At 53.8% G+C, this 72,089-nt stretch overlaps 1 protein-coding gene across 2 annotated transcripts; it reads right to left on the bottom strand.

Moving 5' to 3' along the window:
• Nucleotides 1-21,222: 21,222 nt before the first annotated feature.
• fxyd5 (FXYD domain containing ion transport regulator 5) lies at nucleotides 21,223-63,770 on the bottom strand. Of its 2 annotated transcripts, XM_038814378.1 has the most exons (9): nucleotides 63,564-63,770; nucleotides 46,431-46,500; nucleotides 46,232-46,339; nucleotides 46,085-46,141; nucleotides 40,518-40,583; nucleotides 28,037-28,081; nucleotides 22,509-22,583; nucleotides 21,530-21,575; nucleotides 21,223-21,428 (listed from the first exon to the last, which is right to left on the bottom strand). In XM_038814378.1, the coding sequence occupies exons 2-9, from the start codon at nucleotides 46,498-46,500 to the stop codon at nucleotides 21,392-21,394; spliced, it is 504 nt and encodes a 167-aa protein (XP_038670306.1). In that variant the 5' UTR covers nucleotides 63,564-63,770; the 3' UTR covers nucleotides 21,223-21,391. The 2 variants fall into 2 exon arrangements, with proteins under 2 accessions (XP_038670306.1, XP_038670307.1); XM_038814379.1 differs by lacking the exon at nucleotides 40,518-40,583.
• Between the last annotated feature and the right edge of the window lie 8,319 nt (nucleotides 63,771-72,089).

Here is a 72,089-nt window from a genome sequence, read left to right as displayed (position 1 = left end):
GGTTGGGTGGAGTTCGCGGTCCTGTTGGGTCATGTGCCTATCTTTTCCCACGTTTTGGGTCGGGTGGGTTTGGGAGGACAGCGCGGGCTTTTTTTTCCCACGCTAGAGGAGTAGTGGGCTGGGTCGTCACTGGGAGGGGGGTAGTTGTGTTGCAATGGGGAGGGTCTTTGGGGTGGCGGGAGCATCCGGTGTCAGCAGGAGTCGGCTGGCTTACGGAAGTACAATAGAAGGGGGAAGGTTTTTGGGGGGGGAAAGGGGGGGTGTACCGGGTTGCTGCTGAAGTGGCGAAGGAGATGGAGCAGGTAGAGGGGGTATGATGGGGATTTGCTGCTGTGGGGAACGGGCTGAGCGGGGGGCACGGGCACGTAGCGGATTGCGGAAGGTTGATGGCTAGTCGACGGGGAAGGGCGGTAGGTGGCCCCCTGATCCGGCTGATCACCTGGAATGTGAGGGGACTGGATGGGCCAGTTAAACGGGCCCGCATGTTCGCGCACCTGAGGGGGCTGAAGGCGGACGTGGCCATGCTTCAGGAGACGCACCTGAAGGTGGCGGATCAGGTTAGGTTGAGGAAGGGGTGGGTACGCCAGGTGTTTCATTCGGGGCTGGATACAAAAAATCAGGAGCTGGCGATCCTGGTGGGGAAGCGGGTGTCGTTCGAGGCGTCGAATGTGGTGGCAGACAGTGGCGGGAGGTACGTGATGGTGAGCGGCAAGCTGCAAGGGGAGCGGGTGGTGCTGGTCAATGTATACGCCCCGAATTGGGACGATGCAGGTTTCATGCGGCGCATGTTGGCCCGGATTCCAGATATGGAGGTGGGAGGCCTGATAATGGGGGGGGGATTTCAACACGGTGCTGGATCCGCCACTGGATCGATCCAGTTACAGGACGGGTAGGATGCCTGCAGCGGCTAAGGTGTTGAGGGGGTTTATGGACCAGATGGGAGGGGTGGATCCATGGAGGTTTGCGAGGCCGAGGGCCAGGGAATTTTCATACTTCTCCCATGTGCATAAGGCTTACTCCCGGATTGATTTTTTCATTATGAGTAGGGCGCTGATTGGGAGGGTGAAAGATACTGAATATTCGGCGATAGCCATTTCTGACCACGCCCCGCACTGGGTGGACCTCGAGCTGGGGGAGGAGAGGGACCAGTGCCCGCTTTGGCACTTGGAGGTGGGGCTGCTGGCGGACGAGGAGGTGGGCGGGCGGGTTCGAGGATGTATCGAGAGGTATCTGGAGGCCAACGATAATGGGGAGGTCCGAATGGGGACGGTCTGGGAGACGCTGAAGGCGGTGGTTCGGGGGGAGTTGATCTCCATTCGAGTGTACCGGGAGAGAAGGGAGCGGAGAGAGAGTGAGAGATTGGTGGGGGAGATGGTGAGGGTTGACAGGAGATATGCGGAGGCCCCGGAGGAGGGATTGTTGCGGGAGCTGCGCAGCCTTCAGGCTGAGTTTGACTTGTTGACCACCAGAAAGGCGGAAGCTCAATGGAGAAAGCCTTAGGGTGCGGTGTATGAATATGGGGAGAAGGCGAGCAGGATGCTGGCACACCAGCTCTGTAGCGGGATGTGGCCAGGGAGATTGGTGGAGTTAAGGATCGGGGAGGAAATGTGGTGCGAAGAGGGGTAGACATCAATGGGGTCTTCAGGGACTTCTACGAGAAACTGTATCGGTCCGAACCCCCGGTGGAGGAGGGGGGGATGGGGCGCTTTTTGGACAGGCTGAGATTCCAGAAGGTGGAGGAGGGACAGGTGGAGGGACTGGGAGCGCCAGTTGAGCTGGAGGAGCTGGTTAAAGGGATAGGGAACATGCAGTCGGGGAAGGCGCCGGGGCCGGATGCGTTCCCGGTTGAATTTTATAAGATGTATGCAGACCTGTTGGGCCCCCTGTTAGTTAGGACCTTTAACGAGGCAAGGGAAGTGGGGGCTTTGCCCCCAACGATGTCTCGGGCGCTGATCTCTCTGATTCTTAAGCGGGACAAGGATCCCCAGCAGTGTGGGTCATACAGGCCGATCTCACTCTTGAATGTGGACGCCAAGCTGTTGGCAAAGATCTTAGCCACGAGGATAGAGGACTGTGTGCCGCAGGTTATCCACGAGGATCAAACGGGGTTTGTGAGGGGGAGGCAGCTGAACACTAACATACGGAGGCTCTTGAATGTTATAATGATGCCGGCGGTAGAAGCGGAGGCGGAGATAGTGGTGGCTTTGGACGCGGAGAAGGCCTTTGATAGGGTTGAGTGGGGGTACTTGTGGGAGGTGCTGGAAAGATTCGGGTTTGGGGAGGGGTTTGTCAGTTGGGTGAGGCTGTTATATGAGGCCCCGATGGCGAGCGTGGCCACGAATAGGAGGAGGTTGGAGTATTTTCGGTTACATCGAGGGATGAGGCAGGGGTGTCCCTTGACCCCCTACTTTTTGCGCTGGCAATTGAACCCCTGGCTATGGCACTGAGGGAGTCGGGGAATTGGAGGGGGCTGGTACGGGGTGGGGAGGATCACCGAGTGTCCCTCTATGCTGATGACCTATTGTTGTATGTGGCGGACATGGTGGGGGGAATGCCGGAGGTGATGAGGATTCTCTGGGAATTTGGGGACTTTTTGGGGTACAAGCTCAACTTTGGGAAGAGCGAGCTGTTTGTGGTACACCCGGGGGACCAGGAGGGGGGGATTGGTAGGCTCCCATTGAAAAGGGCGGGGAGGAGCTTTAGGTACTTGGGGGTTCAGGTGGCCAGGAGTTGGGGGGCCTTGCACAAGCTTAACCTTACAAGGCTGGTGGAGCAAATGGAGGAGGAGTTTAAGAGGTGGGACATGCTGCCGCTGTCTCTGGCGGGTAGGGTGCAGTCAGTCAAGATGACGGTGCTTCCGAGATTTCTGTTCCTGTTTCAGTGCCTCCCCATCCTTATCCCGAAGGCCTTTTTCAGACAGGTTAACAGGAGCATTACGGGGTTTGTGTGGGCACATGGGACCCCGAGGGTGAGAAGGGTGTTCTTGGAGCGGGGCAGGGATAGGGGGGGGCTGGCGCTGCCCAACCTCTGTGAGTACTATTGGGCTGCCAATGCAGCGATGGTGCGTAAGTGGGTGATGGAGGGGGAAGGGCAGCATGGAAGAGGGTGGGGATCGCATCCTGTGTGGGCACGAGCCTGGAGGCGCTGGTGACAGCGCCACTGCCGTTCCCTCCAATGAGGTATACCACGAGCCTGGTGGTGGTGGCTACCCTTAAAATTTGGGGGCAATGGAGGCAGCACAGGGGGGAGGTAGGGGCCTCGATGGGATCCCCGATACGGGGGAACAACCAGTTTGTTCCGGGAAGAATTGATGGCGGGTTCCTGAGTTGGCACAGGGCAGGTATCAGGAGGTTGGGTGACCTGTTTATAGACGGAAAATTTGCGAGCCTGGGTGAGCTGGAGGGGAAGTTCGGGCTCTCCCCGGGGAGCGCCTTCAGGTACATACAGGTGAGGGCGTTTGTCAGGCAGCAGGTGGCGGAGTTTCCTCTGCTGCCGCCGCGTGGGATCCAGGACTGAGTGCTCTCGGGGGTGTGGGTTGGTAAGGGGAGATTCTCGGCAGCGTACCAGGTGATGCAGGAGATGGACGAGGCCTCAGTCGAGGAACTGAAGGGTAAATGGGAGGAGGAGCTGGGTGAGGAGATAGAGGAGGGGACGTGGGTGGACGCCCTGGGGAGGGTGAACTCCTCCTCTTCTTGTGCGAGGCTTGGCCTCATACAGTTTAAGGTGCTGCACAGGGCTCACATGACCGGGACAAGGATGAGCCGGTTCTTTGGGAGTGAGGACAGCTTATTAGGCGCTCTGGGAGCCCAGCAAATCATGCCCATATGTTCTGGGCATGTCCGGCATTGGGGGAATTTTGGAAGGGCGTGACACGGATGTTGTCGAGGGTGGTAGGATCCAGGGTCAATCCAGGCTGGGGGCTCGCAGTATTTGGGGTTGCGGAGGAGCCGGGTGTGCAGGAGGCAAAAGAGGCCGGTGTTCTGGCCTTTGCGTCCCTGGTAGCCCGGTGGAGGATTCTGCTTCAGTGGAAGGACGCAAGGCCCCCAAGTGTGGAGGCCTGGGTCAATGACATGGCAGGGTTTCTCAAGCTAGAGAAGGTGAAATTTGCCCTAAGGGGATTAGTGCAGGGGTTTTTCAGGAGGGTGGCAGCCATTCCTACACTTCCTGGCAGAACGATAGAAACAGGCCAGCAGCAGCAACCTGGGGAGGAGGGGAGGGAGGGGGGGGGGGGGGGGGGATGTTTTGTTGTTTTGTACTATAGGGACGGGCATAGTTGTTCTGTGCCAATGTTGGGCATTAATTCATTTCCTCTTCTGTGTATACGCGCGAGAGGGGGGTTTCTGTCCTGTCTATTGAAGGGACGGGCAGATGTTTTGGGGGAATGATGGGTGTTAGTTTATCTCTTCCGCTGTGTATGCGCCGGGGGGGGGGGGGGGGGGGGGGGGGGACTGTTCTTTCTGTTCTTTGTAAAAAAAAAATCTGTCTTTTTGTTGTTGATATTATGCAAAAATTTGAATAAAAATTATTTTTTTTTAAAAGGCAAGAGGCGCTTACACTCCGCCTCTTTCCACTGATGAACATCTACAGAGTGAGTCAGGGTGTATGTGCAGTAACACACCTCCAGCACGTGGCTAAGAGCTAGTCTCTGGTTCAGTCAGACAGAGTAACCACACTTAGATTAGCAGACAGTCAAACTCAGATAGAACTGTGCTACTAGTTCAATAAACCTGATTGAACTAATTTCAAGGTTTGGAGTATCTTTTGGTTAAAGCTGCATCCAGTTACAGCCTGTGTTATCCCAGAGTACATAACACAACATGCTACCAGGTGACTGCTTACTCTCAGTCCGTTCCGTGACGACCAGCAAATGTATCCCGGCACCATGGAGAAGATTCAGGCTCCTCACCAGCTCAGGACCGCCGGCAATCTCAATGCCAACTGGCGGACATTCAAACAAAAGTTTCTGCTGTACATCGAAGCTTCAGAACTCGTCGGTGCGTCTGATGCAAGGAAGATCGCGCTTCTCCTCTCAACAGCGGGTGATCAAGCCATCGAACACTTCAACTCTTTTCACTTCACCAAAGGCCAGGACAAGACAAAGTTTCAGACCGTCCTGGACAAGTTTGACAGTCACTGTGAAGTGGACACCAATGAAATCTTCGAGTGCTACATATTCAAATAGCGTCTACAAGGTAAAGATGAATCTTTCAACACCTTCTTAACTAACCTCCGCCTGCTAGTGCTGTTCTGCAGCTTTGGTGATATTGCTGACTCCATGATCAGAGACCAAATCGTTTTTGGAGTTCACTCTGATCCTCAAGCATATGACCCTGCCAGTCGTGATTGAAACAGGCACAGTGCATGAGCATGACAAAAATCGCTATGCCCAGTACAAACCGGCTGAAAATGAGAAACTTTCCTCCCATGAGGCAGAGGGTGTGCAGGCCATCTCCCGGATGCAGCGCCTCAGCATTGATGAAAGCGGCCATTTCGCCGCTTTTCCCGGGGCCCCACGCATGCGCGATGCGAACGGGATAACAAAGCGGCCGACACCTGCACTGCGCATGTGCGAGGACACGCGGAGCGTCAGAACGCCGATGTCATGACGTGCTCGAACTGCAGCAATGGCCACTTAAAGAAACACTGCCCTGCAAGAGGCAGGCAATGTTTAAACTGCAGGAAGCCTGGACACTATGCAGCCTTGTGCAGGTCTGCACCACCAGGCAGGGGCCAGCGCTCCTAATTCTGACGCCGGCGCGTTCAGAGTGTACAACAACGATGACAGGATTCTGATCCTGGCAGCACAATGGATCCAGAGGAAGACTGCCTGGACTCCGCCTACTGTGTGGGTATCATTACCAAATGTGAATATGCCACATCCAATTCATCACAAATTCAATCCATCCTCGCTGTGTATTCAGCAGACGGATGGCGTGCGGTGATGCTGGTCAACCACTGCTCCATCCAGTTTAAGCTGGACACAGGTGCTTCTGCCAACCTCCTCTCACAGGCAGATTTCAAACCATCGAGAAGCCCCCCAAGGTCCTTCCAGCAGCCTGCAGGCTCCTGGGCTACAACAGAAATGCCATCACGGCACTGGGATCTTGCCATCTACTCGACTCCAACCGGAGTACCAATGCACGGTTACGTTTTGAAATTGTCAAGCCAGACAGGGCATCCCTACTGGGCGGGCATGCCTGCAAGCAGCTAATCCTCGTGCAGTGAGTTTATTCAACCACATCCTCCAACGTGGATATTCAGGCCGGCATTGACGACATCCTCGCTCAGTATCCGGATGTATTCGACGGGATGGGGATGCTGCCATATTGATACAAGATTCTGCTATGAAATGAAATGAAAATTGCTTATTGTCACGAGTAGGCTTCAAATGAAGTTACTGTGAAAAGCCCCTAGTCGCCACATTCCGGCGCCTGTTCGGGGAGGCTGGTACCTGATGCCAAGCCAGTGGTCCACGCACCACGCCGGATCCTGGCTCCACTGAGAGAGCGCCTGAAGGCACAGCTCAAGGATCTTCAGCAACAGGGCATCAGTTCCAAGGTAACCGAACCGACTGACTGGGTCAGCTCGATGGTATGTGTCAGAAAGCCTTCGGGAGACCTGCACATCTGTATTGATCCCAAGGATCTCAGTAAGAATATAATGCGTGAACACTACCCCATCCCGAAGCAGGAGGAACTCACCAGTGAGATGGCACACGTACATTCTTTCACCAAGTTAGATGTGTCACATGGATTCTGGCGAATCCAGCTGGATGAGTCCAGCAGAAGGCTCTGCACCTTCAACACACCGTTTGGCAGGTACTGCTATAACCGTATGCCATTCAGCATCATCTCGGCATCGGAGATATTTCATTGCATCATGGAGCAGATGATGGAGGGCAATAAAGGGGTTCATGTGTTCGTGGACGACATCATCATATGGTCTACGAACCCTGAAGAGCATGTTTCCCGTCTCCAGCAGGAATTCCGCCGTGTCCATGCCAATAGCCTGAAGTTGAACAGGTCCAAATGTTGCTTTGGCATGACGACACTCAAGTTCCGAGGTAACCAGATCTCTCAGCAGGGTGTGTGCCTGGACACAGACAATGTCAAGGCCATCGCAGCCATGAAGGTCCCTGAAGACAAGAAGGCAGTGCTGCGCTTCCTGGGCATGGTCAATTTTCTGGCCAAATTCATCCCAAACATGGCCTCACACACCACGGCCCTACGAAACCTGGTAAAAAAGTCAACTGCCTTTGAGTGGAAAACAGCACATCAGTCAGAGTGGTTGGAGCTGAAAGCCAAGCTCACCACTGCACCCGTCTTGGCATTTTTCGACCCAGACAGGGAGACGAAGATCTCGACAGATGCGAGCCAGGATGGCATCGGTGCGGTCCTGCTGTAACGCGATGACACTTCATCCTGGGCACCGGTAGCCTAAGCATCGAGGGGCATGGCGCCCACCGAAACAAGGTATGTGTAAATAGAGAAGGAATGCCTGGGTCTTCTCACTGGCATTCTCAAGTTTCACGACTTTGCCTACGGCCTGCTGACGTTCACTGTCGAGAAGGACCACAGGCCTCTGGTCCACATTATCCACAAGGACCTGAACGACATGACGCCCCGGCTGCAGCGCATCCTCCTCAAACTCGGAAGGTACGACTTTGACTTAGTGTACATGCCTGGCAAGGAGCTCATCATCGCTGATGCATTATCCTGCTCCATTACATTGCCTAGTGAACTGTGGGAAATCATTGGGCAGATTGAATCACAGGTGCAGCTGTGTTCTAGCACCCTCCCAGCATCTGATGAGAAGGTGGTTCGTAACTGCGAGGGGACAACCAAAGACCCCCTCTTGCAGTATGTCATGCACCACCTTGCCAATATCTGGCAGAAAGGGCAGTGCCCTCAATTTTACAATGTAAAGGACGACCTGACGGTGATTGATGGCATGCTCCTCAAGCTGGACCGGATTGTCATTCCACTCAGTCTCCAGAGCTTGGTGTGCCCAGACTTGGTACAACAGGGCATCGAGAAGTGCAGACACAGAGCCAGGCAGGCTGTCTACTGGCCCGGCATCAGCCAGAACATCACAAACATGGTCTTCAACTGTGCAACCTGTCAATGCATCCAGCCAGCGCAGAGCAAGGAGACGTTCCAGCAGCATGCAATCGAGAGCTCCCCGTGGTCCAAGGTTGGCATCGACCTCTTTCGTGCGAATGGTCGTGACTACATGCTGATTATTGACTATTTCTCCAATTACCCTGAGTTGTGAAGCTCTCGGACCTCACATCTCAGACTGTCATCAAGGCCTGTAAGGAGACATTCTCCAGGCATGGTATCCCACTCACTGTCATGAGTGACAATGGCCCGTGCTTCTGCAGCCATGAGTGGTCTATGTTTGCCAAGTTGTACCAATTCAAACATGTCACTTCCAGCCCACACTATCCGCAGTCCAACGGGAAGGTTGAGAAACGGGTGCACATTGTGAAGCAGCTCATCTGCAAGGCTGCGGATTCTGCTTCTGACATCTACCTTGCGCTGCTTGCGTACAGGGCGACCCCACTGTCCACTGGCATGTCGCCGGCTCAGCTCCTGATCAATAGGGACCTGCGGACAACACTCCCAGCCATTCACTTGCCCAACCTGGATCACCTCCTGGTGCTGCAGAAGGTGCAGCAGCTCCGAAACCAGCAAAAGCAGGGCTCTGATGCTCATGCCACCGATTTCCCCGTGTTATCCCCGGCAGACAATGTCAGGATCAAGATACCGGATGGTGGCTGGTCACTCCAGCTGTCGTTGTTCAACAGGCTGCGCCCCGCTCGTATGTTGTACGTATGGCTGATGGTTCTGTTGTGCGACGAAACAGACGGACACTGCGCAAAGTTGCCTGCCCGCAACCGCTTTCTTCTCCCTTTCCATCCGTTGTTTTGCCACCTTCTGATACCGCAAACTATGAGGCCACCAGTCAGGCTTCCATCCTGCCTGTCAAGGTGCCGTCGTCCCTACCACCACCTCTCCGGCTGTCGACAAGGATCAGACGCAAGCCCCAGAGACTGGACTTATGAACATTTGTTTTGTGTGCTATGTTCCGTTTTCTCACATAAGGCAGCTGTCTTCACATGTAAATACGTTCACATATGCCACCGCTTGTAAATATATTAATATATGCCACCACATGTAAGTACATTCACATATGCCGACAAAACATAAAAAAAGGGAGATGTCATGATATGCAGACATGCAGATAATGATATACAGACAGGCACAGACAGGCAACTAATGAACACAGAGAACAAGACATGACCAATGAGCAGGCAGGACACTCAGGGGTGGTATCTCACCATAAATCATGAGGCACTCACGCTCTGCCTTTTCCACTGATGAACATCTACAGAGTGAGTCAGGGTGTATTTACAGTATCACACCTCCAGCACATGGCTAAGAGCTAGTCTGGTCCAGTCAGACAGAGTAACCACACTTAGATTAGCAGAGAGTCGAACTCATAGAGAACTGTGCTAACTGTGCTACTGGTTCAATAAATCAGATTGACCTAACTTCAAGGTCTGGAGTATCTTTTGGTTAAAGCTGCATCCAGTTGCAGCCTGTGTTATCCCAGAGTACCTAACACAACAAGTGCTGCGCCGTCAGAGGGTCAGTACTGAGGGAGTGCTGCAGAATCAGTACTGAGGGAGTGCTGTACTGTCAGAGAGTCAGTACTGAGGGAGCACTGCACTGTCAGAGGGTCAGTACTGAGGGAGTGCTGCACTGTCAGAGAATCAGTACTGAGGGAGTGCTGTACTGTCAGAGGGTCAGTACTGAGGGAGCGCTGCACTGTCAGAGGGTCAGTACTGAGGGAGTGCTGTACTGTCAGAGAGTCAGTACTGAGGGAGTGCTGCACTGTCAGAGGGTCAGTACTGAGGGAGTGCTGTACTGTCAGAGGGTCAGTACTGAGGGAGCGCTGCACTGTCAGAGGGTCAGTACTGAGGGAGTGCTGTACTGTCAGAGAGTCAGTACTGAGGGAGTGCTGCACTGTCAGAGGGTCAGTACTGAGGGAGTGCTGCACTGTCAGAGAATCAGTACTGAGGGAGTGCTGCACTGTCAGAGGGTCAGTACTGAGGGAGTGCTGTACTGTCAGAGGGTCAGTACTGAGGGAGTGCTGTACTGTCAGAGAGTCAGTACTGAGGGAGTGCTGCACTGTCAGAGGGTCAGTACTGAGGGAGTGCTGCACTGTCAGAGAATCAGTACTGAGGGAGTGCTGCACTGTCAGAGGGTCAGTACTGAGGGAGCACTGCACTGTCAGAGGGTCAGTACTGAGGGAGTGCTGCACTGTCAGAGAATCAGTACTGAGGGAGTGCTGCACTGTCAGAGGGTCAGTACTGAGGGAGTGCTGCACTGTCAGAGGGTCAGTACTGAGGGAGTGCTGCACTGTCAGAGGGTCAGTACTGAGGGAGTGCTGTACTGTAGGAGGGTGAGTAATGAGGGAGGGAGGGGCTGAGAGTTAGAGAGACACAGGGAGTGAGGGACTGAGAGTTAGAGAGACACAGAGGGAGTGAGGAACTGGGTTAGAGAGACACAGGGAGTGAGGGACTGAGCATTAGAGACACACAGAGGGAGTGAGGGACTGAGAGTTAGAGACATAGAGGGAGGGAGGGACTGAGAGTTAGAGAGACACAGGGAGTGAGGGACTGAGAGTTAGAGAGACACAGAGGGAGGGAGGGGCTGAGAGTTAGAGACGCAGAGGGAGTGAGGGACTGAGAGTTAGAGACACAGAGGGAGTGAGGGACTGAGAGTTAGAGACACACAGGGAGTGAGGGACTGAGAGTTAGAGACACACAGAGGGAGTGAGGGACTGAGAGTTAGAGAGACACAGAGGGGGGGAGGGACTGGGTTAGAGAGACACAGGGAGTGAGGGACTGAGAGTTAGAGACACAGAGGGAGTGAGGGACTGAGAGTTAGAGAGACACAGAGGGAGTGAGGGACTGAGAGTTAGAGAGGCACACAGGGAGCGAGGGACCTGTCATAATATATGCACAAGTATATGATGGTGCACAGACAGGCAGTGATTGACAAACAGGATGGCCAATGAACATACAGAACACAGCAGCCAATCACCAGACAGGACACGACCACTATAAAGCCAGAGGGCACTAGTTTTCCTGCCCTCTTGGGATCCAGCCTCTGAGACAGTCAGAGCCCGTGAGCAGCAACTAGAACATACATCGTGTGGTAGTAAAATAGTCTGGTCAGGTTAGCCTCAGGTCTCCAGTCAAGTCAGCATAGTGTCAACCCACAGATAAAGTATGTATGGTAGTTAAGAGTTCAATAAAATCGAGTTGCATTTCTTCAAGTGTTGGAAGCCTGTCTCTCTCACCACTGCAGTAAACGCAGTCCTCGCACACCCAGCTTACCCAACACATCATGGTACCAGTGAGTCATGCTCGAGTTTGACGGACCTACCTTGAGATAGTCTGCCTTTGACCAGCGATCAGCCATCAGTAACATGGACAGCGTCTGCCCTTCCCCCGCCGCTCCGCATCACCGGCAACCTCGGTGCCAACTGTAAGATTTTCAAGCAGAAGTTCCAGCTGTATCTTGAAGCCACTGACCTCGAAGCCGCATCGGGTGCCAGGAAGATTGCTCTCTTCCTCTCTACAGCCTGGGACCACGCTATCCACATTTCTAACTCCCTCACATTTGCTGAAGGCGAGGACAAGACAAAGTTTTAAACAGTCCTGCTGAAGTTCGACAGCCACTGTGACATCGAAAATTGAACAAAATAGGTAGATAATTGATGACGTGTACAAGTCATGATGACAGTGATGATTATACAATACCAAATAATATTTATGAGTCCAAAGTTCATGAAATTATATGGTTGAGTGGCTTTCTTATTTTGTTATTGAAGTGTCGATGTTGATGTTGTCATTTCCTTGTGAACCCTGTGCTTAAGGGACCCAGTGTCCCTGTGCTTAAGGCACCTCGAAGTCATAAGGAGGTGTTCAAGTGGTCAAATCACTTCATTGTCTGATTTGGACTCTTTTATCTTTCGATGCTTGTGGTAGTGATTCTTGATCTCATTGTTCCTGTCTGACCTGGACTGGTGTCTGTGTTTGCGGTATTGATGCTATATGTCAGCTGCCTTGAAAGCTGGTCTGCTTTTTTTTAGTGTAGCAAACGTGAGTTTGTAAGAGGCGTTATCATGCCATGGTATATCTGCACACTTGCCATTGTCCTGAGCTGTGCTGTCACAGTGTCCCGCATTTGCAGAATTGCACCATGTCATACCAGTCGTTGTTCCAGTGTTGTTGGTTTTGTCGTGCTTGTTGTTCACGTTGGTACCTTTAGTACGCTTCTTGGTGTTGTCTGTGTTGTTGTTTTTGTAGGTTTTGTTGTGTTTGTTGTGCTGAATGACCATTCCGAGTGGAGAATTGGAGTCCTTCACAAAGTTACTTGTGTCAGTGTCCTTTGTGGCATCTGCTGTTTCATTGATCATTTCGTCTTTGATTCCTCGGTGCTCTCCATCTGGAGTCATGTCCGGTTCACCTGAATCATCTTTGGTTTCTTGATGCTCCTCGTCTGGAGTCAAAATGTTCAAGATTTCATTTTCTTGTGGAGAGGCTCAAGTGGATGAGGTTTCAATTGACGTGGTCGCACTGGACTCATGAGTAGTTTCACTTGGATTGTCGAGTGCGTCTGTGAATGTGAGCTGAGATCTGTCAGTCTCGCTGTGATGTTGCACATCTTGTATGGGAATTGTGATGCCTTCGTCACTTGCCTCACATACAGTGGGTAGACCGGCACTGTCTTCTTAAGAACATAAGAACATAAGAACTAGGAGCAGGAGTAGGCCATCTGGCCCCTTGAGCCTGCTCCGCCATTCAATGAGATCATGGCTGATCTTTTGTGGACTCAGCTCCACTTTCCGGCCCAAACACCATAACCCTTAATCCCTTTATTCTTCAAAAAACTATCTATCTTTACCTTAAAAACATTTAATGAAGGAGCCTCAACTGCTTCACTGGGCAAGGAATTCCATAGATTCACAACCCTTTGGGTGAAAAAGTTCCTCCTAAACTCAGTCCTAAATCTACTTCCCCTTATTTTGAGGCTATGTCCCCTAGTTCTGCTTTCACCCGCCAGTGGAATCCCCTAGTTCTGCTTTCACCCGCCAGTGGAAACAACCTGCCCGCATCTATCCTATCTATTCCCTTCATAATTTTAAATGTTTCTATAAGATCCCCCCTCATCCTTCTAAATTCTAACGAGTACAGTCCCAGTCTACTCAACCTCTCCTCATAATCCAACCCCTTCAGCTCTGGGATTAACCTAGTGAATCTCCTCTGCACACCCTCCAGTGCCAGTATGTCCTTTCTCAAGTAAGGAGACCAAAACTGAACACAATACTCCAGGTGTGGCCGCACTAACACCTTATACAATTGCAACATAACCTCCCTAGTCTTAAACTCCATCCCTCTAGCAATGAAGGACAAAATTCCATTTGCCTTCTTAATCACCTGTTGCACTTGTAAACCAACCTTCTGTGACTCATGCACTAGCACACCCAAGTCTCTCTGAACAGCGGCATGCTTTAATATTTTATCGTTTAAATAATAATCTCGTTTGCTGTTATTCCTACCAAAATGGATAACCTCACATTTGTCAACATTGTATTCCATCTGCCAGACCCTAGCCCATTCACTTAACCTATCCAAATCCCTCTGCAGACTTCCAGTATCCTCTGCACTTTTCGCTTTACCACTCATCTTAGTGTCATCTGCAAACTTGGACACATTGCCCTTGGTCCCCAACTCCAAATCATCTATGTAAATTGTGAACAATTGTGGGCCCAACACGGATCCCTGAGGGACACCACTAGCTACTGATTGCCAACCAGAGAAACACCCATTAATCCCCACTCTTTGCTTTCTATTAATTAACCAATCCTCTATCCATGCTACTACTTTACCCTTAATGCCATGCATTTTTATCTTATGCAGCAACCTTTTGTATGGCACCTTGTCAAAGGCTTTCTGGAAATCCAGATATACCACATCCATTGGCTCCCCGTTATCTACTGCACTGGTAATGTCCTCAAAAAATTCCACTAAATTAGTTAGGCACGACCTGCCCTTTATGAACCCATGCTGCGTCTGCCCAATGGACAATTTCTATCCAGATGCCTCGCTATTTCTTCCTTGATGATACATTCCAGCATCTTCCCTACTACCGAAGTTAAGCTCACTGGCCTATAATTTCCTGCTCTCTGCCTACCTCCTTTTTTAAACAGTAGTGTCACGTTTGCTCATTTCCAATCCACCGGGACCACCCCAGAGTCAAGTGAATTTTGGTAAATCATCATTAGTGCATCTGCAATTTCCCTAGCCATTTCTTTTAGCACTCTGGGATGCATTCCATCAGGGCCAGGAGACTTATCTATCTTTAGCCCCATTAGCTTGCCCATCACTACCTCCTTAGTGATAACAATCCTCTCAAGGTCCTCACCTGCCATAGCCTCATTTCTATCAGTCGCTGGCATTTTATTTGTGTCTTCCACTGTGAAGACCGACCCAAAAAACCTGTTCAGTTCCTCAGCCAATCCTCATCTCCCATTATTAAAACTCCCTTCTCATCCTCTGAAGGACCAATATTTACCTTAGCCACTCTTTTTTGTTTTATATATTTGTAAAAACTTTTACTGTCTGTTTTTACATTCTGAGCAAGTTTATTCTCATACTCTATCTTACTCTTCTTTATAGCTTTTTTAGTAGCTTTCTGTTGCCCCCTAAAGATTTCCCAGTCCTCTAGTCTCCCACCAATCTTTGCCACTTTATATGCTTTTTCCTTCAATTTGATACTCTCCCTTATTTCCTTAGATATCCACGGTCGATTTTCCCTCTTTCTACCGTCCTTCCTTTTTGTTGGTATAAACCTTTGCTGAGCACTGTGAAAAATCACTTGGAAGGTTCTCCACTGTTCCTCAACTGTTCCACCATAAAGTCTTTGCTCCCAGTCTACCTTAGCTAGTTCTTCTCTCATCCCATTGTAATCTCCTTTGTTTAAACACAAAACACTAGTATTTGATTCTACTTTCTCACCCTCCATCTGTATTTTAAATTCCACCATATTGTGATCGCTCCTTCCGAGAGGATCCCTAACTATGAGATCATGAATCAATCCTGTCTCATTACACAGGACAAGATCTAGGACCGCTTGTTCCCTCTTAGGTTCCATTACATACTGTTCTAGGAAACTATCGCGGATACATTCTATAAACTCCTCCTCAAGGTTGCCTTGACCGACCTGGTTAAACCAATCGACATGTAGATTAAAATCCCCGATGACAACTGCTGTACCATTTCTACATGCATCAGTTATTTCTTTGTTTATTGCCTGCCCCACCATAACATTACTATTTGGTGGCCGATAGACTACTCCTATCAATGACTTTTTCGCCTTACTATTCCTGATTTCCACCCAAATGGATTCAACCTTATCCTCCATAGCACCGATGTCATCCCTTACTATTGCCCGGATGTCATCCTGAAATAACAGAGCAACACCAGCTCCCTTACCATCCACTCTATCCTTCCGAATAGTTTGATACCCTCAGATATTTAACTCCCAGTCGTGACCATCCTTTAACCATGTTTCAGTACTGGCCACTAAATCATAGTCATTCACGATGATTTGTGCCATCAACTCATTTACTTTATTCTGAATACTATGAGCATTCAGGTAAAGTACACTTATGTTGGTTTTTTTACCTCTGTTTTGAATCTTAACATCTCCAGTTTTAGTCCTTTTAGTATTACTGGGCCTATTCACTGAGCTCCCCTCAGTCACTGTACCTTGTACTGTCGCCCTTTTTGATTTTTGACTATGTCTTCTCTGCCTTGCACTTTTCCCCTTACTTCCTTTTGCTTCTGTCCCTGTTTTACTACCTTCCAACTTCCTGCATCGGTTCCCATCCCCCTGCCACATTAGTTTAAACCCTCCCCAACAGCTCTAGCAAACACCCCCCCTAGGACATCGGTTCCAGTCCTGCCCAGGTGCAGACCGTCCGGTTTGTACTGGTCCCATCTCCCCCAGAACCGGTCCCAATGCCCCAGGAATTTGAATCCCTCCCTCTTGCACCATCTCTCGAGCCACGCATTCATCCTATCTATCCTGACATTCCTACTCTGACTAACTCGTGGCACTGGTAGCAATCCTGAGATTACTACCTTTGAGGTCCTACTTTTTAGTTTATCTCCTAACTCCCTGAATTCCGCTTGTAGGACCTCATCCCATTTTTTACCGATATCGTTGGTGCCTATGTGCACCACGACAGCTGGCTGTTCACCCTCCCCTCCCAGAATGTCCTGCAGCCGCTCCGAGACATCCTTGACCCTTGCGCCAGGGAGGCAACATACCATCCTGGAGTCTCAATTGCGTCCACAGAACCGCCTGTCTATTCCCCTTACGATCGAGTCCCCTATCACTATAGCCCTGCCATTTTTCTTCCTGCCCTGCTGTGCAGCAGAGCCAGCCATGGTGCCATGAACCTTGCTACTACCTTCCCCTGGTGAGTCATCTCCCTCAACAGTATCCAAAGCGGTATATCAGTTTTGCAGGGAGATGAGCAGGGAGATGAGATAGGGGCAGCACGGTAGCATGGTGGTTAGCATAAATGCTTCACAGCTCCAGGGTCCCAGGTTCGATTCCCGGCTGGGGCACTGTCTGTGCGGAGTCTGCACGTCCTCCCCGTGTGTGCGTGGGTTTCCTCCGGGTCCTCCGGTTTCCTCCCACAGTCCAAAGATGTGCGGGTTAGGTGGATTGGCCATGCTAAATTGCCCGTAGTGTCCTAAAAGGTGGGGTTAAGGGGGGGTTGTTGGGTTACGGGTATAGGGGGGGGTTGTTGGGTTACGGGTATAGGATGGATTTGAGTAGGGTGATCATTGCTCGGCACAACATTGAGGGCTGAAGGGCCTGTTCTGTGCTGTACTGTTCTATGTTCTATGTTCTATGACCGCAGGGGACACCTGCACTGCCTTCCTACTCTTGCTCTGTCTTTTGGTCACCCATTTTCTATCTCCCTCAGTAAGCTTCACCTGCGGTGTGACCAACTTGCTAAACGTGCTATCCATGACCTCCTCAGGATCGTGGATGCTCCAAAGTGAGTCCATCCGCAGCTCCAGAGCCGTCAAGCGGTCTAACAGGAGCTGCAACTGAACACACTTCTTGCACGTGAAAGAGCCAGGGACAGTGGACGTGTCCCTGAGCTCCCACATCGCACACGAGGAGCATGACACGGGTCTGGGATCTCCTGCCATGTCTTAAACCTTAGGTAAACTTAAACAACTACAATTTCAAAGTAAAAATAAATAAATTAGACAATGAAAAGAAAAAGAAAAACTACTTACCAGTCACTTACCAGGGTTAAAAAGCACCTCCGAAAAAGCACCTTCTCTCACTCTGCACCGAATTACCTCACTGCACCAAATTACCAAGGTCCAACTTCCCACTCTGGATTTGCCTCACTCCGGATGTGTCTCCTTGAAAAGCGCAAGTTTACTGAGTGCGCTTTCTGTCTGTCTTTTATGCAGACCTCAGCTAACCGATGACTCAAAAAATACCTAAACTTCAAAGAGAAGAATACAATGTGCCCTTTATACCCCTAAACAGTCCTCAGGTGACTGACAGATAACTGCCTCTCAGCAATTAGAGTGGGGCCAGCTTCAACTAATCAGACACTAAGCTACACACTGCACTTTTAACTGAAAAACAGCAGAATTAGATTTTCCACTTACCTTTCCTGATTACCTCACTGCACCAAATTCTTGTTGGTTAGATGAGTTGGGTAGACTGTCTTCTGATGGCTCAAGTAATCTGTTGTTCACGTGAGCATGGCAGACTTGCATTGTCAGCTCCTGGTTGGTCAGATAAGGTGGATAGACCTTCATGGTCTTGTCCCTGCATGGACTGCGCCGAGGAGTCGTGCGTTGCTTCCATTGTGGAGTCTGTCAATGAGCTTGCTGTGGAGGCTTGTACCGCTCTCTCTGTGAAGTCTGGCATCGTTCCCTGTGTGGAGTCATGCAGTAGTCTCGCTGTGGAGTCGATCTGTGCGCTCTCAACGGAGTCGTGGAGTGGTCTCGCTGTGGAGTCTTTCATCGCTTTCTGTGTGGAGTCGTGCAGTTGTCTGAAAGGAAAAAGAACAATGAAAAGTACAGCACAGGAACAGGCCCTTCAGCCCTCCAAGCCCGTGCAGACCATGCTGCCCAACTAAACTACAATCCTCTACACTTCCTGGGTCCGTAACCCTCTATTCCCATCCTATTCATGTATTTGTCAAGATGCCCCTTAAATGTCACCATCGTCCCTGCTTCCACCACCTCCTCTGGCAGCGAGTTCCAGGCACCCACTACCCTCTGTGTAAAAAACTTGCCTCGTACATCTCCTCTAAACCTTGCCCCTCTCACCTTAAACCTATGCCCCCTAGTAATGGACCTCTCTACCCTGGGGAAAAGCCTCTGACTATCCACTCTGTCTATGCCCCTCATATTTTGTAGACCTCTATCAGGTCGCCCCTCAACCTCCGTCGTTCCAGTGAGAACAAACCGAGTTTATTCAACCGCTCCTCATAGCTAATGCCCTCCATAACCAGGCAACATCCTGGTAAATCTCTTCAGCACCCTCTCTAAAGCCTCCACATCCTTCTGGTAGTGTGGCGACCAGAATTGAACACTATACTCCAAGTGTGGCCTAACTAAGGTTCTATACAGTTGCAACATGACTTACCAATTTTTATACTCAATGCCCCGGCCAATTAAGGCAAGCATGCCGTATGCCTTCTTGACTACCTTCTCCACCTGTGTTGCCCCTTTCAGTGACTTGTGGACCTGTACACCTAGATCTCTCTGACTTTCAATACTCTTGAGGGTTCTACCATTCACTGTATATTCCCTACCTGCATTAGACTTTCCAAAACTCTCGCTGTGGAGTCTTTCATCGCTCTCTGTGTGGAGTCGGGGACTCTTCGTGGTGCGTGGACCACCCTCTGTGTGGAGTCGGGGACTCTTCGTGGTGCATGGACCACCCCCTGTGTGGCATCAGGCCGCTCTCTGTGGGCTTAGTCTTCTTTGTGGGTATTTGACAGGTTGCTGTCATCCAATGTATCAACAATCTGCCATGGCATCATGGTATTGGATTCGTCTACCATGAGTAGAGTCATGTTGAGTTTTGCAACCATGTTGCTGATGCTGTGATCAGCATATCCGAATAACTCAGCCATGTCTGAGCAGTATTCTTTATTCTTCGATAAACCATTTCCCTCCTTTTGTTTCGGTATTGTCATTGCGCTCTCTGTGTCCACGGAAGAAATCATCGTCTGAGTAGTAGTCTTCAAGGACCAAATCATCTCTTTGGGCGGTGCTAACTGCTTGTTGCAGTTCAGGATTTCAACTATTGGTAGAAGTTCAGGCATTGTTCTGTCTTTTGAGGTGAAAGAATGGTGTTTTGCGGCTTTAAAACTCGTCTTTGTAATTTTCGGACATTTCCCCTTTAAGTGGCCGTGGTCCGGGGCATCTGATGTCATGAGGCTCGCGATGTAAATCATAGGAATGGATTGCGCATGCACAAATCGCTTTTCCTTTACTGTGCGCTCTTTTCGCAACTGCGCATGCGCGGCTTCTCTGGGCTGGCTGGATATGCGCAAGATGGCTGCCAATCAAATCTGCCGTCTACTTCTATTGCAACCCTACCTCTGCCTCGTGGTGAGTATTGGCGCCAATTGTACCGATTTCTTTTGTGTTTACCTCACAGTAAGTTACAAATTTGTCTAGGACTGTCTGGAATTGCGTTCTGTCCAGCCCTTTGGAGTATTTAAAGGAGCAGAAGATCTCTGTTGCATGTTCACCCGCAATGGTGAGTAGAAGAGCAATCTTCTCAGCATCGACCACGCCAGTTAGGTCGGATGCATCCATGTAAAGCTGAAATCGTTGCTTGAATGCACGCCAGTTGGCACTGAGATTGCCGTGGTACCTGAGTGGATTAGGAACCGGAATCTCGATCATCATGCCTGGATTCGGTTGCTGGATCTTGCTGAGTTGAACTAAATAGATTGAACAGGCACTCCTGGTATCATGTTGTGCTATGTTGCTTTGTGTAGCATAAGCTGCTTCCCTGATGTATGGTTTGACAAAGGAAGCTCCAGACTATGAAATAAGTTCAACGTGTTTATTGAACTATTAACACAGGTCTTAAATGAGTTTGACTCTCTGCTAATCTAGCTGTAGTAACTCAGTCTATCTTTACCAGCCTGCTCTAAGCCACGTGCTGGGTGTGATGCTGTTGATCAACCCTGATGTACTCTCTCGCTGTCTGTCTGTAGAAAGAGGCAGAGCCTGTGTGCCCTGTCCTTTTATATGGGTTGTGAAGTGCCCCCTTGTGGTAATGCCACCTCTGGGTGTCCTGATTACCCATTGGTTGTGTCCTGTTGTAATGACCCATTGGCTGTCTTTCAGCATGTCATGACATCTCTGGTGCTCCCTCTAGTGGTTACTTAGTTGTAGTGTATTTACATTAACCCCTTGTGATGCATATCACCACAAGTAAGAGAGACACACACAAAGAGAGAGTTGAGGACAGAGAGCCGGAGAGAGACACAGAGGGAGCGTGGAACATAGAGGAATAGAGTCAGGGGGAGTGAGGGGCAGAGAGGGAGCGAGACAGCACGGTAGCATGGTGGTTAGCATAAATGCTTCACAGCTCCAGGGTCCCAGGTTCGATTCCCGGCTGGGTCACTGTCTGTGTGGAGTCTGCACGTCCTCCCCGTGTGTGCGTGGGTTTCCTCCGGGTGCTCCGGTTTCCTCCCACAGTCCAAAGATGTGCGGGTTAGGTGGATTGGCCATGCTAAATTGCCCGTAGTGTCCTAAAAAAAGTAAGGTTAGGGGGGGGGGGGTTGTTGGGTTACGGGTATAGGGTGGATACGTGAGTTTGAGTAGGGTGATCATGGCTCGGCACAACATCAAGGGCCGAAGGGCCTGTTCTGTGCTGTACTGTTCTATGTTCTATGTTCTAGAGGGAGTGACTGACTAAGAGACATGAGGGAGTGAGGGACAGAGACAGCGGGAGCGAGCGACAGAGAGGGAGAGAGAGAGACAGAGTGAGGGGCAGAGGTAGAGTGAAAGAGAGAGTGACATAGAGAGAGTGACAAACAATGGAACGTATGTAGACTCAATGCTGAAAATCGAGACTCTTAATCTGTTTATTGAGTATTGATGCATTGTGAATGGGTGTTGGCTGAGCCAGAAATCTCTGACCCCACAGAAATCAGACTGATAAAACATTAAATAAATCAGGACTTTGTCTCAAGCCATGTTCAGAAGATGAAAGCAGCCTTCTGTCTGTCTCTAAGTCTCAGTTGTAATGTTATATTTTCCATGCTTCCTGTGGGAGGAGAGAGAGAGGTGAGGTTAGAATGTTTCCGGGAGTGGAGTACAGCTGCAATAAGGTAATTGAGGTATTGAAAATCAGCAACAGTTACTCACCTCCCTGTCTTCAACCTTGAACATTGAGGCATCCTCAGTCTATCCACTGGAAACAACATAATCAACAGGAATTAGACAGTCTCAACGGCACAGAGTGAGAGATAGAATGACAAATCGAGAGAGAGAAAGAGAAGCACACATCGAGAGGTAGAGAGGGGGATAGAGAGAGACAGAAATAAAGAGAAAGAGACAGAAAGAGTGAGAGAGACAGATAGATAGATGGACAAAGAGAGAGATAGACGGACAGAGAGACAAAGACAGAGAGAGGGAGTGACAGACAGTGAGCGAGAGGAGAGACAGTGAAACAGGCAGAAAGAGACAAAGAGGTGGACAGCGAGAGAGAGGGAACGACGGATGGAGAGGGGTGGAAAAAGAGAGAGACAGAGAGAGGAAGAAACAGAGGGAGAGAGACTGAAAAATAGAGACAGAGAGAGACAGAGCCACAGATAGAGACAGAGAGAGAGACATTGGGAGAGAGACAGAGAGAAACAGGCACAGAGAGAGAGACAGAGTGAGATACAGAGAGAGAGAGAGAAACAGGGGAAGAGGGAGAGAGAGAGAGAGAGAGAGAGAGACAGAGAGAGATAGACCGAGAGAGACAGTGAGATACAGAGAGAGAGAGACATGGTGAGAGAAACAACAACAGGGGAAGAGGGAGAGACAGAGAGAAAGATAGACAGACACAGATGGACAAAGACAGAGAGAGACAGAGATGGCGAGTAACAGACAGAGACAAAACGGGAGAGAGACAGAGAGAGACAGAGACAGAAGGAGAGAGAGTTGGACTGAGAAAGACAGGGAGAGTGAGTGAGAGAGAAAGGAAAGGATAAGAGAGAGAAAGAGTTTGAAAGAGAGTGAAAGGGAGACAGAGAGACCCGAGTGAGAAAAAGAGAGAGAGGGTGACGAGAGTTTTAAAATCGAAACGCTGTCTGGCTGGAGCCAGTTGGAAAGTGGAGGCTCACAGAAAGTTTCTACTTACAGAAGAGAACCAGTATCCCCACGACAAAGAGGAGGAAAGCCACGACCAGACCCCATTTCCTGAGAAACGCATAGTCTGTAAAAGATGGACCAGAACCTGACAGAGTTACTCCAAGACAGAGAGAGAGACAGAGGGAGAGAGAAAGTCAATAAAACATGAGGGTGTGGGCAGCAGTCGGTGAGGATCTGATGAGCAGCCTTCACAGCAGCACAGCCCAATCAGGGCAGGCATTCGGCTGTGTGGGGCATCGCTATCCACTCAGACACTTGTCTGCACACACCAGAAGTAGCAGGTTCCCACATGCTTGGCCAGCACCAGAGTGTTAGAAGAACTGGAAAATTATCCAGCATGTTAGGGTGTGAGAACACTGTGGTAATGCAGCAAACGCAGCATCCGGTTCATGCATAGCAAGATCCCACAAGCAGCAATGTGATCATGATCGAGAATCCACTGTTTTTTCCAGTGACGTTGGATGAGGGGAAAAAATGTTGGGCCCAGGACATGGGATCCTTCACACTCACCGAGGGCAGATGGCAGTCTCAGCTTGATATCTCATCCTGAAGGACAGCCCGCTGACAGTGCAGCACTCCCACAGTACCTGACCCTCTGATAGTGCAGCACTCCCACAGTACTGGACCCTCTGACAGTGCGGCACTCCCTCAGTACTGACCCTCTGACAGTGCAGCACACCCTCAGTACTGAGCCTCTGACAGTGCAGGCACTCCCTCAGTACTGACCCTCTAACAGTGCAGCAGTCCCTCAGTACTGACCCTCTGACAGTGCGGCACTCGCCCTCAGTACTGACCCTCTGACAGTGCAGCACTCCCTCAGTACTGACCTCTGACAGTGCAGCACTCCCTCAGACTGACCCTCTGACAGTCCTGCACACCTCAGTACTGACCCTCTGATAGTGCCAGCACGCCCTCAGTACTGACCCTCTGACAGTGCAAGCACTCCCTCAGTACTGATCCTCTGACAGTGCAGCACTCCCTCAGTACTGACCCTCTGACAGTGGAGCGCTCCCTCAGTACTGACCCTCTGACAGCGCAGCACTCCCTCAGTACTGACCCTCTGACAGTGCAGCACTCCCTCAGTACTGATCCTTCAAACTGTGCAGCACTCCCTCAATACTGACCCTATGACAGTGCAGCACTCCCTCAGTACTGACCCTCTGACAGTGCAGCACTCCCTCAGTACTGACCCAATGACAGTGCAACACTCCCTCAGTACTGACCCTCTGACAGTGCAGCATTCCCTCAGTACGGACCCTCTGACAGTGCAGCAGTCTCTCAGTACTGACCCTCTGACAGTGTGGCACTCCCTCAGTACTGACCCTCTGACAGTGCAGCACTTCCTCAGTAATGACTCTCTGACAGTGCAGCACTCCCTCAGTACTGACCCTCTGACAGTGCAGCACTCCCTCAGTACTGACCCTCTGACAGTCCTGCACACCCTCAGTACTGATCCTCTGACAGTGCAGCACTTCCTCAGTAGTGACTCTCTGACAGTGCAGCACTCCCTCAGTACTGACCCTCTGACAGTGCAGCACTTCCTCAGTAGTGACTCTGACAGTGCAGCACTCCCTCAGTACTGACCCTCTGACAGTGCAGCACTCCCTCAATACTGACCCCTCTGACAGTCCTGCACACCCCTCAGTACTGACCCTCTGACAGTGCAGGCACTTCCTCAGTACTGACCCTCTGACAGTGCAGCACTCCCTCAGTGCTGACCCTCTGACAGTCCAGCACACCCTCAGTACTGACCCTCTGACAGTGCAGCACTCCCTGAGTACTGACCTCCCTGCCAGTGCAGACTTCCTCAGTACTGACCCACTGACAGTGCAGCACCCCCTCAGTGCTGACCCTCTGACAGTGCGGCACTCCCTCAGTACTGACCCTCTGACAGTGCAGCACTCCCTCAGTACTGACCCTCTGACAGTGCTGCACTCCCTCAATACTGACCCTCTGACTGCGCAGCACTCCCTCAGTACTGACCCTCTGACAGTGCAGCACTCCCTCAGTACTGACACTCTGACAGTGCAGCACTCCCTCAGTACTGACCCTCTGACAGTGCAGCACTAGCCCTCAGTAAGCGGACCCTCTGACAGTGCAGCACTCCCTCAGTACTGACCCTCTGACAGTGCAGCATTCCCTCAGTACTGAGGGAGTGCAGCACTCCCTCAGTACTGACCCTCTGACAGTGCAGCACTCCCTTCAGTACTGACCCTCTGACAGTGCAGCCTCCCTCAGTACAGACCCTCTGACGTGCAGCACTCCCTCATAGTGACCCTCTGACAGGAGTGCCCTGGGAGTGGTCACCTTTGCCTATAGTCTCTGCCCTCCTCCCAGCTTGCTCTTTTCCCTGCTCCTCCTGATACTTTCTTGGGTTCCTTCCTTGCCGCCCTCTCTGTTCTGTGCAATCCTATCTACCCTCTGCACTCCCCCCCCCCCCCCCCCCACCCCTCGTTCCTACCCGTTATTGGCTTCAAACAGGTCTTGGAACACCTGATGAATGTCCCCCGTGCTTTGTGGATGTCCTCCCGCAAACCTCGGATTGTTTATTTGATCTTCTCCAGATGGAGAAATTCGGACAGGTCTGCCAGCCAGTCTGCAGCTGTGGGTGGTGCTGCTGATCGCCAGCCGAGTAGGATTCTCCGGCGTGCGATGAAGAAGGAAAAGCCGGGGCTTTGGTCCTCTTCCGCATATGATGTTCTGGCTGGTCCGATACCTCGAAGACATCCACTCTCGGGCATGGATCCACCCTCACCCCCACAACCTTGGACACCACCTCAAAGAAGGCTGTCCAGAACCCAACAAGTCTGGGGTAGGCCCAGAACAGGTGGGCATGGTTGGCCGGGCCTGCCTGGCAACGTACACACTTGTCCTCCACCTCCAGGATGAACCTGTTCATTCAGGTTCTGTTTGTTGAGATCTGTGCACCACTTTAAACTGCATGACGTTTAGCCTGGCGCAGGAGGAGGTGGAGTTGGCCCTACTTGTGTTTCGCTTCAGAGTCCCCACCCTACTTCTGTCCCCAGTTCATCGTCCCACTTCTGCTTTGCTCCACCCAGTGGTGTTCTCGCCCTTTCTAAACGTAAGCCGTATTTGTCTCCTCATTCCCTTTCTCCATACTGTCTGCGTCCAGTAGCTCCTCCAACATTGTGTCTCTCAGGGCTCTAGGTCATCCCCTTACTGAGAAAGGTTTTGATTTGTCAATATCGGAGTTTCTGTCCGTTCAATCGTTCCAGTTTCTCCGTCAACTCTTCTAAGGTCATGAGTCCATCCCCACGTAAAAGTCCATGGTTGCTAGCATCTGCCCTGTCCTATCTCTACCTCTTAAAGGTGGTGTCTAGTATGGCTGGTGGAAACCTGTGGTAGATGGAAGTCATGGTGGACACCTCGGTTAAGCCGTGTTGTCTCACCTGGTTCCAGGTTCTTAGTGCTGCTACTACCATTGGGCTGGTTAAGTGTTTTGCTAGCAGGAATGGGGATCACTGTCGTGATGAGGGCTCGGAGGGTTGTTCCTGTGCAGGAGAACTCCTCCATCCTCACCCATTCCATGTTCGGTTCCCTTACTCATCCCCTCAACCCTCTCTGCCATTGCCTGCCCAGTGGTAGTGTTCAAGTTCGGGAGGACCAGGCATCCATTCTTCCCCCCCCACCCCTGCCCCCTCACCATACAAATGCCACGATCATTTTAACTAGTCTTTGTAAAAAAAGCCTTGGGGATGTAGATGTGTATGGATCTAAACAGGAAGAGGAACCTGGGCAGTACGTTCATCTTGATTGTCTGTCATCCCATGTGCATCTGTGCATCCCATCTATGTAGGTCCTTTTTAACCTCCCTCCGCCAGACTGGTCAGATTCCATTTGTGGATCCATGTCGAGTTATGGGCTATCTGGATCCCCAAAAAACGGAATTTGTTTTGTGCTATTTTAAATGGGAAATCTTCCAGCTCTGCCCCCTCCCTCTGTGCAGCAGTCCCTCAGTACTGACCCTCTGACAGTGCAGCACTCCCTCAGTACTGACCCTCTGACAGTGCAGCACTCCCTCAGTACTGACCCTCTGACAGTTGTCAGCACTACCTCAGTACTGACCCTCTGACAGTGCAGCACTCCTCAGTACTGACCCTCTGACAGTGCAGCACACCCTCAGTACTGACGCTCTGACAGTGCAGCACTCCCTCAGTACTGACCCTCTGACAGTGCAGCACACCCTCAGTACTGACCCTCTGACAGTGCTGCACTCCCTCAATACTGACTTTCTGACAGTGCAGCACTCCCTCAGTACTGACCCTCTGACAGTGCAGCACTCCCTCAGTACTGACCCTCTGACAGTGCAGCACACCCTCAGTACTGACCCTCTGACAGTGCAGCACTCCCTCAGTACTGACCCTCTGATAGTGTAGCACTTCGTCAGTACTGACCCTCTGACAGTGAAGCACTCCCTCAGTCCTGACCCTCTAACAGTGCAGCACTCCCTCAGTACTGACCCTCTGACAGTGCAGCACACCCTCAGTACTGACCCTCTGACAGTGCAGCACACCCTCAGTACTGACCCTCTGACAGTGCAGCACTCCCTCAGTACTGACCATCTGACAGTGCAGCATTCCTCAGTACTGACCCTCTGACAGTGCAGCCCTCCCTCAGTACTGACCCTCTGACAGTGCAGCACTCCCTCAGTACTGACCCTCTGACAGTGCAGCACTCCCTCAGTACTTACCCTCTGACAGTGCAGCACCCCCTCAGTACTGACCCTCTGACAGTGCAGCACTCCTCAGTACTGACCCTCTGACAGTGCAGCACTCCCTCAGTACTGACCCTCTGACAGTGCAAGCAACTCCCTCAGTACTGACCCTCTGACAGTGCCGCACTCCCTCAGTACTGACCCCTCTGACAGTGGCAGCGCTCCCTCAGTACTGACCCTCTGAACAGTGCAGCGCTCCCTCAGTACTGACCCTCTGACAGTGCAGCATTCCCTCAGTACTGACCCTCTGACAGTGCAGCACACCCTCAGTACTGACCCTCTGACAGTGCAGCACTCCCTCAGTACTGACCCTCTGACAGTGCAGCACTCCCTCAGTACTGACCCTCTGACAGTGCAGCACTCCCTCAGTACTGACCCTCTGACAGTGCAGCACTCCCTCAGTACTGACCCTCTGACAGTGCAGCACTCCCTCAGTACTGACCCTCTGACAGTGCCGCACTCCCTCAGTACTGACCCTCTGACAGTGCAGCGCTCTCTCAGTACTGACCCTCTGACAGTGCAGCACTCTCCCTCAGTACTGACCCTCTGTCAGTGCAGCACTCCCACAGTACTGACCCTCTGACAGTGCAAGCACTCCCTCAGTACTGACCCTCTGTCAGTGCAGCACTCCCTCAGTACTGACCCTCCGACAGTCCTGCCCTGGGAGTGTCATCATTACTTATGGGCCTCATGTCTATGTACCAGAGTAGCTACCAGAATATTCTCGTTTGGTTGTGTTTAGACATCGTAAGAGTGTGTTAGGTAATAAAGTATTTGCACACCGTAATCAAATTTGCCTGGTTGGTCAGAACTTGAGTACATCATTCCTGTCAAAAGAAATTGACATATAAGAAAATTAAAATGTGAAACATCCCCCCTGAACAGTTTGGCCCAATTTCAAGTTTGACCCTCCCTTGTTCTAAACTCACAATCCCTGCTCCGTCCCACATGGAAGAATGTAATTTACATTCAGTCTCCTCGAGCCTATTATACTGGAACTGGAGGAGGCCGATTCAGTCCCCTTTGGCCTTTACACAGGTAAAGGAAGAGGCCATTCAGCCCCTTCAAAGCCTGTTACCATGGAACAGTAGGAGCTGTAGGGGCAGCAGGGTAGCATGGTGGTTAGCATAAATGCTTCACAGCTCCAGGGTCCCAGGTTCGATTCCCGGCTGGGTCACTGTCTGTGTGGAGTCTGCACGTCCGCCCCCTGTGTGCGTGGGTTTCCTCCGGGTGCTCCGGTTTCCCTCCCACAGGCCAAAGATGTGCGGGTTAGGTGGATTGGCCATGCTAAATTGCCCGTAGTGTCCTAATAACAAGTAAGGTTAAGGGTGGGGTTGTTGGGTTACGGGTATAGGGTGGATACGTGGGTTGAGTAGGGTGATCATGGGCTCGCACAACATTGAGGGCCGAAGGGCCTGTTCTGTGCTGTACTGTTCTAGGTCCAGTCATCCCTCTTAGCCTGTTACACATGAACAGGAGGAGGCCCATTCAGGCCCCTTCGATTCTCATGTGGAGAATCTAGAACTCAGGGTCACTGTTTAAAAATAAGGGGCCGCTCCTTCAAGATGAAGATGAGGATAATTTATTTCTCTCAATGGGTCGTGGGTTTCTGGAACTCTTCTTCAAAAGGCTGTGGCAGCAGAATCTTTGAATATTTTTACGGCCGAAGTGGGTAGATTCTTGATTAAGGTTGGGGGGAGGGGGGGTAATGGAAAAGTTATCGGGGGAGGTCAGCAGGAATGTGGGGTCGAGGTCACAATAAGATCAGCCATGGTCTTATTGAATTGGGAAGCAGACTCGATGATCTGAGTGGCCTTACTCCTGATCATTATCTATATGTTTCGACGGGTGTGGCCATGGGTTTTGAGGGTCCTGTCTAATGAACCTTTTGAGTTCCTCCAGTGCATCTTGTAGACTGTACACAGAGCCTCCTCCATTCAATCTAATCTTGGCTGAGCCGTAACTTCACTCCATCAACTCTCATAGAATCCATGCAGTGCAGAAAGGTGCCCTTCGGCCCATCAAGTCGACATGGACCCTCTGAAAGACCCACTCCCCCGCCCGATCTCTGTAATCCCACCTATCCTGCACATCTTTGGACACTAAGGGGCAATTTAGCATGGCCAATCCATCGCTGGCTTTGGAAGCAGACCAAGCAGGCCAGCAGCACGGTTCGATTCCCGTATCAGCCTCCCAGACAGGCGGCGGAATGTGGCGACTAGGGCTTTTCACAGTAACTTCATTGAAGCCTACTCGTGACAATAAGCAATTTTCATTTCATTTCATTTCATTTCTAACCCACACATCTTTGGACTGTGTGAGGAACTCGGAGAACCAGGAGGAAATCCACAAAGACATGAGGAGAAAAGTGCAAATTCCACACAGTCACCCGAGGCCAGAATCTAACCCATATTCCTGGCACTGAGGCAGCAGCGCTGACTACTGCAGTACCAAGCCTGTAACCCTCCACTACTAAAAAATATTTATTGACCTGTGTTGAAATATTCCAGTATGATCCTCCCACACTGGCCGTCTTATTGAGGTTTGCAATGAGAATGATATCCCGGATTCTGACACACATTCCCCACATCTCCCTACTTCTCTTGACTGGAATTGACACTTCCTCCTCTGTCGTCAAGTGGATGAATCTTCGGTAGTTTGAGCATCAGGGTCTCTTGTAGCTGCTCGAAGAACACAAAGAATTTGGGTTTCTGGTCGCTAATACATGGGTTTGCAACATTTACCCCCCCCCCCACCCTACCAGTTATTTGTGTGGTCTTTCAGATCACGTATTCTCACTACCAGATGTCACCTTTCGCCACAGCGGGGCGAGCAGAAAGCACCAACTCATCACTTTGTGACCCCCAGACATGACTTATCCAGGGCTCTCCAAACAGATTGCCACCTCTCTCTAACCTCCAGCCCCTACAACCCTCCCTATCTCTGTATCCTCCTCCAGCCCCGGCAACCCTTCCTATCTCTCTAACCTCGTCCAGCCCCTACAACCTCTCCCTATCTCTGTATCCTCCTCCAGCCCTGACAACCCTTTGGTAAAAACACCAGACAGAAGGAAAACTCACCGAGTGTGTCGTGTGAATATGCTTAAAGGTACTTTGAAAGGGAAGGAGAGCAAAAGGAGAAGGTTTTAAATGATTCTCACTCAAAGTGACAAACCAAATCCAGATGACATGGAATTTGACATACCTCAAATTAAATTGGAAAATGAGGATGTTCTTAAAAATTGGGATAAATTATGAGTTACCTCTCAGAGGAAAAAACGGACTGACCTGAAAGAATTATTGATATCACATGGACAAGTTTGTGGAGATAAATTGGGAAAAATAGCTATACAGGATGTAGATGTGGGAAATGCTGTTCCAATTGAACAACATCCATATAGATTGAACCCTTTAAATTGGCGCAGGTTAACAAAGAAATTGTGAATATGCTTTAAAATGGCATAATTGAAGAGGGCTGCAGCCAATGGAGCTCACCCATAGTGCTGGTACCTAATCCAGACGGTACCCATGGTTATGTGTGATATAGAGAGGTGAATGCAGTTACAAGAACGGACTCTTATCCTATCCCACGTTTGGAGGATTGCATTGAGAAGGTGGGACAATCAGCTTTTATTTCCAAACTGGATTTACTTAAAGGTTACTGGCAGGTACCTTTATCCAAAAGGGTGAAGGAGATTTCAGCTTCTGTGACTCCAGATGGTATATACCAATTCAAAGTTATGCCATTTGGCATGAAAAACGCCCCAGTCACATTTCAACGGTTAACGAACAAAGTTGTTTCAGGATTACCCAATTGTGCGGTATACATCGCCGATCTGGTAATTTTTCAGCCAGACATGGAAAAAACATTTGAAACATCTGATGGAGTTATTCGATCGACTTCAGGAGGCGGGTTTGGTGATAAACCTAACCAAAAGTGAATTTGGAAAAGCTCAAGTCACTTTCCTTGGCCAGACAATCGGACGGGGTCAAATAGTCCCACGGGACGTGAAACCAAAAGTTATTGGGGAGTTTCCAATGCCCTCAACACAACGGGAAATAATGCGATTTCTTGGCATGAGTGTATTCTACCGAAGTTTGTGCGGAATTTCAGCAGCGTGGTTGCTCCACTGACGGACTTGCTAAGGAAGTGTAGCAAATTTAAGTGAACAGCGGAGTGTCAACAGGCATTTGACTGCCTGAAAACTGTGATAACCATGCTCCTGTGATGAGAATTACAAGGGACTCTGTGATCAGATTGAACTAAAGTATCTGACTTTAAAGAGAAAAGCCGAGGCGTAGAGAAATGGACGGATCGTGCAGAGACCTTCTTGTTCAAAGAAACTGTCAATCGAGAAGGATTTCAGTTGGAGGAAGAAGAACTAAAATGGACTATGTTATTATAAATGATTGCGTGTTTTGTTTTGTTAAAAAAATGTATATCCACTGTCATATTTCTTAAAGGAAAGTGAAAAGGTGAAAAATTAAACCATCTTGAAGTTGATGGTTTATTTTTTCTCGGGGGATGGTGTCATGTGAGAGTACCTTTAAGAAATGGATGTTTATCAAATAGCTGTAGTGGGTGTACCTTAAGAAATGGGTGTTTGTCAAATAGCTGCAGTGATGTCAGAGTGTGGGTGGAGCTGGTCTGTCTGTCGGCTTTTACTTTCGCTTTGAGCAGTTATGCATGGATATCTCTACAGGTTCAAGAGTGTTCATTTGGGTGATTTCAAAATGATAACTGCTGTCAGTAGAGAATTTAAACCTGGGTCGGGATTCTCCATCCCGCGGCAGAGTCTCCCGCGCCGTAAACGCAGTCGCATTTACAACGGCGTCAACTTATACGACGAGCACGACAACGCACAGGTGGCGTGCATGGTGGAGGCAATATGTGCAACGGTTTTGGCCATGGGTCAGGTTATGCAAGGCATGGGGCTTCATGTGCATGCGTCATCCGTGGCGCAGGACAGAGATGCCCTCTCACTGGCAGCTTTGTGCACAGCCAGCTGGACATTGCAGCCGCGCTCCCACAGTCTGGCTGAGTCTCAGCAGGCCATGCCGAGTCTCAGCAGTCATCGCTGAGAGCATCGGCAGCCTGGTCCAGGTGCTGGATAGCGTCACACAAGCCCAGAGGGAGGTGGCACACGGTCCCAGACAGGGATGGCCCACTCCCTGAGCTCCATTGCTGCTAACGTTCAGACGCTGGTCGATACCACAGCGGGCCTCCAAGACTGGCAGCGCCAGGTGTTGGTGGTGCCTCGGGGCTTGTCTCCGCTCGCACCCCCATCCCACAGAGAGGCCCGGGGGCCACCGGGCACCCCGAGGGAGGAGGAGGTACCAGGGCCCGTCCTGGTGACTTGCAAGGGAGGTCCCGGAACACCGCAGATCCTCGGACTCCCCCGTCCCGTCCCTGGTGCATCTGTGGGCAGAACAGAGTGGCACCACGCCATCCAGCACAGCCCACGGAGCAGTCTGGCCCATCCAGTTCGGCCGCCCCTGGAAACGCACACGAACGGGGAGCCAAGTCACAGGGCCGGAGTCTCAGCAGTCCGCCTCTATTCCTGCTGTACCGTCTGGGGAAACACCGAATCGTAGTGGTAGGGCCTGTGAGGCCAAGACGTTTGACACCTAGTAAGTTGGCATGGGTGCAGGACACAGTATAGTTATAGGGGCTAGGGCACGTGTATGTTACCGTTAAAATTAAACTCACTGTTACATCAATGCAAGATGCCTCTGTCCTATGTCCGGTGGCCGCATGGTCATGAACGGATCTGATTGGCACTGTGTTCAAAGGTCGGTGGAACGGTGAGCCCAGGTGGATGTAAAGATTCCCCCACCGTACTAGGCACCCCACCGCCAGCTGCCCAACATGTCCATGGGAGTGTCCGTTACGCGTACAGGGACCACCCATGTGGAGGGTGTAGCTGTGGCCATGAGTCAGACATTGGCTAACGATTTGAAGCTCACAGCTCATCGCAGAGCCAGTTGCCACCATCCTTCATGGCATTGAACACACCCGCTTCTATAGGCAATCGTGTAGACAAGCCCGTTGTGCCATAGGTGGAGGGTGCTGTGCATGTGGTGGTGTGGCAGGTAAGGTAGTCGGGTGGTGAGGGAGGTGAGGGTGCTGGGTGGTGAGGTGGGTCGGTACAGTGGTGCTAGTGCCCCTGCCTAGAGAGCCCCTACCCCCCTAACTGGTGCGGCTATTAACGCCTCGCATACTCGCTGGCCTCGTGCAGCCTCCCGTCCACAACCCGTCTCCAGATCAGACATGAACATCAGCCATGACCACAACAGGTAACCCTTGTCACCCAGCAACCAGCCCCACAGGCAGTGGGGGGGGCATCCCTCAAACATGGCAGGGATGAATGATTGTGCTGTGATCAACACATCATGTACACTGCCCAGGTACTGAGCACAGACGTGCATTACATTCATGCGATGGTCACAGGCCACCTGAATGTCCATGGAGTAGGTCCCCCTTGCTGTTCATAAATACGCTCTGTTCTCCGCTGGAGGCCGCATAGTGACGTGCACCCCATCGATCGCCTCCTGTACCACGGGGATTCCAGCCACGGCAGCGAATCCCGCTGCTCGGGTATTCTGGTGGGCGATATTGTCCAGGGCGTCAGTCACTGCACGGATGGACCTGTGCGCCAATGGCCGGGAGATGCCAGAGAGGTGCCCACTCGGCGACTGGAACGATCCCGTGTCATAAAGGTTCAGGGCCACCGTTACCTGACGGCCAGCGGGAGAACATGTCCTCCCAAGTCTCACGCAGTGCCGGGTGTGGCCAGCAGGTGGCAGATATGTGCAACCGTTTCTACTCCTGCTTGTCCTGTCCAGCAGGTCCTCGAAGGACATGCGGCACCGGTGGACACGTGGCCTCATGGGGCGCCTCCGGCGCCTTGGCACCACCATAACCTGCACCCCTGCTCTTCAACCACATCGGTGTCATCATCCTGAGCATCCCCCTCATTGTTCTGCTCGACGTCGCCTCCGCCTCATTCTGCACCGGTCGGGAAGGCGGCCCTGCAGCCTCAGCGGGAACCAACTGGCCTGCTGCAGTCCGTCCCTCTGCTGCAGCCCATCCCCCTGCTGCAGCCCGTCCTCTGCTGCAGCCCATCCCCCTGATGCAGCCCGTCCCTCTGCTGCAGCCCGTCCCTCTGCTGCAGCCCGTCCCCCTGCTGCAGCCCGTCCCTCTGCTGCAGCCCATCCCCCTGCTGCAGCCCATCCCCCTGCTGCAGCCCGTCCCTCTGCTGCAGCCCGTCCCTCTGCTGCAGCCCGTCCCTCTGCTGCAGCCCATCCCTCTACTGCAGCCCATCCCCCTGCTGCAGCCCATCCCCCTGCTGCAGCCCGTCCCTCTGCTGCAGCCCGTCCCCCTGCTGCAGCCCGTCCCTCTGCTGCAGCCCCTCCCTCTGCTGCAGCCCCTCCCTCTGCTGCAGCCGATCCCTCTGCTGCAGCCCGTCCCCCTGCTGCAGCCCGTCCCTCTGCTGCAGCCCATCCCTCTGCTGCAGCCCGTCCCCCTGCTGCAGCCCATCCCTCTGCTGCAGCCTGTCCCTCTGCTGCAGCCCGTCCCTCTGCTGCAGCCCGTCCCTCTGCTGCAGCCCATCCCTCTGCTGCAGCCCATCCCCCTGCTGCAGCCCATCCCTCTGCTGCAGCCCATCCCCCTGCTGCAGCCCATCCCTCTGCTGCAGCCCGTCCCTCTGCTGCCCGTCCCTCTGCTGCAGCCCATCCCCCTGCTGCAGCCCACCCCCCTGCTGCAGCCCATCCCTCTGCTGCAGCCCATCCCCCTGCTGCAGCCCATCCCTCTGCTGCAGCCCGTCCCTCTGCTGCAGCCTGTCCCTCTGCTGCAGCCCGTCCCTCTGCTGCCCGTCCCTCTGCTGCAGCCCGTCCCTCTGCTGCAGCCCATCCCTCTGCTGCAGCCCATCCCTCTGCTGCAGCCCATCCCTCTACGGCAGCCCATCCCCCTGCTGCAGCCCATCCCTCTGCTGCAGCCCATCCCTCTAACGGCAGCCCATCCCTCTGCTGCAGCCCATCCCCCTGCTGCAGCCCGTCCCTCTGCTGCCCGTCCCTCTGCTGCAGCCTGTCCCTCTACTGCAGCCCCTCCCTCTGCTGCAGCCCCTCCCTCTGCTGCAGCCCGTCCCTCTGCTGCAGCCCGTCCCTCTGCTGCAGCCTGTCCCTCTGCTGCAGCCCGTCCCTCTGCTGCAGCCCGTCCCTCTGCTGCAGCCCGTCCCTCTGCTGCAGCCCGTCCCTCTGCTGCCCGTCCCTCTGCTGCCCGTCCCTCTGCTGCAGCCCGTCCCTCTGCTGCCCGTCCCTCTGCTGCCCGTCCCTCTGCTGCAGCCCCTCCCTCTGCTGCAGCCCGTCCCTCTGCTGCAGCCCCTCCCTCTGCTGCAGCCCGTCCCTCTGCTGCCCGTCCCTCTGCTGCAGCCTGTCCCTCTGCTGCAGCCCATCCCTCTGCTGCAGCCGTCCCTCTGCTGCAGCCCCTCCCTCTGCTGCAGCCCGTCCCTCTGCTGCAGCCCATCCCTCTGCTGCAGCCCATCCCTCTGCTGCAGCCCGTCCCTCTGCTGCAGCCCATCCCTCTGCTGCAGCCCGTCCCTCTCCTGCAGCCCGTCCCTCTGCTGCCCGTCCCTCTGCTGCAGCCCGTCCCTCTGCTGCAGCCCATCCCTCTGCTGCAGCCTGTCCCTCTGCTGCAGCCCATCCCTCTACTGCAGCCCATCCCTCTGCTGCAGCCCATCCCCTGCTGCAGCCCATCCCTCTGCTGCAGCCCATCCCTCTGCTGCAGCCCGTCCCTCTGCTGCCCGTCCCTCTGCTGCAGCCCGTCCCTCTGCTGCAGCCCCTCCCTCTGCTGCAGCCCGTCCCTCTGCAGCCCGTCCCTCTGCTGCAGCCCATCCCTCTGCTGCAGCCCATCCCTCTGCTGCAGCCCGTCCCTCTGCTGCCCGTCCCTCTGCTGCAGCCCGTCCCTCTGCTGCAGCCCCTCCCTCTGCTGCTGCCCGTCCCTCTGCTGCAGCCCGTCCCTCTGCTGCAGCCCCTCCCTTTGCTGCAGCCCGTCCCTCTGCTGCAGCCCCTCCCTCTGCTGCAGCCCATCCCTCTGCTGCAGCCCGTCCCTCTGCTGCCCGTCCCTCTGCTGCAGCCCGTCCCTCTGCTGCAGCCCATCCCTCTGCTGCAGCCCATCCCTCTGCTGCAGCCCGTCCCTCTGCTGCAGCCCGTCCCTCTGCTGCAGCCTGTCTTTCTGCTGCAGCCCATCCCTCTGCTGCAGCCCGTCCCTCTGCTGCAGCCCGTCCCTCTGCTGCAGCCCGTCCCTCTGCTGCAGCCCGTCCCTCTGCTGCAGCCCGTCCCTCTGCTGCAGCCCATCCCTCTGCTGCAGCCCATCCCTCTGCTGCAGCCTGTCCCTCTGCTGCAGCCCGTCCCTCTGCTGCAGCCCATCCCTCTGCTGCAACCCATCCCTCTGCTGCAGGCCCATCCCTCTGCTGCAGCCCATCCCTCTGCTGCAGCCCATCCCCCTGCTGCAGCCCGTCCCTCTGCTGCCCGTCCCTCTGCTGCAGCCCGTCCCTCTGCTGCAGCCCATCCCTCTGCTGCAGCCCCTCCCTCTGCTGCCCGTCCCTCTGCTGCAGCCCGTCCCTCTGCTGCAGCCCGTCCCTCTGCTGCAGCCCATCCCTCTGCTGCAGCCCATCCCTCTGCTGCAGCCCGTCCCTCTGCTGCAGCCCGTCCCTCTGCTGCAGCCCATCCCTCTGCTGCAGCCCCTCCCTCTGCTGCAGCCCGTCCCTCTGCTGCAGCCCGTCCCTCTGCAGCCCATCCCTCTGCTGCAGCCCGTCCCTCTGCTGCAGCCCGTCCCTCTGCTGCAGCCCGTCCCTCTGCTGCAGCCCATCCCTCTGCTGCAGCCCCATCTCTCTGCTGCAGACCGTCCCTCTGCTGCAGCCCGTCCCTCTGCTGCAGCCCATCCCTCTGCTGCCCGTCCCTCTGCTGCAGCCCGTCCCTCTGCTGCAGCCCGTCCCTCTGCTGCAGCCCGTCCCTCTGCTGCAGCCCGTCCCTCTGCAGCCCATCCCTCTGCTACAGCCCATCCTCTGCTGCAGCCCATCCCCTCTGCTGCAGCCGCTGCTGCCACTGCTGCCGCAGCCGCTCTGAGCTACATGCGACGACGCTGACACAGGGCCATATGGCCCAGACCCCTGGCCACACCCTCCGTCCCTCCGTTGCCTGTCCCTCCTGATAGCGCCATCGTTGGGTGGCTATGCCCTCACGGGGGGCTGCCATGGGTGCGGACCCGCCTCTTACCCGCCGAATGGATGCCGGCTGCTGGGAGGTCTGTCCCTGGGGGGGGTGGCGCATCCATGGGCAAGGCCCGGGGCCATGCAGGCGGATGGCGCCCGAAGCAGGTGCCCATTAGCCTGCCTGCCGTTCTGGCGGCAGTGGCTCTGGCAATGCCCTGCACTGGCATGGCAGCTGGCATGTCGTCCACATGCCCCCCAACCCCCCCCCAGCATAGGGGCCCAGCTCCCTCGAGCACAGAGGCCACGACCCCCCCAGCATAGAGGCTCCCGCCCCTAACATGGAGGCCCCCCCCTCACCCGCAGCCACGTCTGTGTCCGTCCCGACAGTGTCACAAGCACAATACACTGGCCGCTCACCTCCTCTCCCGTACCGTCAGCCAGATTTTTATTTGCAGGTGTGAACGGTGCCGGCGTGACCTGGGGTCATGCTGTCGGGACTTCGGCCCATCCGGGCCGCAGAATCAACGGGACACGGGGAGAATTGCGGGACTTGTCCCCTCGGACAATTCTCCGAGAGGTGCGGCGCCGTTCACGATTAGGCCTTTAACGCTGGGTGGGATAATGGCATGATGGCGTTGGACCAGCGCCGCGTGATGAATCGGCACGTTCGACGATTCTCGGACCCGTCGTGCGGTCCGTGATCCGCCTCTGATCTCTGTGTTAAAGAGGGTATTATCTATGGATGTTTCAAGGAAAGATTAAAAAGATTAAGGGTTACTTATAGAGTACTGTATTCTTTGGGGGAGTATTTTAGGTTGATGGTTGCTAAGATGTTTACTGTGCATTTAAAAATGTTAATGGGATTCATAGAATAATCTTGGGGAGGATTCTTCGAAAACAAGCGTGGCGGGCAACTCCGGCGTGAAGTGAATGGTGTGAACCACTCTGGCGTCGGGCCGCCCCGAAGGTGTGGAATCCTTCATACCTTCAAGGGATTGGCCGGCGCCGAAGCGGTTTGTGCTGTGAGGCCGGCGTGGAAGGGGCTTGTCGCCACGCAACCAGCGCCGAAGGGCCTCCGCTGGGTGGCGCGAGTTGGCACATGCACAGGAACGCCAGCGTGTGCTGGCATCATCCCAGCGCATGTACGGGGGGGGTTCATCTCCGCGCTGGCCATCGCGGATTGTTACAGCGCTGGCACAGAGGAATAGAGTGCCCCCCACGACACAGGCCCGTCTGCGGATCGGTGGGCCCCGATCGCGGGCCAGGCCACCAGGGGGCACCCCCCCCCCCGGAGCCAAATTCCCCCCGCGCCCCCCGAGGACCCCGGAGGCCACACTCAGAGCCAGGTCCCGCCAGGTAGTGCATGTCGTAACGTACGCTGGCGGGACCGCCGAAAACGGACGGCCACTCGGTCCCATCGCGGGTCGGAGAATCGCCGGGGGGGACGCTGCCAATCCCGGCACCGGAGAATTCGGCAGCCGGTGAGGGCGGGATTCACGCCCCCCCCCCACCCCCCTGATGATTCTCCGACCTGGCGGGGGGGTTAGAGAATCCCTCCCATTGTGTTTTTGTTTTAAAAATACTTTTAGCTCCCTGTTCCACCACACCTGTAAGTGGGCCCTTGTGCTCCCCATAACCAAAATCTATTCAAAGTTATGGGTCATGATACACTTTGGGGTTCTCTAAATCCTGGCCGAAATAATCTCTGGAACCTCCTCCAGCCCCTACAACACTCGCTATCACTGAACCTCCTCCAGCCCCTACAACACTCGCTATCACTGGAACCTCCTCCAGCCCCTACAACACTCGCTATCACTGGAACCTCCTCCAGCCCCTACAACACTCGCTATCTCTGTAACCTCCTCCAGCCCCTACAACACTCGCTATCACTGGAACCTCCTCCAGCCCCTACAACACTCGCTATCATTGGATCCTCCTCCAGCCCCTACAACACTCGCTATCACTGGAACCTCCTCCAGCCCCTTCACACTCGCTATCTCTGTAACATCCTCCAGCCCCTACAACACTCGCTATTACTGGAATCTCCTCCAGCCCCTACAACACTCGCTATCTCTGTAACATCCTCCAGCCCCTACAACACTCGCTATTACTGGAACCTCCTCCAGCCCCTACAACACTCGCTATCACTGGAACCTCCTCCAGCCCCTACAACACTCGCTATCACTGGAACCTCCTCCAGCCCCTACAACACTTGCTATCACTGGAACCTCCTCCAGCCCCTACAACACTCGCTATCTCTGTAACATCCTCCAGCCCCTACAACACTCGCTATTACTGGAACCTCCTCCAGCCCCTACAACACTCGCTATCACTGGAACCTCCTCCAGCCCCTACAACACTCGCTATCACTGGAACCTCCTCCAGCCCCTACAACACTCCCTATCACTGGAACCTCCTCCAGCCCCTACAACACTCCCTATCACTGGAACCTCCTCCAGCCCCTACAACACTCGCTATCTCTGTAACCTCCTCCAGCCCCTACAACACTCGCTATCATTGGATCCTCCTCCAGCCCCTACAACACTCGCTATCTCTGTAACATCCTCCAGCCCCTACAACACTCCCTATCACTGGAACCTCCTCCAGCCCCTACAACACTCGCTATCACTGGAACCTCCTCCAGCCCCTACAACACTCGCTATCTCTGTAACATCCTCCAGCCCCTACAACACTCGCTATCATTGGATCCTCCTCCAGCCCCCACAACACTCGCTATCTCTGTAACCTCCTCCAGCCCCTACAACACTCGCTATCACTGGAACCTCCTCCAGCCCCTACAACACTCGCTATCACTGGAACCTCCTCCAGCCCCTACAACACTCGCTATCACTGGAACCTCCTCCAGCCCCTACAACACTCGCTATCACTGGAACCTCCTCCAGCCCCTACTACACGCCTTGTCTGTGAAACATCCACCAGTTCCGACAATCCTCCAAGGTCTCTGCGCTCCTCCAATTCTGTCCCCCCAACTCCCATCGTCAAGCTTCATGACTAAAGTGACCTTTGTTCTTAGAGTGGAAAGTTTATTTTACTTGTTTGTGTTGACATGTCCCAGGCATCAGTGAAATCTTCAGGAGTGGATGGAGAACTCACATCATCTGTGTAAAATTAGATATATGTTTAAACATTTCATAATCAATTTTTAATCACAGACACAGACCCACGTCCAATCACCATGTGGGGGAATCACAGACACAGACCCACGTCCCATCACCGTGTGGGGGAATCACAGACACAGACCCACGTCCCATCACCGGGTGGGGGAATCACAGAACCCCCGTCCCATCACCGTGTGGGGGAATCACAGACACGACCCACGTCCCATCACCGTGTGGGGGGATCACAGACACAGAACCCCGTCCCATCACCGTGTGGGGGAATCACAGACCCCCGTCCCATCACCCGTGTGGGGGGATCACAGACACAGACCCCCGTCCCCATCACCGTGGTGGGGGGATCACAGACACAGACCCACGTCCTCACCGTGTGGGGGGATCACGACCCACGTCCCATCACCGTGTGGGGGAATCACAGACACAGACCCCGTCCCATCACCGTGTGGGGAATCACAGACACAGATCGACGTCCCATCACCATATGGGGAATCACAGACACAGACCCGCGTCCCATCACAGTGTGGGGGAATCAAAGACGCAGACCCACATCCCATCACCGTGTGGGGGAATCACAGACACAGACCCACGTCCCATCACCGTGTGGGGGAATCACAGACCCCCGTCCCATCACCGTGTGGGGGAATCACAGACACAGACCCACAATCCCATCACCGTGTGGGGGGAGCACAGACACAGAACCCCGTCCCATCACCGTGTGGGGAATCACAGACCCCCGTTCCCATCACCGTGTGGGGGGAATCACAGACACAGACCCCCGTCCCATCACCGTGTGGGGGGATCACAGACACAGACCCCCGTCCCATCAACCGTGTGGGGGGATCACAGACCGCACCTCCATCACCGTGTGGGGGAATCACAGACACAGACCCCCGTCCCATCACCGTGTGGGGGAATCACAGACACAGATCGACAATCCCATCACCAGTAGTGGGGAATCACAGACACAGACCCACGTCCCATCACCGTGTGGGGGAATCACAGACACAGACCCACTTCCCATCACCGTGTGGGGGAATCACAGACACAGACCCACATCCCATCACCGTGTGGGGGAATCACAGACCAGCCACATCCCATCACCGTGTGGGGGAATCACAGACACAGACCCACATCCCATCACCGTGTGGGGGAATCACAGACCCCCGTCCCATCACCGTGTGGGGGAATCACAGACACAGACCCACATCCCATCACCGTGTGGGGGGATCACAGACCCACATCCCATCACCGTGTGGGGGAATCACAGACACAGACACACATCCCATCACCGTGTGGGGGAATCACAGACACAGACCCACGTCCCATCACCGTGTGGGGGAATCACAGACCACATCCCATCACCGTGTGGGGGAATCACAGACACAGACCCACCCGTCCCATCACCATGTGGGGGCTCACAGACACAGACCCACGTCCCATCACCATGTGGGGGAATCACAGACACAGACCCACGTCCCATCACCGTGTGGGGGAATCACAGACACAGACCCACGTCCCATCACCGTGTGGGAGAATCACAGACACAGACCCACGTCCCAACACCGTGTGGGGGAATCACAGACACAGACCCACATCCCATCACCGTGTGGGGGAATCACCGACACAGACCCACATCCCATCACCGTGTGGGGGAATCACAGACACAGACCCACGTCCATCACCGTGTGGGGGAATCGCAGACACAGACCCACGTCCCCACACCGTGTGGGGGAATCACAGACACAGACCCACATCCCATCACCGTGTGGGGGAATCACAGACACAGACCCACGTCCCATCACCGTGTGGGAGAATCGCAGACACAGACCCCCGTCCCGTCACCATGTGGGGGAATCACAGACACAGACCCACATCCCATCACCGTGTGGGGGAATCACAGACACAGACCCACGTCCCATCACCGTGTGGGGGAATCACAGACACAGACCCCGTCCCATCACCATGTGGGGGAATCGCAGGACACAGACCCACGTCCCATCACCGTGTGGGGGAATCACAGACACAGACCCACGTCCCATCACCGTGTGGGAGAATCGCAGACACAGACCCCTGTCCCGTCACCATGTGGGGGAATCACAGACCCACGTCCCATCACCATGTGGGGGAATCACAGACACAGACCCACGTCCCATCACGTGTGGGGGAATCGCAGACACAGACCCACGTCCCATCACCGTGTGGGGTAATCACAGACCCCCGTCCCATCACTGTGTGGGGGAATCACAGACACAGACCCACGTCCGTCACTGTGTGGGGGGATCACAGACACAGACCCACGTCCCATCACCGTGTGGGGGAATGACAGACTCACGTCCCATCACCGTGTGGGGGAATCACAGACCCACGTCCCATCACCGTGTGGGGGAATCACAGACACAGACCCACGTCCCATCACCGTGTGGGGGAATCACAGACCCCCATCCCATCACCGTGTGGGGGAATCACAGACCCCCGTCCCATCACTGTGTGGGGGAATCACAGACACAGACCCACGTCCCGTCACCGTGTGGGGGGATCACAGACACAGACCCACGTCCCATCACCGTGTGGGGGAATCACAGACACAGACCCACGTCCCATCACCGTGTGGGGGAATCACAGACACAGACCCACGTCCCATCACCGTGTGGGGGAATCACAGACACAGACCCACGTCCCATCACCGTGTGGGGGAATCACAGACCCAGGTCCCATCACCGTGTGGGGGAAATCACAGACACAGACCCACGTCCATCACGTGTGGGGGAATCACAGACACAGACCCCCGTCCCATCACCGTGTGGGGGGATCACAGACACAGACCCACGTCCCATCACCGTGTGGGGGGATCACAGACCCACGTCCCATCACCGTGTGTTGGGAATCACAGACACAGACCACATCCTCATCACCGGGTGGGGGAAGTCACAGACACAGACCCAGCATCCCATCACCCGTGTGGGGGAATCACAGACACAGACCCACATCCCATCACCGTGTGGGGAATCACAGACCACAGACCCCCATCCCATCACCGGGTTGTGGGGGGAAATCACAGACACAGAACCCACATACCATCATCCGGTGTTGGGGGAATCACAGACAGAGACCCACATCCCATCACCGAGTGGGGGCAATCACCAGACGACAGACCCACAGGATCCACATCACCGTGTGGGGGAAGTCACAGACCGCATACCACAGTCCCATCACCGTGTGGGGGAAGGCACAGACACAGGCCCCACATCCATCACCGTGGGGGGGGACTCACAGACACAGACCCCCATCCCATCACCGTGTGTGGAGGGGAATCACAGGACACAGGACCCACATCCCAATCACCATCTGGGGGAATCACATGACCACACTACCATCACCGTGTGGGGGAATCACGACACCGACCCACATCCCATCACCGTGTGGCGGAATTCACAGACACAACATTCCCATCACCGTGTGGGGAATCCCAGGACACAGACACACATCCCATCACGTGTGGGGGAATCACAGACACAGACAATCCCATACCGGTCGGGGGAATCACCGACACAGACACACATACCATCAACCGTTTCGGGGGATCACCGACACAGGACACAATCCCATCCCGTGTGGGGAATCAACAGACACAGACACAATCCCATCACCGTGTGGGGGATCACACACCCACCTCCGATCTCCGTGGGGGGGAATCACAGAACAAACCCACATCCCATTCACGTGTGGGGGGATCACAGACCCACATCCAATAACCGTGTGGGGGCATCACAGACCAGAACACATCACATCCACCGTGTGGGGGAATCACAGACACAGACCCAGTCCCATCACAGTGTGGGGGGAATCACATCCACTGGCCAACATCCATACCGGTGTGGGGAATCACAGACCCCCCAGAGACCCAATTCCCATCACCATGTGGGGCTCACAGACACAGACCCACGTCCCATCACCATGTGGGGGAATCACAGACACAGACCCACGTCCCATCACCGTGTGGGGGAATCACAGACAGACCCACGTCCCATCACCGTGTGGGAGAATCGCAGACACAGACCCACGTCCCAACACCGTGTGGGGGAATCACAGACACAGACCCACGTCCCATCACCGTGTGGGGGAATCACAGCCACTGACCAACATCCCATCACCGTGTGGGGGAATCACAGACACAGACCCACGTCCCATCACCGTGTGGGAGAATCGCAGACACAGACCCACGTCCCAACACCGTGTGGGGGAATCACAGACACAGACCCACGTCCCATCACCGTGTGGGGGAATCACAGACACAGACCCACGTCCATCACCGTGTGGGAGAATCGCAGACACAGACCCCCGTCCCGTCACCATGTGGGGGAATCACAGACACAGACCCCGTCCCATCACCGTGTGGGGGAATCACAGACACAGACCCACGTCCCATCACCGTGTGGGGGAATCACAGACACAGACCCCGTCCCATCACCATGTGGGGGAATCGCAGACACAGACCCACGTCCCATCACCGTGTGGGGGAATCACAGACACAGACCCACGTCCCATCACCGTGTGGGAGAATCGCAGCACAGACCCCTGTCCCGTCACCATGTGGGGGAATCACAGACCCACGTCCCATCACCATGTGGGAATCACAGACACAGACCCACGTCCCATCACCGTGTGGGGGAATCGCAGACACAGACCCACGTCCCATCACCGTGTGGGGTAATCACAGACCCCCGTCCACACTGTGTGGGGGAATCACAGACACAGACCCACGTCCCGTCACTGTGTGGGGGGATCACAGACACAGACCCACGTCCCATCACCGTGTGGGGGAATGACAGACTCACGTCCCATCACCGTGTGGGGGAATCACAGACTCACGTCCCATCACCGTGTGGGGGAATCACAGACACAGACCCACGTCCCATCACCCTGTGGGGAATCACAGACCCCCATCCCACCGTGTGAGGGAATCACAGACCCCGTCCCATCACTGTGTGGGGGAATCACAGACACAGACCCACGTCCCATCACCGTGTGGGGGGATCACAGACACAGACCCACGTCCCATCACCGTGTGGGGGAATCACAGACACAGACCCACGTCCCATCACCGTGTGGGGGAATCACAGACACAGACCCACGTCCCATCACCGTGTGGGGGGATCACAGACACAGACCCACATCCCATCACCGTGTGGGGGAATCACAGACACAGACCCACGTCCCATCACCGTGTGGGGGAATCACAGACACAGACCCACGTCCCATCACCGTGTGGGGGAATCACAGACCCAGGTCCCATCACCATGTGGGGGAATCACAGACACAGACCCACGTCCCATCACCGTGTGGGGAAATCACAGACACAGACCCACGTCCCATCACCGTGTGGGGAATCACAGACACAGACTCCGTCCCATCACCGTGTGGGGGGAATCACCGACAGACTCACGTCCCATCATCATGTCAGTGGAGTCAAATTGGTACTGTACCTGACCAACTTAGTGATTCCTCAGTCCAGTTTTTGAGATCCATTCCAGTGAGTAACTCTGATTGGAAGCAACAAGAAAACAGCATCAGCTGGTGAGGTGTGGGGGGAGGAAGTCGGAAATGAACACCTTGGTGAGGGACGATCCTACCTGATGAATTCTGAAGCCAGGTATCAGTGGGATTGAGAGCCGGAGTGCTATTGGTAACAGGGTTTCCATCTGAAAGTTCCCACAGTGATGTCTGGTTGTCTTCAGCATCTGAGATGCAAAATGATCATAATTTACACACTGGAATCTCTGAAACATTCCACTGCACACAAATACATCACTGAAGTGGTGGGACACTTACATAAGCCAATGAAAAGGCAGCTTAGCGCTGACATCATGAGGGCCATCCACATGCCTGGTGACCTCGCCATCTGGAAGAAAAAGATCACAGACAAGAGCACCTCCAGCTCCGATTCAATGTGTTCTACGTGGTTCCATCCAATGGCCTCAGGCACAATCATCATTCCATTTACCACTGATTCTCTGATGCATCCACCCTCTTAATATTCCACCTTCAACACGCATGATTGGATGAATTCTCACGGGGGTACGTATTCCACACACACTGACTCTCACTGGGGTACGGGTTCCACACACACTGACTCTCACTGGGGTACGGGTTCCACACACTGACTCTCACTGGGGTACGGGTTCCACACACACTGACTCTCACTGGGGTACAGGTTCCACACACACTGTCTCTCACTGGGGTACGGGTTCCACACACTGACTCTCACTGGGGTATAGGTTCCACACACACTGACTCTCACTGGGGTACGGGTCCCACACACACCTGACTTTCACTGGGTACGGGTTCCACACACACTGACTCTCACTGGGGTACAGGTTCCACACACACTGACTCTCACTGGGGTACAGGTTCCGCACACTGACCCTCACTGGGGTACAGGTTCCACACACACTGTCTCTCACTGGGGTACAGGTTCAGCACACACTGACCCTCACTGGGGTACGGGTTCCACACACACTGACTCTCACTGGAATACGGGTTCCACACACACTATTTCTCACTGGGTACAGGTTCCACACACACTGACTCTCACTGGAATCGGGTCCGTGCTCCACACAAATTAACTCTCACTGGGGTACAGGTTCCACACACACTGACACTCACTGGGGTACAGGTTCCACACACACTGACTCTCACTGGGTACGGGTCCCACACACACACTGACTTTCACTGGGGTACGGGTTCCACACACACTGACTCTCACTGGGATACAGGTTCCACACACTGACTCTCACTGGGGTATGGGATCCACACACAATGACTCTCATTGGGGTACAGGTTCCTCACACACTGACTCTCACTGGGGTACAGGTTTCCACACACTGACCCTCACTGGGGTACAGGTTCCACACACACGGACTCTCACTGGGGTACGGTCCCACACACCTGACTCTCACTGGGAGTACGGGTTCCACACACTGACTCTCACTGGGGTACGGGTCCCACACACCTGACTCTCACTGGGGTACGGGGTTCCACAACAACACTGACTTCTCACTGGGATACGGGTTCCCACACATACATGACATCTCACTGGAACAGGTTCCACACACACTGACTCTCCACTAGGGATACGGGGTCACACACACTGCCACTTGCTATTGGGTAAGCGGTTCCACACACACTGAACCTCTCACTGGGGATACGGGTCCACCAACACTGGACTCTCACTGGGGATAACAGGGTCCCACAACACACTGACTCTCACTGGGACGGTTCCACACAACACTGACCTCTCCGGGAGAACAGGTTCGCCACACACACTCTGACTCTCACTGGGTAACAGGGTCCCACACACACTGACTCTCACTGGGGTACAGGTTCCACCACAACGGACTCATCACTGGGTGAACGGGTTCCACAGCACACTGATTCTCACTGGGATCAGGGGGGGTTCCACACACACTGTCTCTCACTGGGGTACAGGTTCCACACACTGACTCTCACTGGGGTACAGGTTCCACACACTGACTCTCACTGGGTACAGGTTCCACACACTGACAGTCACTGGGGTACAGGTTCCACACACACTGACTCTCACTGGGGTACGGGTCCCACACACACACTGACTTTAACTGGGATACGGGTTCCACACACACTGACTCTCACTGGGGTACAGGTTCCACACACACTGACTCTCACTGGGGTATGGGATCCACACACACTGACTCTCATTGGGGTACAGGTTCCTCACAAACTGACTCTCACTGGGGTACAGGTTCCACACCACTGCCCCTCACTGGGGTACAGGTTCCACACACACTGACTCTCTGGGGTACGGGTTCCACACCACTGTCTCTCACTGGGGTACAGGTTCACACACCTGACTCTCACTGGGGTACAGGTTCCACACTCACTGACTCTCACTGGGGTACGGGTTCCACACACACTGACTCTCACGGGGGTACAGGTCCCACACACACTGACTCTCACTGGGTACGGGTTCCACAACACTGACTCTCACTGGGGTACGGGTCCCACACACAATGACTCTCACTGGGTATCAGGTTCCACACACACTGACTCTCACTGGGGTACGGTCCACACACACTGACTCTCACTGGGGTACAGGTCCCACCACACTGACTCTCACTGGGGTACGGGTCCACACACACTGACTCTCACTGGGGTCCCACACACACTGACTCTCACTGGGGTACGGGTCCCACACACACTGACTCTCACTGGGGTACGGGTCCACACACACTGACTCTCACTGGGTACGGGTCCCCACACACTGACTCTCACTGGGGTACGGTCCCACACACACTGACTCTCACTGGGAGTACGGGTTCCACACACACTGACTCCACTGGGGTACGGGTTCCAACACACACTGACTCTCACTGGGGTACGGTCCCACACACACTGACTCTCTCTGGGGTACGGGTTCCCACACACCTGACTCTCACCTGGGTACGGGTTCCACACACACTGACTCTCACTGGGGTACAGGTCCCACACACACTGACTCTCACTGGGGTATCGGGTTCCACACACACTCACTGGGGTACGGGTTCACACACACTGACTCTCACTGGGTACGGTTTGTCCAAGACACACTGACTCTCACTGGGTACGGGTTCCACACACACTGACTCTCACTGGGGTACGGGTTCCACACACACTGACATCTCACTGGGTACAGGGTTCCACACACACTGACTCTCACTGGGGTACGGTTCCACACACACTGACTCTCACTGGGGTTAACGGGGTTCCACACACGGACTCTCACTGGGTACGGGTCCCACACACACTGACTCTCACTGGGTACGGGTTCCACACACACTGACTACTCACTGGGGTACAGGTTCCACACACACTGACTCTCACTGGGGTACGGTTCCACACACACTGACTCCTCACTGTGGTACGGGTCCCACACACACTGACTCTCACTGGGGTACGGGTTCCACACACACTGACTCTCACTGGGTACGGGTTCCACACACACTGACTCTCACTGGGGTACAGGGTTCCACACACACTGACTCTCACTGGGGTACGGGTTCCACACACACTGACTCTCACTGGGGTACGGGTTCCACACACACTGACTCTCACTGGGGTACAGGGTTCCACACACACTGACTCTCACTGGGGTACGGGTCCACACACACTGACTCTCACTGGGGTACGGGTTCCACACACACTGACTCTCACTGGGTACGGGTTCCACACACACTGACTCTCACTGGGGTACGGGTTCCACACACACTGACTCTCACTGGGGTACGGGTTCCACACACACTGACTCTCACTGGGGTACGGGTTCCACACACACTGACTCTCACTGGGGTACAGGTTCCACACACACTGACTCTCACTGGGGTACGGGTTCCACACACACTGACTCTCACTGGGGTACGGGTTCCACACACACTGACTCTCACTGGGGTACGGGTTCCACACACACTGACTCTCACTGGGGTACGGGTCCACACACACTGACTCTCACTGGGGTACGGGTCCACACACACTGACTCTCACTGGGTATGGTTCCCACACACACTGACTCTCACTGGGGTACGGGTCCCACACACACTGACTCTCACTGGGGTACGGGTCCCACACACACTGACTCTCACTGGGTACCGGGTATCCACACACACTGACTCTCACTGGGGTACGGGTCCCACAACACTGACTCTCACTGGGGTACGGTTCCCACACACCTGACTCTCACTGGGGTACGGGTCCCACACACACTGACTCTCACTGGGGTACGGGTCCCACACACACTGACTCTCACTGGGGTACGGGTTCCACACACACTGACTCTCACTGGGGTACGGGTCCCACACACACTGACTCTCACTGGGGTACGGGTTCCCACACACACTGACTCTCACTGGGGTACGGGTTCCACACACACTGACTCCTCACTGGGGTACGGGTTCCCACACACACTGACTCTCACGGGGTACGGGTTCCACACACACTGACTCTCGGTTCCACACACACTGACTCTCACTGGGTACGGATTCCACACACACTGACTCTCACTGGGGTACGGTTCCACACACACTGACTCTCACTGGGTACGATTCCACACACACTGACTCTCACTGGGGTACGGGTCCACACACACTGACTCTCACCTGGGGTACAGGTCCCACACACGACTCTCACTGGGGTACGGGTTCCACACACACTGACTCTCACATGGGTACGGGTCCACACACACTGACTCTCACTGGGGTATGGGTTCCCACACACACTGACTCTCACTGGGGTACGGTTCCACACACACTGACTCTCACTGGGGTACGGTTCCCACAACACTGACTCTCACTGGGGTACTGGTCCCCACACACACCTGACCCTCACTGGGGTACGGGTTCCCCCACACACTGACTCTCACTGGGGTATGGGTCCCACACACTGACTCTCACTGGGTACAGGTTCCACACACACTGACTCTCACTGGGTACAGGTTCCACACACACTGACTCTCACTGGGGTATGGACCCCACACACACTGACTCTCACTGGGACGGGTTCCACACACACTGACTCTCACTGGGGTACGGGTTCCCACACACACTGACTCTCACTGGGGTACGGGTCCCACACACACTGACTCTCACTGGGGTACGGGTCCACACACACTGACTCTCACTGGGGTACGGGTTCCACACACACTGACTCTCACTGGGGTACAGGTTCCACACACACTGACTCTCACTGGGTACGGGTTCCACACACTGACTCTCACTGGGGTAGGGTTCCACACACACTGACTCTCACTGGGGTACGGGTCCACACACACTGACTCTCACTGGGGTACGGGGTCCCACACACACTGACTCTCACTGGGGTACAGGGTTCCACACACACTGACTCTCACTGGGTTACGGGTTCCACACACACTGACCTGACTCTCACTGGGGTACAGGTTCCACACGCACTGACTCTCACTGGGTACAGGTTCCACACACACTGACTCTCACTGGGGTACGGTTCCACACACACTGACTCTCCCTAGGGTACGGTTCCCACACACACTGACCATCTCACTGGGTTACAAGGTTCCCACACACACTGACCCTTCACTGGGGTACGGGTTCCCCACAACAATGACTCTCACTGGGGTTATCGGGTTCCCACCCACACCCGGACTCTCACTGGGGTACGGGTTCCACACACACTGACTCTTTCACTGGGGTACGGGTTCCACACACCACTGACTCTCACTGGGGTACAGGTTTCCCAACACCTGACCTATCACTGGGGTCGGGTCCCCACACACCTGACTCATCACTGGGTACGGGTACCACACATCACTGGACTCTCACTGGGGTACGGGTTCCCACACACACTGCAACTCTCATGGGGTACTGGTTCCCACACACACTGACTCTCACTGGGGGTACGGGTTCCACACACACTGACTCTCACTGGGGCTACGGGTTCCACACACACTGACCTCTCACTGGGGTACGGGCTCCCACACATCACTGACTCTCACTGGGGTACAGGGTCCACACACACTGACTCTCACTGGGGTACGGGTCCCACACACACTTGACTCTCACTGGGGTACAGGTCCACACACACTGACTCTCACTGGGTAAGGGTTCCACACACACTGACTCCTCATGGGGTACGGGTTCCCACACACACTGACTCTCACTGGGGTACAGGCTCCACACACACTGACTCTCACTGGAGTACGGGTCCCACACACACTGACTCTCACTGGGGTACGGGTTCCACACACCTGACTCTCACTGGGGTACGGGTCCCCACACACTGACTCTCACTGGGGTACGGGTTCACACACACTGACTCTCACTGGGGTACAGGGTTCACACACACTGACCTCTCACTGGGGTACGGGTTCCACACACACTGACTCTCACTGGGGATAACGGGTTCCACACACACTGACGTCACTGGGGTACGGGTCCCACACACTGACTCTCACTGGGGTACGGGTCCCACACACACTGACTCTCACTGGGGTACGGGTTCCACACACACTGACTCTCACTGGGGTACGGGTTCCACACACACTGACTCTCACTGGGGTACGGGTCCACACACACTGACTCTCACTGGGTACAGGTTCCACACACACTGACTCTCACTGGGTTGGCTTCCACACACACTGACTCTCACTGGGGTACAGGGTTCCCACACCACTGACTCTCACTGGGCATACGGGTTTCCACACACACTGACTCTCACTGGGGTAAAGGGTTCACCAGCAAACACTGACTCTCAATGGGGAACAGGGTTCACACACACTGACCTCTCACTTCGGTACGTGTTTCCACACACACTGAGACTCACTTGGGTAAGGATTTCCACACACACTGCCTCACTGGGTACAAGTTCCCACACCGAACTCGCACTGGGGTACGTGTCCGCAACCTGACTCTCACTGGGGTACAGGTTCCACACGCACTGATCTCACTGGGTACAGGTTCCACACACACTGACTCTCACTGTGGTACGGTTCAACATTCCTGACTCTCACTGGGGTCCGGGTCCACACACACTGACTCTCACTGGGGTACGGGACCCACACACTGACTCTCACTGGGGGACTGGACCCACACACGCACTGACTCTCACTGGAGGTTTTACGGGTCCCACACACACTGACTCTCACTGGGGTACGGGTCCCACACACACTGACTCTCACGGTGGGACTGGGTAACCCACACACACTGACTCTCACTGGGGTACGGGTCCACACACCACCTAACTCTCACTGGGGTACGGGTTCCCACCACACATGACTCTCACTGGGGTACGGGTCCCACACACACTGACTCTCACTGGGGTACGGGTCCACACACACTGACTCTCACTGGGTACGGGTTACCACACACACTGACTCTCACTGGTACAGGTCCCACCACACTGACTCTCCTGGGGTACGGGTCCCACACACACTGACTCTCACTGGGGTACGGGTCCCACACACACTGACTCATCACTGGGTACGGGTCCACACACACTGACTCTCCACTGGGGTACGGGATCCACACACACAGACTCTCATTGGGGTACAGGTTCCACACACACGACTCTCACTGGGGTACAGTTCACACACACTGACCCTCACTGGGCTACAGGTCCCACACACTGACTCTCACTGGGTACGGGTTCCACACACACTGTCCTCTCATCTGGGGTACAGTTCAGCAACACTGTCTCTCACTGGGGTACGGTTCCACACACACTCCTCACTGGGGTACAGGTTCCACACACACTGACTCTCACTGGGTATAGGTTCCACACACTTGACTCTCACTGGGGTACGGGTTCCACACACACTGACTCTCACTGGGTATAGGTTCCACACCACACTGACTCTCACTGGGGTACAGTTCCACACACACTGACTCTCACTGGGGTACAGGTTCCGCACAACTGACCCTCACTGGGGTACAGGTTCCACACACACTGTCTCTCACTGGGGTACAGGTTCAGCACACACTGACCCTCACTGGGGTACCGTTCCACACACACCCTGACTCTCACTGGGGTACAGGTTCCACACACACTGACACTCACTGGTACAGGTTCCACCACACTGACTCTCATGGGGTACGGTCCCACACACACACTGACTTTCACTGGGGTACGGTTCCACACACACTGACCTCACTGGGATACAGGTTCCACACCACTGACTCTCACTGGGGTCCGGGATCCACACACACTGACTCTCATTGGGGCACAGGTTCCACATCCTTGCCTCTCACTGGGGTACAGGTTCCACACACTGACCCTCACTGGGTACGGTTCCACACCACTGACTCTCTCACTGGGTTCGGGTTCCACACACACTGACTCTCACTGGGGTCAGGTTCCACACACACTGCTCTCTCACTGGGGTACAGGTTCAGCACACACTGACTCTGACTGGGTACAGGTTCCACACTCACTGACTCTCACTGGGTACGGTTTCCACACACACTGACTCTCACTGGAATACGGTTCCACACACACTGACTCTCACTGGGTACAGGTTCCACACACACTGACTCTCACTGGGGTACGGGTTCCACACACACTGACTCTCACTGGGGTACGGGTTCCACACACACTGACTCTCACTGGGGTACGGGTTCCACACACACTGACTCTCACTGGGGTACGGGTTCCACACACACTGACTCTCACTGGGGTACGGGTTCCACACACACTGACTCTCACTGGGGTACGGGTTCCACACACACTGACTCTCACTGGGGTACGGTTCCACACACACTGACTCTCACTGGGGTACGGGTTCCACACACACTGACTCTCACTGGGTACGGGTTCCACACACACTGACTCTCACTGGGGTACAGGTTCCACACACACTGACTCTCACTGGGGTACGGGTTCCACACACACTGACTCTCACTGGGGTACGGGTTCCACACACACTGACTCTCACTGGGGACAGGGTTCCACACACACTGACTCTCACTGGGGTACAGGTTCCACACACACTGACTCTCACTGGGGTATGGGTTCCACACACACTGACTCTCACTGGGGTACGGGTTCCACACACACTGACTCTCACTAGGTACGGGTTCCACCACATTGACTCTCACTGCGGTACGGGTTCCACACACCTGCTCTCACTGGGGTATGGGTTCCACACACACTGACTCTCACTGGGGTATGGGTGCCACACACACTGACTCTCACTGGGATAAGGTTCCACACACACTGACTCTCACTGGGGTACAGGTTCACGCACACTGACTCTCACTGGTACAGGTTCCACACACACTGTCTCTCACTGGGTACGGTTCCACACACACTGACTCTCACTGGGGTACAGGTTCCACACACTGACTCTCACTCGGGTATAGTTCCACACACTGACTTCACTGGGGTACGGTTCCACACACACTGACTCTCACTGGGGTACAGGTTCCACACACTGACTCTCACTGGGTACGGGTTCACACACACACTGACTCTCAACTGATACGGTTCCACACACTGACTCTCACTGGGTACAGTTCCACACACACTGTCCTCTCACTGGGGTACGGGTTCCCACACACCCTGACTCTCACTGGGGTACGGGTTCCACACACACTGACTCTCACTGGGTACGGTTCCCACACCACTGACTCTCACTGGGGTACGGGTTCCACACACACTGACTCTCACTGGGGTACGGGTTCCACACACACTGACTCCCACTGGGGACAGGGTTCAACACACACTGACTCTCACTGGGGTACGGGTTCCACACACACTGACTCTCACTGGGGTACGGGTTCCACACACACTGACTCTCACTGGGGTACTGGTTCCACACACACTGACTCTCACTGGGGTACGGGTCCCACACACACTGACTCCTCACGTGGGGTACGGGTCCCACACACACTGACTCTCACTGGGGTACGGGTCCACACACACTGACTCTCACTGGGGTACGGGTCCCCACACACTGACTCTCACTGGGGTACGGGTTCCACACACACTGACTCTCACTGGGGTACGGGTCCCACACACACTGACTCTCACTGGGGTACGGGTTCCACCACACTGACTCTCACTGGGGTACAGGTTCCACACACACTGACTCTCACTGGGTATAGGTTCCACACACTGGACCTCACTGGGGTACGGGTTCCACACACACTGACTCTCACTGGGGTATGGGTCCCACACGCACTGACCCTCACTGGGGTACAGTTCCGCACACACTGACCCTCACTGGGTACAGGTTCCACACACACTGTCTCTCACTGGGGTACAGGTTCAGCCACACTGACCCTTACCTGGGGTACGCGTTCCACACACACTGACTCTCACTGGGGTACAGGTTCCACACACACTGACACTCACTGGGGTACAGGTTCCACACACACTGACTCTCACTGGGGTACGGGTCCCACACACACACTGACTTTCACTGGGGTACGGGTTCCACACACACGACTCTCACTGGGACAGGTTCCACACACACTGACTCTCACTGGGGTCCGGGATCCACACCACACTGACTCTCATTGGGGTACAGGTTCCACATACACTGACTCTCACTGGGGTACAGGTTCCACACACACTGACTCTCACTGGGGTACGTGTTCCACACACACTGACTCTCACTGGGGTTCGGGTTCCACACACACTGACTCTCACTGGGGTACAGGTTCCACACACCTGTCTCTCACTGGGGTACAGGTTCAGCACACACTGACCTGACTGGGGTACAGGTTCCACACTCACTGACTTTCACTGGGGTACGGGTTCCACACACACTGACTCTCACTGGAATACGGGTTCCACACACACTGACTCACTGGGGTACGGGTTCCACACACACTGACCTCACTGGGGTACGGGTTCCCACCACTGACTCTCACTAGGGTACGGGTTCCACACACACTGACTCTCACTGGGGTATGGGTTCCACCACACTGACTCTCACTGGGATACAGGTCCCACACACACTGACTCTCACTGGGGTACAGGTTACACACACACTGACTCTCACTGGGGTACAGGTTCCACACACACTGACTCTCACTGGGGTACAGGTTCCACACACTGACTCTCACTGGGTATGGGTCCACACACACCGACTCTCACTGGGTTAGGGTTCCACACACACTGACTCTCACTGGGTTAGGGTTCCACACACACTGACTCTCACTGGGTACGGGTTCCACAACACTGACTCTCACTGGGGTCGGGGTTCCATACACACTGACTCTCACTGGGGTACGGGTTCCACATACACTGACTCTCACTGGGGTCGGGGTTCCACACACACTGACTCTCACTGGGGTACAGGTCCCACACACACTGACTCTCACTGGGTACGGGTTCCACACACACTGACTCTCACTGGGGTACAGGTTCCACACACACTGACCCTCACTGGGTACAGGTTCCACACACACTGACCTCACTGGGGTACGGGTTCCACACTCACCGACTCTCACTGGGTTACGGATTGCACAACACTGATCTCACTGAGTGAACTTCCATCCTGGACTGCAGGGAGCAAGGTGTACTGTAAATCCTCATGGAGATATTTTCCTGTCTTTATATAGAGGCTGAACGGTTTAGTGGTGCAATTGCAGAATTGGGGCCCAGGCAGCTATGTTGTCATTCCTCCAGCACATAACATCAGAGGCGGCCTCCCACCTCTGCAAGCCACGTGTGTTATAGAAAAGGATTAAGGCCTTTCTCAATTGATCTGAAATGGATATTTCCTGATTCTCATGGGGCAGTGTTGGGTGAGTTTCTCCCTACATTCACAAGTCTGTGCAATGTGGTTTGTGATACATTGCTTCACTCTCAACCTTCTCACTGTCTCTCCCTCTGTCTGTCTTCTTTCTCCTTCCCATCTCTCTCTGTCTTTTTTGTTGTCTTGTCTGTCACTCGCTATCGGTCTCTGTTTCTCCGTCTCTGTACATGTCCCCTCCCTCTCAATTTCTACATCTATAAAACATCTCTTTTGTCTCTGTTTTACTTTTCTGTCTCGCTCTCTCTCTTCTGTGTCTCTTTCTGTGTCTCTGAACTCCTTCTCTTTCTTTATCCCATTTACGTACTCTGCCTCCTGCCTCCTTTCTCTCACTTCCCATTTCTCTTTGCTGTGTGTCTCTCACTCCGCCTCCCTCACTCTCTCTTCATCTTTCTCTCTCTCTGTGTCTCTCTCTATGTTTCCCTCACTGCCTCTCTCTCTCTGTCTCTATCTTTCTCTCTGTCGCTCTCTGTCACTATGTCTCCTTTTCTCTTTGTCTTGGCTTGTATCTTACTCTACACTGTCTCTACTTTCTCTCCATCTCTGTCTTTCCCCTTCCTCTATCCCTCGCTGTGTCTCTCTCTTTGTCTCTCGTCTCTGTCTTTCTGACTCGTCTCCCCCTCTCTCTCTCTCTGACTCTCTCTGCCACTCCCTCACTATTTGCCTCTGTCTCTGTCTCTCTCTCGATCTTTCCCTCTCTCTCTGTCTCTTCCTTGCTCTGTCTCTTGATCTCTCTCTCTCTTTTTCTCTCTGTCTCTATCACAGTCTCTGTCTCTCTCTTTCTTTCTGTCTGCACTTCTCTCCCTCTCAGTTTCTCGCTCAATCTCGCCATCCCTCTCTCTGTCTCTGTCTTTCTCTACTCTGTTTCTTTTCTTTCTGTCTGTCTCCAAGTCTCTCATCCCCTCTTCCTTTTTCTTTCTCTGTCTCTCTCACTCTGTCTTTCTCTGACCCCAAGTCTCTCGCTTTCTCCGTGGACTGTGTCGTTAAGCCAAGTTGCAGAGAGAATGAGAAAATCAGAAGTTACCGGAGAGAACACAGTGCTAGTCTCTGTTTGTTTGAACAGGAGCATCAGACATTTCAGTGCCAGGGAGAGATGGGCAGGGACTCAGTTTGATTGATTGACTGGAACAATGAATTGGGCCAAAAGGCAGTACTCGGCCCGGTCACATGTGGCGATTGAATCCTGTCCCAGTGAATTGGTTCTCAGAGACCTGAAGGTTTTCCAGTTAGACTCCTGGATACAGGAAGATAAGGACATACTCTTGCTTTCTCCAGAAAGGCTGTGATTGTTGTTTCTCTGAGCTACAGAGAACCCAAAGAAATGAATTTACAGGAAAACCATTAGAGGCTGCAGCCACAGGCCAGAATCGGTTTCTCCGTCCCACTGCACCAGATTTCTGTTATGGCACGCGTCTGGATTCTCCGTTTCTCCGGCTGGCCAATGGGGTTCCCATTGTGGGGCAGTCCCATGCCGTCGGGAAACCCCCGGTCTGCCGGCAAAATGGAGCATCCCGATGGTGGAGAATTCAGCCCCAAGACTCTGGGCGGGATTCTCCCATTTAGCGGCAGAGTGACCACGCCTTTGGAAATGCCGTTGTGTTTCACAATAGCGTGAACTGGCTGCTGGGAGTACCGATTGTGGCCCCTAGGGGGCCGCACGGCGCCGGAGTGGTTCATGCCGCTCCAGCCTCCCATCCTGGCGCGAACTGGTGCCGCGCCAACCCACGCATGCGTGGTGGCCTCACTCAGGGGCTGGTTTAGCTCACTCGGCTAAATCGCTGGCTTTTAAAGCAGACCAAGCAGGCCAGCAGCACGGTTCAATTCCCGTACTAGCCTCCCCGGACAGACGGCGGAATGTGGTGACTAGGGGCTTTTCACAGTAACTTCATTGAAGCCTACTCGTGACAATAAGCAATTTTCATTTTCATTTCAACATGCCGGCCCCGGTGCAACATGGCCGGGAGTTCAGGGGCCGACCATAACAAGACGTGCTTGTTAGTAATTAAATATCCTGAGTTCTCCCTCCATGTACCTGAACAGGCGCCGGAGTGTGGTGACTAGGGGATTTTCACAGTAACTTCATTGCAACTTAATGTAAGCCTACTTATGACACTAATAAAGATTATTATTATTAAGAGGCAGAGAGTGAAAGAGAGAGAAGAGAGAAAGAGACAGCAGAGACACAGAGAGAGACTTTCCCCATGCTCTACACACACACACAAGGAACACAAACAACAGAGGTAAGAAAGGGTAAACAAGTCAGTAAAAGAGAAACGAGTCTTTGTTTTAGAAAGGTGTGTCCGGTACCCTGCTCCTCTTCAAACCTTGCTTTCAGTTTGAGATTTTTGCTGTAGATTCAGTCAGGGTTCTGTAGTTTGAGGAATGCAGCACTCACTGTCTTTCTGGCAAGAGAGAGGGCCGGATTCTCTCTCTCTGTTTTCTCTCTCTGCCTGTCTGTCTGTCTCCCTTTGCTCTCTCTCTCTATCTCTGTGTCTCTCCCTCTTTCTCTTTCTCCCTGTCTCTTGCTCTTTCTGTTATTCTCTGTATTTCTTCCTCTCTCTCTCTCTTCTGCCTGTCTCTCTGTCTCACTCTGGCTCTCTCTCTCCGTCTCTCTTTCCCTCTCTTTCCCTCTTGCTCTCTGTCCCTCACTCATTCTGTCTCTCTGTCTCTGTCTTTCTCTCTTTCTCTCCGTCTCTCTGTCTCTCTTTCTATCTCTCTCTCCCTCGTTCTGTCGCTCGCTCATTCTCTCTCACTCTGTCTTTCGCTCTCTCTCTCTCTGTCTCAGTCACTCTCTTTCTGTCTCCCTCTCGTTCTTTCTCTGTCCCCGCTCATTCTCTCTCTCTGTCTCTCCGTCTCCCTCTCTCTTTCCGTCAATGGGCGTGATTTTGATCTGGGTTACGCCGTGCGTGGGATCAGCGACACGGGCAGGAAATCTGGAGAGAATGGAGAAATGTGGGCCGGGATTCTTCGACCCTCTGCGCCGAAATCGTGCTCGGCCCTGGGGCAGGGAATGGGGTCTCAGACCATGATCAGCTCAGACACCGGGACGTGAATCTCACGGACTGGAGAATTGCTGCCAGCTGCGCCGGTGCGCGGGTCGACGCAGCGCCAGTCGGGGGCCTTTGAAAGCAGCACCCGTGGCGATTTACCGCGATCGACCGGCCTGAGTCCCGCCGAGTACCGCTGGCGTGGTTTCCCGTTATGGTTTCACCCAGCGGGAGCCGCGCTCACCGTCCTGTGGAGGTGAGGGGATCAGACTCGGGGGCAGCCTCCTCCATGACGGCCAGGGAGCTAACCGATCGATGGGCATGCGCGATCCGGGGGCCTATCTTCTTCCGCACCGGCCCCTGTGTGGCTTCCGCCATGTTGCACTGGGGCCGGCGTGAAAACGGCCACCGGGCTGGAAGTGCAGGGCCCCGTATCGGCAAGCAGGACTTTAAAAAAGTTCTGGAGTGATTCACGCCCGTTTTCTGACAGGCGTGGGGACATCGCCCCATTTTCGGAGAATCCTGGCCATGGTTCTCTCCCGAGGAGGTTGCGTTTCCCATATACCTGCCCCTCGCCGATCGGCACTGAGAGGTGTTGCCCGCGGTATCTCTGCAGTGGTGGTGGGGGAGGGGATTGGCGGTGATGATGGTTGGGATGGGGGGGGTGAGGGGAGAGAGAGCCCCATTACCTCCATGGAGGGGGTTGGGGGACATTAGGTTGCACTGCTGGGTGAGCCGCCGGGATCTCTGGTCGTGCTCACAGGCTCCATCCCGCTGGAGTGACAGCATCAACCATTCCCACTCACTTTCTTAAAAGAGGATCAATACTTGGAGAGAAACCTGCTTGGTGAAATTGAAGAGTTAAACACCAGCTTTCAGTCTGAACCTGACACTTTGCCAAGTTCTGGTAACTCTCTCTCTCTCTATGTTTCTCCTCTCGCTGTCTGTCTCTCTCTCATCCCTCTCTGTCTCCCTGTTTCTCTCTCTGATCTCTCTTTGTCTCTCTCTCTCTTTCTCCCTCTGTGGTAGTCACCACTGTTGTATATTATCGCTTAGGAGGTGTATTACGGTAAGGCTCCTGTACTACAGGTACGGGGGTAGATCCTTGCCTGCTGGCTCCGCCCAGTAGACGCAGTATAAATTGTGGGCTCTCCGAGCTGCAGCCATTTCAGCAGCAGCTGCAGGAGGCCACACATCTCTGCGTAATAAAGCCTCGATTACTCTCTACTCTCGTCTGTCATAATTAATAGTGCATCACTCTGTGAATCTGTCTCTCCTCGCGCTCTCTCTCTCTCTGACTCTGTGTCTCTCTCTCTCCCTATTTCACTCTGTGTCTCTCTCTGCCTCTCGGTAACTCTCTCTCTCAGTCTCCCTTTCTCTCTCTCGGTCTCTCCCTGTCTGTCTCTCTGTCTCTCTCTCTCTGTCTCTCTCTGACTGTCTCTCTCATCCTCTGTCTCACTCTCTGGCTCCATCTCTCTTTCTCGCTCTTTCTCTCTCTCTCGCTCTGTCCTCTCTCTCTCTCACTGTCGTTCTCTCTCTCGCTCTGTCGTTCTCTCTCTCGCTCCCTCTTTCTCTACCTCTGTCTCTCCTCAGTCTCTTTCGATCCTCTCTCACTCTTTCTGTCTGTCAATCTCTGTCTCTCTCTCTTTCTGTCTCTCGGTCTCATCTCTCCTCTGGCTCTCTCTTCACCTCTCTGTCTCTCTCTCTGTCTCTCCTCTGTCGGTCTCTCTCTCTCTTTCTATCTCTATCTACTCTCTGGCCCTCTCTCTGTCCTCTGTCCTCTCTCTCTGGCCTCTTACTCTCGCTTCCTGTCTCTCTCTTTCTGTCTTTCTGTCTCTCCCTCAAACTCTTTTTCTCACTCTGTTTCATCATCTCTGTCTCTTGCTCCTTTCTCTCTTTCTCCTCTGTCCCTCACTTCTCTTTCTCTGTCTCACTTTCTCTCTGTCTCTTTCTCTCTCTCTCTCTCTACTACTGCTTCTCTCACCCTGTCCCTCTCTCTGGCAGTCTGTCTCTCTCTCTTTCTATGTCTCCGACTCTCTCACTGTCCTCTCTCTTCTCATCTCTGACTCTCGCTCCTCCTCTCTGTCCCTACTTCACTCCCCTCTTTTCCCTATCGCTCACAACCTGCCTCTTTCCCTCCCTGTCTCTCAGTCTCCCCCCCCCCCCCCCACCCCCACCCCTCCCCCGGCTCGCCCTCTCCCCACATACAGGCTTCCTGGAGGAAACGTCTGGAAAGTTTCAACATGTTGGCCAGAGCGGCACTTCCTCTGCCAACAACCTCGAGCACGCTTCAAGATTAAACGGCGCAGCACCTGTGTGCTGGAGGAGGCCGGACTGCCCAAAGCTGCAACTAGCAGAGGGATTCGTTCACTTTAGTAAACGGGTTCTGAGAATAAGGTGGAGGGGGAGGGAAGTGGGCGCGAAGACAGGGCTTCAGATTTAGAGAGTGCAGGAGTTGGATTTTTGGGTGGAGAAGGGGGTGAAAATGGAGAAGTGAAACATGTGAAGGGGGAAGGGGTAAGGAATCTGTGCTGCACTGGATTTCCCATCGGAAGCCGCAAACAGGGGCCTTTCTCTTTGGAAAAAGTGTTCTCACAGTGCAGTGTTCCGAAATGGGACATCATGCTGGAGAACTGCTGCGGAATCGACTCCGACGCGGGCCAGGGGAGGGGGGGTTACCTGTATACGCTGGCAGAGAGATAACCTCGGCTCACTTTAGCGTGGCACCGTCGAACCACGAAATCGCTGCCGATCTGCCGGATGGCGTCACCACCACACAATCACGAGGTCCTGTGCGACGGCTTTCAAAGTGAGAACACCGAGTGGTTAAAGGGGCGGTCTGCTGCTCTCTCTCTCTCTCTATCTCGACCTCCACTCGCTAGTACTCCCTGCTCACCACTTCCCCTTCCTGCAATACGTAAGACCGAATGCGATGTGCGCGCGCCCACCCGTGGTCGGGAAGAGGAACCGGATTATTACCCAATCCGGGGAGGTTGGGCACGTGGGAAAAAAAGGCAAAGTTCTGCTGGGTCACCCTGAGAGGCAAGGAAATTCAACCTGTGCCTTAGAACAGGCTCATTGTAATTCCATGAGGGAAAAGTGAGATGGCAATATACTGCAGTCATTAATGAGGGACAAAACGAGAGCCCATTGTGTGGAAATAGTATGTGCACTGTACGGTCCTTTCTATTCTTCCCTTATTTTCCCCTTTATTTTTTTTGTCGATATCATTTTTTTGATCCATGGATGATTAATGGACATGTACCTTCAAGTCAAGCCAGCGGAGTGAATGAGAATTCAGAAGTTACCAGAGAGAACACACTTTGCTAGCCTCTGCCACTTTGAACAGGAGATTCAGACTTTTCAGCACCAGAGAGAGGTGGGATGGGACTCGGTTTAATTGATTGGCTGGGGGCCAACGAATTGGATAAAGGCTGTGCTCTGCCTGGTAACAGGTGGTGATTGAATCCTGTCCGGTGGAATGGTTTTGAGAGTCCCAAGAAGCTTGACCCGGAAGTGAGGAAATAAAGTCTCTCTCTCCTCCATGTTTTCTCGAGAAAGGCTGTGTGAATGCTGCATTTTCTGGAACTGCAGATGCCTGAATGAATGAATCTACAGGAAAACCAATACAGGCTGCAAACTTGTTATGTTATGGCCGAAGTACAGATAGATGTACACAGAACATCTAGTTCTTTGATTAGTAAGATAGTTTATTCACAAGAGTGAAACGGGGAAACATAACTAACGAACTATAATACAACGGTAACTAATAAATGAATTCAGTGAGTTCTCCTGGAGCTACTTCTAAAGGACTGTCCGCTAACACGACTCACTGCCAATGGTGGATCTCTCAAGTCAACATGGTGGATCTCTGTTACCACCTGCTGGTCGGAGGTTGTACCAATAACTATGTACATTGATAGATAACTGTAAACATTGATATCACCACATCTCTCTTTGTGTGTGTCTCTCTCTCCCCAGAGAGACTGTGACTGCTGTATTTCTGAAACTAGCGAGGCCTGCCTGAATCAACAGGAAAAACTTCAAACTGAAAGCAATGTTTGAAGAGGAGTAAGGTGCTGGAAACAACCATTACAACAAAGACTCTTTTTCTCCTTTTACTTATGTTTTTACCCCTTCTTCCCCTCTGTGTTTGTCTGTCTTGTGTCGAGTGAGGGGGGGGGGGGTGCGGAGGGGGACAAGTTAAAGTGGGGAATTAGGAATTGGATAATAGCTGCTCAGTTGTACTTGCTGAATATTGAATTGTAGTTCTTATTATAAATAAATAGAAATTGTGTTTACATTTACAAACCTGGTGACTGTGATTATGGGGCAGCCAAGGGCCAAAAACCTTGGATATTTCTCTGAGGAGGAATTGAACCTGGGACCCAGGAGCTGTGAAGCAGCAGTGCTAACCACTGTGCCACTGTGCACACCCTTGGGCAGGTTAGGTGGGGTTATGGGGATAAGGTGGGTGGAGTGAGCCTAGGTAGCACCGCCCCCTGCCCAGCACCTTTTCATGCCACGCCCCCCACCCTGTATCCAGCAGTGCTGACCGTCGCCCCATCCCCATACCCCCACTCCCATACTCCCCCATCACCCCTAATACTACCCACCCACTCCCCATCCCCTCACACCTCCCATCCAGCCCAACTACCCCATTCCCCCTGCCTCCCCAAACTCCCCACCCCCGTGCATACGGCACACCTCCCCCCCCACCCAAACCTCCCCCCGCAATGAACGACGCGTGCGGCTCACGATGCCCTCTCTGTGACCCCACAGAAGTTGGTCCACAACAAATGGGAGAGGGCTCAGACGGGCGGCGGGGTACCAGATATCAGAGTCCTCACACCCTACGAGGAACGGGCCCTGGAGGTTACGGGGGTGGCTGAGGACGGATCTGTCACTGACGTAGAGGTTGGCGAACGGAGCAGAGGTGAGGATCCACCGGCCTCCACCCAGATGACGTGTCACAGATGAGTTGTTAATGCCGTACAGACTGACCCATCCCTCCCCACTGACCACATGTCCATTCTCCCGCAGGATCCGCATCCGACGGTGCCGGATGTTGCCTGCGCCCCCCACTCATGAGAACACCTCAGAGGGGTGCTCCGAGGAGATCACAATATTTGAGGCACAGCTCTCATCCACCCACCAGCGCAGAGACACTCACCTCGGTGAGCGACAGTCGTGGACAGGCTTCTGGGGCACATTCTGGTGAGCACCACACAGCTGCTGATGTAGATCAGGTGGAGGCAGGAATCCCCAAGTGAGACAGCAGTCAGATGTCTGCTGGATCCTAGGACTCAGCTGGGTCCCAGTCAGAGGCTGAGGCTCTGGTACAGGGTTACCTGGAGCTGAAGCACACACTAGGGTGTGCAGCCGAGAGATTCAGTTGGGGATGTCGGCGACAGTCCAGCAGCTCCATAGCGATTGGGGAAATCCCCAGGCTAGGGGGAGGCGGGGGGGGGGGGGGGGGGGGGGGGGGCATGGGGAGGGGGGGACAGGAGATGGCTCCAAGGCCAACACTGCTAGGGTGGCGACTGCAGTGGAGAGCCTGGTGCACAAGGTCGACAACATGAGTGGAGGCGTCCAAGGCGTAGCTCAGTCGGTGACGCCCATGGCTGAGCACCTCAACAGCATGTCCCAGTCACTGGGGGACATGACCCAATACAGGGTGGGTCCTTGATGAGGCATTGTGGGGCATGTCCCAGTCTCAGGTAGGCATTGCCGAGGCCCTCCAGAGCATGTCCCGGTCGTTGGAGGAGGTCTCCCAGTCCCATGTGAGCATAGCCAAGTCCCTGTCACTGAGGAGCGTCACCGAGGGCGCCGACACTGTGCTTCAGACATTGGGGCTGGCAGAACCAAATGAAGCAAGGGCAGCCAGGGTTCGATCCAGATGCCCCTCTGCCCCGAGGTGAACCCCACAACTCTGTGGGCACCGACCAGAAGGAGAAGGGCCTGGGTGCCAACCCATTGGCAAAACACCACCAGTTCCCCTGAGACCCACCCCCCTGACAATGGCGTGTCTCGGTGTCAGGATCAGGGTGGCACAGTGAGGCATGTGCGCTGGCAAGTGGCCCGAGCCCTCCAGCTTCAGAGGTCGGTCCACAAGAGAGTCGTTTAGGAATCTGGTAACAGTGGGGAAGAAGCTGTTTTTGACGTCTGTTCGTGCGTGTTCTCAGACTGAGGCTTTGACAGAAATCTTTGGCTCCTCACTGTCTTCAGGTGATATGTCTCGGAGGACTGGAGAATAGCCAATGTTGTTCCTTTGTTTAAGAAGGGTAGCAAGGATAATCCAGGGGACTACAGGCTGGTGAGCCTTACATCAGTGGTAGGGAAATTACTGGAGAGAATTCTTCGAGACAGGATCTACTCCCATTTGGAAGCAAGTGGACGTATTAGCGAGAGGTAGCATGGTTTTGTGAAGGGGAGGTCGTGTCTCACTAACTTGATAGAGTTTTTTGAGGAGGTCTCAAAGATGATTGATGCAGGTGGGGCAGTGGATGTTGTCTATGTGGACTTCAGTAAGGCCTTTGACCAGATCCGTCGTGGCAGATTGGTACAAAAGGTGAAGTCACAAGGGATCGGGGTGAGCTGGCAAGACGGATACAGAACTGGCTAGGTCATAGAAGGCAGAGAGTAGCAATAGAAGGGTGCTTTTCTAATTGGAGGGCTGTGAATAGTGGTGTTCCGCAGGGATCAGTGCTGGGACCTTTGCTGTTCGTAGTATATATAAATGATTGAGGAAAATGTAACTGGTCTGATTAGTACGTTTGCAGACGACACAAAGGTTGGTGGAATTGTGGAAAGTGATGAGGACTGTCAGAGGACACAGCAGGATTTAGATCGTCTGGAGAGATGGTAGATGGAGTTTAATCCGGACAAATGTCGAGGTAATGCATTTGGAATGGTCTAATACAGGTAGGGAACATACAGTGAATGGTAGAACCCGCTAGAGTATTGACAGTCAGAGAGATCTAGGTGTACAGGTCCAAAGGTCACTGAAAGGGGCAACCCAGGTGGAGAAGGTAGTCAAGAAGGCATACGGCATGCTTGCCTTCATTGGCTGGGGCATTGAGTATGAAAATTGGCAAGTCATGTTGCAGCTGTATAGAACCTTAGTTAAGTTAGACCACACTTGGAGTATAGTGTTCAAATCTGGTCGCCACACTACCAGGAGGGTGTGGAGGCTTTAGAGAGGGTGCAGAAGGGATTTACCAGGATGTTGCCTGGTATGGAGGGCATTAGCTCTGAAGAGAGGTTGAATAAACTTGGTTTGCTCTCACTGGAACGAAGGAGGTTAAGGGGTGACCTGATAGAGGTCTACAAAATTATGAGGGGCATAGTCAGAGTGGATAGTCAGAGACTTTTTCCTCAGGGTAGAGGGGTCAATTACTAGGGGGCATAGGTTTAAGGTGCGAGGGGCAAGGTTTAGAGGAGATGCACAGTGGGTAGTGGGTGCCTGGAACTCGCTGCCGGAGGAGGTGGTGGATGCAGGGACAATAGTGACGTTTAAGGGGCATCTTGACAAATACATGAATAGGGTGGGAATAGAGGGATACGGACCTCGGAAGTGTTGAAGGTTTTAGTTTAGACGGGCAGCATGGTCGGCGCAGGCTTGGAGGGCCGAAGGGCCTGTTCCTGTGCTCTACCTTTCTTTGTTATTTGTCTTGTATCTCCTGCCCGATGGAAGAAGTTGGAAGAGTGAGTAAGCCGGGTGGGAGGGGTCTTTGATTATGCTGCCTGCTTTCCCCAAGCAGCGGAGGTGTAGATGGAGTCAATGGATGGGAGGCAGGTTTGTGTGAAGGACTGGGCGGTGTTCACGACTCTCTGAAGTTTCCTGCGGTCTTGGGCCGAGTTGCCATACCAGGCTGTGATGCAGCCAGATAGGATGCTTTCTATGGTGCATCAGTAACAGTTGGTAAGAATCAGTGTGGTCATGCCAAATTTCCATAGTTTCCTGAGGAAGTATTGGCACTGTTGTGCTTTCTGGGTGGACAAGGACAATTTTTTGGAGATGTGCACCCCTAGGAATTTGAAACTGCTAATCATCTCCACCTTGGCCCCGTTGATGCTGACAGGGGTCTGTACAGTAATTTGCTTCCTGAAGTAAATGACTTGCTCTTTAGTTTTGCTGGCACTGAGGGATAGATTGTTGTCGCTGCCTCACTCCACTAGGTTCTCAATCTCCCTCCTGTATTCGGACTCGTCATTATTCGAGATCCGACCCATTATGGTCGTATCGTCAGCAAACTTGTAGATGGAATTGGAACCAAGTTTTGCCACGCAGTCGTGTGTGTACAGGGAGTAGAGTAGGGGGCTAAGTATGCAGCCTTGCGGGGCCCCGGTATTGAGGACTATTGTGGAGGAGGTGTTGTTGTTTATTCTTACTGATTGTGGTTTGTGGGTTAGAAAGTCGAGGATTCAGTTGCAGAGTGAGGAGCCAAGTCCTAGATTTTGAAGCTTTGATATGAGCTTGTGTGGCATTATGGTGTTGAAGGCGGAGCTGTACTCAATAAATAGGAGTCTGATGTAGGAGTCCTTGTTGTTGAGATGCTCTAGGGATGAGTGTAAGGCCAGGGAGATGGCGTCTGCTGTGGACCAGTTGCAGAGGTATGCGAATTGCAGTGGATCAAGACGTTCTGGGAGTATGGAGGTGATACGCTTCATGACAAAACTCTCGAAGTACTTTATTACGACTGAAGTCAGGGCCACCGGACGGTCGTCACTGAGGCAAGTTGGCTGTTTCTTCTTTGGCACCGGTACGATGGTGGTCTTCTTGAAGCAAGTAGACACCTTGGAGCATAGCAGGGACAGGTTGAAGATGTTGCGAACACCTCTGCCAGCTGGTCCACGCAGGCTCTTAGTGCACAACCAAGGATCCTGTCTGGACCCATCGCCTTCCGAGGGTTCACTTTCAGGAAGGCCAATCTGACTTCGGAAGCTATGATTGTGGGTATGGGTGTGTTATGGGTTGCTGGGGTGGTCGACAGCAGATCGTTGGTTTCCTGCTGTAACCGAGCATAGAATGCATTGAGTTCATCAGGGAAGGGTGCGCTGCTGCCAGAGATACTGCTCGGCTTCGCTTTATAGTCTATTATGGTGTTTAGGCCTTGCCACAACCGCCGAGAGTCTGTAACGCTAGTCTGTGATTCTAGCTTGGTCTGATATTCTCTCTTGGCATCTCAGATTCCTTTGCGGACGTCGTACCTGGATTCCTTGTACAGGTCAGGGTCGCCTGACTTGAACGCCTCAGATCTGCCCTTCAGTAGGGCGTCAATCTCGCGATTGAGCCATGGTTTCCGGTTGGGGAACATACGTACTGCTTTCTTTGGCATGCAGTCGCCCACACATTTGCTGTTGAAGTCTGTGACGGTGGAGGCATACTCATTTAAGTGGTCGCTGAGTTCTTAAATATGGACCAGTCCACTGTCTCCAAGCAGTCACGTAGGAGCTCTTCTGTTTTCTTGGGCCAGCACTGCACGACCTTCTCAGCTGGATTCTCCCGCTTGAGTTTCTGCTTGTGTGCCAGGAGAAGGAGCACCATCTTATGGTCTGATTTCCCAAAGTGTGGTCGGGGGCTGGAACAGTAGGCGCCCTTGATTTTTGAGTAGCAGTGGACAAGAGTGTTGTCGCTCCTGGCGGGACAGGAGGTGTGCTGGTGGAATTTTGGCAGTGCACCCTTGAGGTTGGCCTTGTTGAAGTCCCCGGCCACAATGAACAAGTTCTCCGTGTGTTCTTTTTCGTAGTTGTTTATAAGTGGGTACAGTTCGTCCAGCGCCTTCCTCACTTCTGCCTGGGGTGGGATGTAGACCGCTGAGATCATGGCTGAATTGAACTCATGTGGAAGATAGTATGGGCAGCACTTCACGGTCAGGTATTCCAGGTCCAGAGAGCAGTGTGTCGCCAGGGTCATAACATCCAAGCACCAGGAGGAGTTGATGAGGAGGCGATGAGGAGGCAAACCCCTCCACCTTTCGCTTGCCTGATGACGCAGTGCATCCTGCCCAATGAATTGAGAAGCCTTCAGGTTGTATGGCACAGTCTGGTGAGGTGACGGTCAGACATGTCTCTGTGAAACAGAGCACACAGCAGTCTCTTACTTCCCTCTGAGAGGTAAGTCTGGCGTTAAGTTCATCCAGCTTGTTTTCGATCGCTTGTACGTTTGCGAGGTGTATGCTGGGGAGAGGAGTCTTGAAACCGCGTTGCTTCAGTCTCACCTGCAGACCGCCGCATTTCCCTCACTTCCTCGGTTGCCGGCTGCAGCTGGACGATCCCGAGATCCGATGGGAGAAGTCTGACCTTGCGGAAGGTAGGTGGTTGCGTCTGGCGGGGGCCAGGGAAGCTGGCGGGGACCAGGGCGCTGGTTACGTTTTCAGCGTCGCGTTTGGCAGGGTCCTGGATGCTGGTTGAGGTAGTCGGGTTGCTGGGGGAGCAGGTTTGCGATCCGGTCGTGTCCCGGCGTTCGGTGAGCACAGGAATACCTTGCGGCGCGTTTGGGTCCTTGCATGAGGTCTCTGCCGTTTTGGGGGTCCTGGGTTTTCCCAGGGGCTTCCTGAGGCAGGATGGGTTGGGTCCCGTGTTCTGTTCCCTCCTGGGGTCTTGGAGTAGGCCCGATCGGGCCTCCACCTGGATTTTTCTTTCCTCCACCTCCAGGTAGGTCGGGATACTGGGCAGGCCTCTCCAGGTCGGGTCGCTGGGTGGGCATCTCCGGGTCGAGTTGGGCCGGGTTTCGTCTTCGGGGGTCAGGTCGGGAGCTCCAGGGACTGGGCTGGGCGATCCGGGGGCTGCCGCCGGTTGTTAGGCAAGGTTGGGTGCTCCGCCCCAAATCGAGGTCGGGGTAGTGAATGATGCACTACAGAACACCTAGTTCTTGACTAGTTAAAATAATTCATTAGAAAACAACTGCATCGTAAAAGATAACTGGAATAAATATATAAAAAACTACTAACACTAACTATTCTAGAGCTACTGTAAAATGCATCTATCCACCAACACGACTTACACCCAACTCCCTGAGGCAGAGTCACATGGGGGTTTACACTGCCACCTGGTGGTTGGTGGTCATGTACATTTTATATATAAGATTGCTTATGGATATCATCACAGAGAGGGTGACAGATCCCCATCCTGGGTCCCTCCATTCCCCCATTTACACCTCTCCCCAATTCCCCCAATACTCCTCCTCCCTTCCATTGCTCC

Source organism: Scyliorhinus canicula, chromosome 12 (genome assembly GCF_902713615.1).
Source record: "Scyliorhinus canicula chromosome 12, sScyCan1.1, whole genome shotgun sequence".
Taxonomy (NCBI): domain Eukaryota; kingdom Metazoa; phylum Chordata; class Chondrichthyes; order Carcharhiniformes; family Scyliorhinidae; genus Scyliorhinus; species Scyliorhinus canicula.
The sequence above is the reverse complement of the archived record's forward strand: the minus strand, read 5'-3'. Positions and strand labels throughout refer to the sequence as shown.

Excerpts from the sequence above, each read along its gene's own strand:
- fxyd5 (XM_038814378.1), bottom strand. The coding sequence starts at position 46,500 with ATGGCGAGGTCACCAGGCATGTGGATGGCCCTCATGATGTCAGCGCTA. Across the intron at positions 40,584-46,084 it reads GGAATCACTAAGTTGGTCAG|ATGATGTGAGTTCTCCATCC; the intron begins GTACAGTACCAA and ends AATTTTACACAG. Across the intron at positions 21,429-21,529 it reads TCAAGGTTGAAGACAGGGAG|GAAGCATGGAAAATATAACA; the intron begins GTGAGTAACTGT and ends CTCCTCCCACAG.